This window comes from Crotalus tigris, unplaced genomic scaffold (genome assembly GCF_016545835.1).
Source record: "Crotalus tigris isolate CLP2741 ecotype Arizona unplaced genomic scaffold, ASM1654583v1 scf7180000024124.1850442, whole genome shotgun sequence".
Lineage (NCBI taxonomy): Eukaryota > Metazoa > Chordata > Lepidosauria > Squamata > Viperidae > Crotalus > Crotalus tigris.
The window spans coordinates 147,318-219,406 of NW_024100400.1; the positions used below are offsets into that span (position 1 = coordinate 147,318).

General features: G+C 36.9%; 1 protein-coding gene across 12 annotated transcripts; it reads left to right on the forward strand.

The window, feature by feature from the left end:
* Positions 1-10,782: 10,782 nt before the first annotated feature.
* Positions 10,783-47,211, forward strand: DUSP12 (dual specificity phosphatase 12). Of its 12 annotated transcripts, XR_005554196.1 has the most exons (12): positions 10,783-11,345; positions 12,824-12,937; positions 13,031-13,149; positions 16,035-16,131; positions 19,083-19,269; positions 23,988-24,137; positions 25,905-25,964; positions 26,198-26,259; positions 27,090-27,149; positions 42,437-42,496; positions 45,202-45,333; positions 46,447-47,211. XR_005554196.1 is itself a non-coding variant. In XM_039322754.1 (8 exons), exons 1-7 carry the CDS (start codon positions 10,798-10,800, stop codon positions 25,920-25,922), a joined length of 1,233 nt encoding a protein of 410 aa, XP_039178688.1. In that variant the 5' UTR covers positions 10,783-10,797; the 3' UTR covers positions 25,923-25,964; positions 42,437-44,937. The 12 variants fall into 12 exon arrangements, 3 of the variants coding, with proteins under 3 accessions (XP_039178688.1, XP_039178687.1, XP_039178689.1); XR_005554197.1 differs by lacking the exon at positions 27,090-27,149; XR_005554200.1 differs by lacking the exons at positions 45,202-45,333; positions 46,447-47,211 and having other exon boundaries at positions 23,988-24,154; positions 42,437-44,937.
* Positions 47,212-72,089: the final 24,878 nt, after the last annotated feature.

The following is a 72,089-nucleotide window of genomic DNA, read 5'->3' on the forward strand; positions in this document are numbered from 1 at the left end:
CTGGGATAATAAAAGAGAGCCACCAGCACATCTTAAAAGAAGCATATATGTATCAGTAGTTTAGGGGCATGAGAAGTCTAGATTCCAGTGAGACAGAAGTAATTGACTATGAGCCAGCGGTGTGCAGCAGCAGCCAAAAAAGCTAATACAATCCTGGGTTGTATAAATAGAGATATAGAATCAAGATCATGCGAAGTACTAGTATTGCTTTACAAAGCCCTAGTAAGACCACACCTGGAATACTGCAGCCAATTTTGGTCATCATAACACACACACAAAATGTTGAGTTTGGAAAAAATTCAGAGAAGAGCAACTAAAATGATCAAAGGCCTGGAGGCAAAAACATATGAAGAACAGCTGCGGAACTTGGGTTTTGCTAGCCTAAAGAAAAGAAGAAATAGGGGAGAAATGATAGCAGTGTTCCAGTATCTGAGGGGCTGCCATAAGGCAGAGGGGGTCAGGTTGTTTGCCAGAGCACCAGAGGGAAGGACGAGAAACAATGGCTGGAAAATGATCAAAGAGAGAAGCAACCTGGAATTAAGGATAAACTTCCTGACAGTGAAGACAATCAACCAGTGGAACAGCTTGCCCTCAGAAATCGTGGGCGCTCCATCACTGGAGATTTTTAAGAAGAGACTAAACAACCACCCTTCCAGCTCTATTCTATTCTTCTTAATTTATGTAAAAAGAGAAGTTGGAGTCAAGGAGCACATTTATCTTTTTCCACATATAGAAGGAAATAGTTAAAACACTGTCGGCACCTAAAAAAGGATTTGAGAAAAAGCATTCTTTGTCAGCTGAGGACTTCCTCAACTTTTCCTGTAATATATGCCTAGAAGATTATATTTTAGTCTTCAGGAATATTTTTTTCACAAGGTGAAATTCTGTGTCTTCACAGCATTTACTAAAGTGAGGGAAAAGTATGGAAAGTATTAAGTAAGTTGATGAGTAGCAACTGGTGTCAATTCTGTAACATTGGATGTTCCTGCTCTGACAACTGATGGAAATTGCAGCTATTTTTACTTTGCTTTTAACATGCTTTTTCTTCTGTTTAGAAACATGATGTTGAAAGAGGGATGGGGTGAATGCATAATAACAATGCAGCTCTGTGGGAAACTCAAGGACACAAACTGCTAACGTTTTGGCGGGCTGAGGAGCTGGGAAGAGAACCTGCCCTCCTGGCTAATTGGAGAATGTGATTTATGATTGCTTTGTGGAGGTGGGACTTGCCTTCTGTTACTTTGTATCTGGGGGAAGGGAATCTAGTTTTGGGTTCAAATATATAGTGCCGATACTTTGTTTCCCGAATAAAACATTCTTTGAGAAAGAATTCTTGCCTTGAAGTTCTTTTGATGGGTTTCATCTATCACAACCATGACATTAACCCCAAACTCCTTTCTTCCTTGACCACCTTGGGTCCAGTCACCTTCCCTAAATTGAGGGATAGGCTGACAAAGACTCTGGGAAGATCTTAGCATGGTGCAGGAAGAAGCACCTGTAACCAGCACCCCGGCCGTGACTGCTGCCTCAGTGGAGGGAGTGCAAGACATTGCACCAGTCCCTTTTCTTTTTTTAACTCCTTTCTTTTTATTATAATTATCTCCTTTTGAAGGATTTTTTGATTTTCTGGAGTTAATCTCTCTTTTTCTTTTGTTTAATTTTTGTAACTTTTAAGAAGGAGTAAAGATTTTTCTAAGATGGCTCCAAAGCGTTCAGTATCTTTTTGTTATAATGATCTCCTTTTGAAGGATTTTTTGAATTTTTTTGGACTTAATCTCTCTTTTTCTTTTGCTTAATTTTTGTAATTTTTAAGAAGGAGTAAAGATTTTTTTTAAGATGGCTCCAAAGCGTCCAGTAATTCCTACAGCTCCTAAGGTGGTTTCTTCTTCGGTGTTATCATCAGTGCAACAACCTAAATCAATAGCTTCACCCTCTTCCTTGGTACAGCCAATAATTGTGAAGGATTTGCAAGATATGATGGGAAATGTTATATCTCAAATTAGGGCAGAAATGAAAGAGATTTTAGAGGAAAATAATAAGATTTTGAGGCAAGAGATAGTTTTGGCTCTAAAAGGAGTTGCCTCTGTTCTTGAAAAGCTGAACTCTCGTGTAGAAGAGGTAGTCGAAAAAGTGGAATTGATGGAGGGAAAATTTGAAAGCATGGAAAAAGAAATGGAAAATGAGATTCTTATGCTTCAATATAGACAAATGGAATATACCTTAAGAATCAGAGGTTTGGGAGAGTCTGTGCAAGGAGATCTGAGAGAGATGGTTGCAAAGGACTTTGCTGTGATTTTGAATAAAGAAAAAGAGGAAATACTTAGTGAAATTGAAAAATTATTTAGAGTTAACTCTGTGGTGGCAGTGCAAAAGAATTTGCCAAGAGATGTGGTAATTTACTTTGGGAAAAGATCCCTGCGCAACGAAATTATACAAGCTTTTTATAAGAAGAGATTTCAAATTGCTTCACAAGATGTTATAATTCTAAAGGAGATCCCATCTAAAATTTTAAGAAGAAGAAAGGAGTTTGCTTTTTTAGCAGATGAACTTAAAAAGAGACGAATCTTGTTCAGATGGGATGTTCCGATTGGAATGGTGGTGAACTACCTGGGGATATGTTATAGACTTAATACTGTTTCTCAAGCAAAAGACTTTTATACTTCGGTCCTGGGGGTATGTTCATCGCCATTATTAAGTTTAAAGTTTTGGAAGAAAAGAAGGTAGAATTGCAGTCTGAAGAGCCTATACTTATGAAAATTGGGAAACCTCAGTTTGAGGGGCCTCAACAAGTTGAGATGGAGGAGCAGAGGATAACCTGTGCAACATATAACTGTAAAGAAAAGGAGCAACAGAAGAAGGTTAAGGAAGCCTCACAACTATTGGTTTCTGAATCTGCGGGAGAAGTAGGATTTATAAATTTTTTGGAGCAACCTTTAAGGGTAGAATTGCAGTCTGAAGAGCCTATATTAATGAAAAATGGGAAATCTCAGTTTGAGGGGCCTCAACAAGTCGAGATGAAGGAGCAGAGGACAACTCGTGCAACATATAATCGTAAAGAAAAAGAGCAACAGAAGAAGGAGTTTAAGGAAGCCTCACAAGTATTGGCTCCTGAGTCTGTGGGAGAAGCAGGATTTATAAACTTTTTGGAGCTACCTTTAAGGGCAGATTTCAAAGCACTTCTTTCGAGATTTATGGATAAGAGAGACTGACAAGGATGGAGATCGAATGAAAATTCTAGATAAGAAGTTTAAGTTTAAGTACTTAGTTTAAGTATTCAAAAGAGTACTGAGTCTGTGGGAGAAGCAAGATTTACAAACTTTTTGGAGTTAGCTTTAAGGGCAGTTTTCAAAGCACTTCTTTTGAGGTTTATGGACAAGAGAGACTGATAAGGAATGTGTTTATTGTGGATGGAATTTGTTATTGGTAAAGATTTAAATGTGTATAAGGGAATTTTAATGGTTTATGGACAAGAGAGCCTGATAAGGAATGTGTTTATTGTGGATGGAATTTGTTATTGGTAAAGATTTAAATGTGTATAAGGGAATTTTAATGGTTTATGGACTAATGTTTTAAGTAATGTTCAAATTTGTGTTTTGGAGGGAGTTTATAAAGAATGATGGATAATAATATAAGTATGATATGAAAATGTTCAGAGTATATTATAATGTGTTTAATGATTGGGGTTTCTTTATTATTATCATTATTATTATTTTTAAGAGAAGATAACTTGTTTAATTAAATGTACCTAAATTTCTTTAGGATTTATATGTCTTTTAAGTTTTTTTTTTATAGGAGAGAAGATTATGGAGATTGAATGAAAATCTTAGATAAGAAGTTTAAGTTTAAGTATTTAGTTTAAGTATTCAAAGAATATTTAGTTTTAATGGTATAATGAAGGTTTATATGTTTATTTTTGTGTTCTAGGATAAAGAAAGAGGGAGAGATTAGATTTTATATTGTAGGTATAGATATTCAAAGAAAGTAATGTTTAAATTTGTGTTTTGGAGGGAGTTTATACAGAATGATGGATAATAATATAAGTATGATACTAAAAATGTTTAGAGTATATTATAATGTGTTTAATGATTGCAATTATTATTTTTTAGAGAAGATAACCTATTTAATTTAATGTATTTAGATTTGTTTAGGATTTATATGTGTTTTAAGTTTTTCTTTTCTTTTTCTGAAAAATTTTAATTAAGCCTGTACTCAGCTCTGGGAAGGTTGGGGGAGGGTTTGGGAGGTTTGGGGAGGTGGGGGAGGGTATGGGAGGGTGGGGGGGTTTGGGGAGGGGATTTGTTTTGTAAAATTTAAAAAACTTTCAATAAAAAAAAAGACATTGCACCAGTGAAGAAGGAGACTTTAGAAGCCTTACAGCTGGGGACAAGACCAAAGACGCAAGAGGTGATCTGGTCATTGCAGTGGATCCTGCCCAGCGGAGACTCCAAACATTTCGAAGCAACCCTGCCAAAAACGAGCTCTTTGAAAGCCGACTTGCAGACAGGAGCCTCTAGAGAATCACGCTCCCCAGACCGTTGGGGGGCCAAGAGATTGGCAGCCACTGAGGACTCTGGAGAATGGAAGTACCTGTCTACAGTCTGCAGCCAATTGGTGGAGAAGTTAGTGGAGAGATTTGAGGGGCTAGAGGTGAGAAGCGGGGAGCAACTTTCCTACTCCTTGCATGCAAGTAAACACGATGACCGGTGAGGCTGACGCCAATTTGTGCCTAAGAGGAGCCAGCCCCACTGATGGAGTTTGAGCGGCTTCCCCCTCTTCAAAGCCACCAGCGTTAACCTCCAGCCTGGTGAGAAAGAAGAGTCCCGGCCACCACTTGGGACACGGCAGTCCGGGATGTTGCCGCTCCTCTAGGACTCCAGAGCACCGCTCACGACACAAGAGCCCCAGCTACAAGAGAAGCCCTGTTCAGCATCGATCATTGCAATCTCCTGACAGGCGCTGCCACCACAATAGTTTCCCGTAGAGGGACTACGATGACATCCCCAACAGACACCCTTGCTACCAAAGCCTGAGCCATCACTGGTACAGTCGAAGCCCAGATAGTCACAGATATCGTAGGAGCCCTGACCGTCGTTACTATCAGTCACACAGCCCTGAGCATCACCTTCAGCGCCACCCGAGCCTGAGGCCTGTGCAGAGAGAAGACCCAAATATGGACGTTCAACAAGATTTGATTCAACAGCTGCATGACCTGTTGGACAGGCAGCAACAGGTTGGGATGCCACAGCCACTGGGGGGGCCTGCAGCAATTGGAGATGCCACCGCCACTGGGAGATCAACAACCATTAGGAATGCAGCAGCCATGGAGGGGGGGCACAGCCCATGAATGCTCAGCAACTGCTGGGGGCCTGCAGCAATTGGGAATGCCGTAGCCACTGTTGGGAGGTCAACAACCATTGGGAGTGCAGCAGCCACTGCAGGGAGGCCAACAGCTGTTAGGAGTGCAGCAAAAATGGGGGGGGGCAGCAGCCCATGATGGCACCACCCCTTAAAGCAACTTTTTTTATAACAAATTTTATTGGTTTTTTAACTTTTACAACAGAATGCTCAAGATACACAGTGGTGGTTAGGTGATCAATCATCCAAAACCAAAATCATATAATAGCTCAAGTAAATACATTAAATGTTCCCTTTCTATTTCCCTCAAATAATATAACCTATTTAACATAATCCATTTCTACATTACATATCTATAAATCCTAATCCTGTTTTGAACTTTATTAATTCACAGTTACCATAGTCCAATTTAATCTTAGATAAACGTATTATCACTTTGGGCATCCCTTCTAAAATACTAATCCAGATATATTCTAATTCATAATCTCATAAATCATTGATTTTATCACAAATCTCTCTTATTTCTTCAGATAGCATTTAAATCTCATTCAAATAATTATCATGTCTAAAAAAGAGAACACACCTATTATTACACAAAACATTGTCTTACTAACTTAACACACTCAATTAGTTGTTAAAGCAATCCGAATTTCTAAAAACCTCTTTCATATTCTTATTCTCATTCCATCACAAAATAATTTTCATACAAATAAACATATTATTCCAAAAAATACATTCTTACTCTGTTTAACATATATATTCTAATCACAAATTTTCAACTCTAAATCTTAGTCCTTAAATCAATCCATATTTCTCAAAACCTTTTTAATCCATTACATGTAATTTTAATTTTCTCTTTTTAGTCTTATTCTGGCTTTCTTTTTATGCCACGCAGGTTTCCATAACAAAGCCTCTATTTCAGCAAATAGATCTCCTGTTATTGTTTGTAATGTCATTTGGGTCAGTAAAAGAACTCCCATCCTGTTTTTGACGCCTGACTCCTGTCTGCTGGATAAAACACTCGATTATGCCCAATTTTATAATTAGTAGATGATTATCAAAGTTGTCATAATTCTCCAACAGTTGTAATTTCAAGTCTGTTTCTGTTAGTTTTGCAATTGTAGATAGTTTAGTTACAATCATTTTCTGGTCATCCAAAGTCTCCATAGGTTGTATGTAAATTAATTCCTCTTCTATTGCTTTTTGGTCTGTAGAATGATCAAATAGAGTCTGAAGGTCAGTTTGTAAGTTCACAGTAGAATTTCTGTTTATTATTTCTGCAGTTCTCTCTCTTATTTGGGAACATATTTCCTCAGTAGCTTCATAAATTTTTTTCAGTATGAATTTACAGTTGAGTTGTAAATATGGTTTCTCCATTTCAGTAGTAACTAAATCCAATCCTGTTATCTTTTAGTGAAGGCTATATTCCAAAACATTTAGTCAGTATCCACCCCCACCAATAACAGCTGTTGGACCAAAGAAACAAAAAATAGTTGCAGTTTTAAATTTCTCCACAAGATGTCCTCAGTAAACTATGAAAGTCTCTTCCAGACACCAAGAATGAGATTAGCAAAGTCAAAAAGCTATGAAATCTCTTTTCTGCCTTCTCATAGAGTTGTTGTTGTTGTTGTTTTCAAACAATAAAGATTTATCCCTTTAAAAAATAAGTCCAAGACATAGGAAAACAATATTCTCCAGCTTAGAAGATATAATAATAATAATTATGATAAGGATTTTTCCAGGACCTCCAAGTAACCAAAAATAAAAATATTTGTTATGGAAAGCTCTTTTCCCCAGATAAACAAAGGCAGCTCTTTCAAAGCAGGGAAGTAATTCCAAAAGGCTTTTAACAGGAGAGTAGTTAGGCAAAAAGAGAGAGGAAAAAGTCTCACCAGGATCATCCACGATGGTTTCTTAACGCCTTAAAGCGACTTTTGATGGTGATCCAGAGAAGCTGATTTTCTTCCTCAATCAAGTATGATCCCACATGAATTGCAAAGCCAATTTCTACCCAGATCCAGCTGCCAAGGTTGACGTTGTCGCAGCTAATCTGGAAGGGGAAGCATCTGAGTGGCTAAAAAATCTGTGCCTGAACTGAGAAATCTCCATCTCTTCTTTCTTAGATTGAGGACCAGGTTTAAGGACCACTCCATAGCCCTCAAAGCAGAACAGCAGATTCACAAAATAAAGCAAGATGGTAGACCTGCACTGGAATATGTACAAGAGTTTTGCAAGATAGCAGGTCAGATTGAAAGGTGGCCTGAGCAATCCCTAGTGCATCACTTCAAGTAGAGGCTCGATGATCACCTTTCCCAGGCCTGCGTCTATCAAGTTGTCCCTGATCAATTGCAAGAGTGGTATCAGGTGGCAGTGAGATTGGGTCGAGCTTGCTCATTACAAGAAACCATCCCTTCCGACTTCCGGTGGCGACGGCCGCGCTGATGGTGGCTTTTTTCAGCCATCTCACGGCTTGGAACCTCTCTCCCCGGGCGAATGGGAGGAGGTGAGCTTTCCTCAGATAGTGGTAGAGCTCCCCAAGACCCCAAAGCTTTTTTTTGGGTGGTCGGAGGGTGAGAGCTCCCACAGAGTCTGAGGTGTCCTCCACATTCCAGGATGCCTTTGCCCTGATTTATCCAGGGCAAAGCTAGATGCTGCTTCCACATCTGCACTTAAAATGAACTTGTGAGTAAAATTTAAAGCAGACAGAGCTGACCAGGAGAGATTAAAATGGTGATTATTTCGAGACTTTAACTCTGGAAAAGAATTTATCTTTTCCTTTTTTTTAAATTAAGAGTGGTGAAAAATGGCACTGAGATGTTGATTCGTTGAGTGAAAGGACCGGAACTTCTATTTGATACAATGTAACAGATTTTGTATTTATATAAAATGCAAGAATTTTCTTTTTTCTTTTAAGGGGGCTTTTGTCTTTTTTCCTCCCCTTTTTTTTGGTATTTGTTGATTTTATAAGATTTTAGCAGACTTTTTAACAAGCGGTCTTAAAAATAAAATGGCTTCAAAGCGTCTCGGAGCTTCTATTGTTTCTAAAGCCTCGATCTTCCCGGTAATGCAGTCAGCCCAGCAAGTTAAATTACCACCACTTTCTCCATCGTTACCAGCATCTATACTTAAAGATTTACAGGATGCCTTGGGAAATAAGGCACGACAGATTAAAGAAGAGATGGAGGAATTTCTTGAAAATAAAATTAGGGAACTGAGAGAGGACATTGCATCTGTGTTTCAAAAGTTTGTTGGTGATATAGATCATCTGGATGATCGTATTGATGATGTTGTGGAAAATTTTGAAAAATTGGAATATCGAATTGATAAAGTAGAAAATAAGGCGGAAATAACACAGGATGAAATTACTATGTTACAATATAGAGACACGGAATTTGCTTTAAGAATAAGGGGAATGAAGGAAAACACGCAAGAGAATTTGAGACAAGTGGTGGTCAAAGATATAGCTTTCATTTTGGGGCTGAGCCTGAAGAAATACTAAGAGAGACGGAAAAAGTTTTTAGGGTTAATTCAAGGGTTGCGAGGCAGAGGAATTTGCCACGATATGTAGTTATTTATTTTTCTAGGAGATCACTTCGTAATGAAATTTTACAGGCTTTTTATAAGCGGAGATTTCAAACTGCAACTCAAGATGTTATAATTTTAAAAGAAATACCTTCAAAAATTCTTAGAAAAAGAAAGGATTTTGTGTTTTTGGCTGATAAGCTCAAAAAATGACAGGTTCGGTTCAGATGGGAGGTACCGGCTGGAATAGTGGTGAATTATGCGGGGATATATCATAGACTTAATACAATTTCAAAGGCGAAAGATTTTTACACTTCTGTTTTGAAGGCGGGCTCGCCATCATCTTTATGACCTGAGATTATAGAAGAAAAGTTGGAAGGGCAGCCGGTTGAAGGTGCTATGTTATTGGATTTAGTATAGGCTGAATCTCTGCAGCAGTCTCTTGAGACAGAAGATTTTTTAAAGAAACCGAGAATGACTCGTGCAGCCTATAGACGTAAAGTAAAAGAACAGTAGAAGGCGGATGTTGGAATAAAGAAAAGGAAATGATGAACTTTTGTAGTAGTTTTTTTTTTTGAGATAGAAGATGTTTTAAAGGAATAGTGAATGATTCATGTAATATGTAGATGTAAAGAAAAAGAACAATAAATGTTAGTTTAGCTGGTAGTTTGATTTAGTATGTTTTAAAGGAATAGTGAATGATTTGTGTAGTATGTAGATGTAAAGAAAAAGAATAATAGAAGGTGTTGATTTAGTGGAAAAGTTTAAATATTTGGGAGTATATATATTATAATATTTTTTATTTTAAAATGTATAAAATAATTATGAGATATTATGGGTAAATGTGTAAAAGAATTTAAATTTTAATGATCTCTGTTGGCGAGAATTTTAGTGATTAAGATGGTTTGTTGAAATTTCTTAAGTAGGAGGCTATTAATAGATTTACTTAGGGGTGGGGAAAAAAAGAAAAAGCAAATAGTCAAGTTTATCGAATGTAAGTTTGTTGGTTGGGTTATATTGGAAGGAAAATTTTGTGTTTATTATAGATGAATGTTTAAAAGAAATATACACCTCAGCGTGAGAAGATGGATAAATTACATGTATAGTAAATATGGGTTATTGATATGGGGTTTAAAAGTATTATTTAGATTATGAATAATTTTTAGTTTTTAATTTGGAATTGTTTATATTGTTGTTTAAATGTTTTGTATTCGAGTTAAAGCACATTATTGATTTTGTTATTTGTATAGTTGGATAAGTTTATTTAGAATTTGTTTGTTTATTTGTAACCCTGTAATCAGCTCTGGGAAGTGAGGAGGGGGGAGGGAGGGGGTTATTTTAGGGGGAGATATTGTTAAAAACCCATTCCTTCCAGAAGCTGGGCCAATACCATAGCAGACCAGGTGGCTGCCTCCACGAAAACTCCCAGCTATCGCGGCTGCGGAAAACCCCAAGCTACCTGCCGGTCCACTAATCAAATGCTTCAGGTGTGGACAACAGGGGCACCGATCGGCGAATTATAGTGTTTGTGTAAACCAGTTTTAATTGTGTCTTCTTTTCCTTAGTTTGCTTCAGCATTTTGTACTCCTTTTTTTGAACTGCATATAACATTGCTTACCCCTAAAATAATACAAAATAACATCACTTTGAGACCATTTTTGAAAATAAACATTAATAAAGAACAGCACCCCTAGTGGAGTCATATAAATTAGGCAATTGTGTGTTTGACACTTAGGATTCTCCTATTATCTACCATGTTTATTTAAAAATATAATTCACCTAATGTTACCCCTTTCCTAAGGCCCCTTCATCAAAAAAAGTTAGTAGCCAAGGCCAAGATAATCTAGGGTCCCAATGCAATGATAACAATATATATCTTTTGTTTTTTCCTTTTAAATGGGAAGTGGAGGTGAGGGCGGGATGACAGAGAAAAGATCTACTCAGCGATGTTTCTCAAACTGGGCAACAGTAAGATGTGGGGACTTCAACTCCCAGAATCCTTCAGCCAGCCATGGGGCTGGGGAATTCTGGGAGCTGAAGTCCACACATCTTAAACAATTTAAAGGAATTAGAAGTCGTTTCCGCTCATGGAAGTCTCCACTTCCCTGGGTTCATCTTTCGTATTCGCCGCCGCACGCCGAACCAGGGACTGGCGCTGTGAGGGCGGGGCAACGGGAGCCTCCGTCGTTTCCTCCTAGCCGCGCGGAGGCCATGGTGCCGGTGCTTCCGCAGCTGTATCTGAGCGGCGCCGATCTTGGCTCGGCAGACGGTTCCGAAAAGCTCGCCGTCACGGCGCTGCTGCAGGTGGACTCGGAGCCGGCCGGGGCCTCTGCGCTTGCGGGCTTTGAGAGCACGCTCTTTGTCCAGGCGCTGGACTGTCCGCAGAGCGATCTGCTGAGTCGCTTGGACGAGTGCGTGGCTTTTCTTAGCCAAGTCCTGGAGGGCGGCGGAAGCGCCCTGGTGCGCTGGTGAGCCCGGCCTAAGGAGACTGCTTGGGAGGTGGGGTGGCTGTGGCCTGGATCTGACCGGCAAAAGCCCAACCGCGTTGTTGTTGTGCTATACTAGCTTTGAGCAACGTTTCGGAGTAGAAATCAGGATAGAGGAATCCTTGATTATAGTGCAGCTGGCCTTCTTGAAGATATAGAAGAAAATTTCTGCCCTCCTTAGGGTATAATCATGTGTCAACCGGATTTAAGGTTTTATGTTTTTAAATACTTAACCGGTCCAAATACGGCGTTCCTCCACGGATTGTTTACTTTACAGCCAATATTTGCTGCAGACAGCCCGCACTTTCCCCGCGTCTTCCGTAGAAAACCTCCCAGACTGTCTTTGTTACGTCACAAAGCCCCGCCCATTCCGTTTGAGTTTGGGAGTTCGCCGAGTTTGAGCTCAATAACAGCCTTCTTTATTCCTTTTACCTAACGCTGTGTAATATCTGGGTTAAAGAGTTTTTGAGATATTTGTAAGCCTAAAACCTAAGCTAAAAGGTTGCCTGGAGGTGTGTGTGTGTGTGTGTGCGTTTAATGCTGCAAATGCACTTGCAGAGAATTGTTGCTGAGTGTGCAAATACTCCCAAAATGTAAACCTTACTTTAAAATTCACTGTAATTGACACCATATCTCATTCTCTGTTAAAAAAAAGAGTCACATGATGGTTTATTGTGATTTGTGAACCCAAATAATAGGATGGTTTTTAAATTGCTGTCATTCTTTTCCTGAATTTTCATTTTGCCTTCTCCCCTGTCAAATCTTAAGAGGAACTGTACATTACATTAGCTTGTGGCAAGGTCTTTTTGTCAGTCACAGTACTGAAAAAATGCTTTAAAAAGTTCTGCCAACACTTTTTAAACTGATTAATATAATTGCTGATCAACAAAATGTATTTGATTGTGGAATGTAGAATATAGTTTTCTTTTCCTAGGTTAGTTCTTTTTTATTATAATCACATACATTGATGACAAATGCTAAGTTATTGCCCTAATTTTCATAGGATTAAATGGTACACTGTTGTTTCAGTTACGTTCTTAAGGGGCTTATTTTTTTCAGAATGTATGAATAAACTATTGTTAGTGTAGAATTGTCATCATCCAACCTTTACAGTAAAGACCAACCTGAAACCTCCTGTCACATAATGTCAAAAATTGCCAGGGTTGAATAGTGGGGGATTTCATGATAATCATGATACATAATAATTGTTTTGCATCCAAGCAGTCTAGTGGGAACTGGGGAAAGATTAGATTCCCTGATTTTGTAGCATTATATTAATGCAGCTGTCAAAAATGAGATGAGGGATGTGTGCTCAGCCTTCTGCTTCCTGATCCTGAGTTAAAAATGCATTATAAAAAGCAGCACTCTAGATGCAAATATAGTTTAAAAGGAATGATATATTTTGTGGTATATATGAGGGAAACAGTACTTCACTTATGTCTTCCTGTTCTTTTTTCCAGTCATGCTGGAGTTAGTCGAAGTGTTGCCATTGTAACTGCCTATTTAATGAAAACTAATCATCTTACTTTTCAAGAGGCCTATGCCTTTGTTCAGACCATCAAACCTGATGCTAAGTATGATTTATTTTTCCTTTGGCAAAAGTGTTTTCTCATGAGGTTTAAAATACACATTCTCTGATCTCTCATTTTTCTTTTTCTTTCTTTTAGGATGAATGAAGGCTTTGAGTGGCAGCTGCAACTCTATGAAAAAATGGGTTGTAAGGTTGATGTTAATAGTATTATTTATAAGCAGTATCGTTTGGAAAACATTGCAGAGAACTGTCTTGGTAAGGCAAATATAAATTACAATGTTTGTGTGTGTGTGTGTGTATGTATGTATGTATAATAGTAAAGTTGGAAGGGCCTTGGAGGTCATCTAGTCCAACCCCCTGCTTAGGCAGGAAACCCTATACCATTTCAGACAAATGGCTGTCCAGTCTTTTCTTGAAAACACTTCCAGTGTTGGAGCATTCACTGCTTCTGGAGGCAGGTTGTTCCACTGGTTAATTGTTCTAACTGTCAGGAAGTTTCTCCTTAGGTCTAGGTTGCTTCTCTCCTTGCTTAGTTTCCACCCGTTGCTTCTTGTCCTGCCTTCAGGTGCTTTGGAAAATAGCTTGACTCCCTCTTCTTTGTGGCAGCCCCTGAGATACTGGAACACTGCTATCATGTCCCCCCTCGTCCTTCTCTTCATTAAACTAGACATACCCAATTCCAGCAGCCGTTCCATATCTCTCTCTCTCTCTCTCTCTCTCTCTCTCTCTCTCTCTCTCTCTCTCTCTCTCTCTCCATACAAACACCCGCGAAAACCTCAGAAAACATATACACACACACACACGAACACACACATATACTCCATTACTTAAATGTTGTGCTATCTACATTAAACTGTACTTTTATTGCTACATTTTGCTTGTTACAACCCTTTTAATATTGGCAGTAAGCAGAACTGTAATAGCCTTTTTCTTCAGTATGTTAATTATATTATAGATAGCTTATCTGATGAAACTTCAATTCTGAAAGGATACTTAACATGGTGTTTACTGCTTCTTTGAAACATCCCAATATCTGTAAGAAAGCTAACAATGTGCAATATTAACAATGTTGTATCTCTCATTTTTTTTTTGCTCCTACCCATCCTAGGAAAAATTAGCCTCTGACAAGTACATTAAAACGAACTATATAAAGGTCACTAATGGCTCTTATATTATTTGTACAGTTTTTTCCCCTCCAGCTTTTTTGCTTTTGATGGCAGAGTCTGCTCAATTCTCAACAGACATTGCTTTTACTGATTAGCTAAACTTGTCACCTGAGTTTAGATACTCAAGGATTTGAAGGCATCCAAAGAGGCAAATCAGTATCTGAGAATTAATACACGTGATGCAAAAAAGCATTTATCTTTGATTGAACTATAAATCATTAGTCATTTTTAAGCCGATTGATAGCATTTTTGTCACTTCTGCTAGTCTGTCTTCTTCAGAAGAAATTCATTCTTGATTTTTCTACCACCATGTTTTTCAACTAACTCTTTCACACACTGAGCTTCAATATTGTGGGGTCTAGTAATAAGCCATCTAGGACAGTCCTGTCCTCTGTACATTCATCCTGTCATCTTGAGCACTCTTACTGCCTTGGGTAAAATTTACCATTTTTTATTCTTGTCCTTGGAGGATCGCATTCTCTTTACATTCTATTTGTTGCACACAGAATGTTTTGGCTCGCCATGTTTAATTTCTGCCATTTAAATACAAAATAAAAATGAAGAAATTTTGATATGGAATGTCTTAGCTTTAGACTTTAATTTGTATCTCTTTGATATGTATGTATAGGTAGTCCTCTACTTATGACCACAACTGAGACTGGAACTTTCATCACTTAGCAAGATAGTCATTAAGTGAGTTGTGTGCATTTTTATGACTTTGCCATGATTGTGTATCATCAGTCATTAAATGAATCACATGGTCATTAAGCGAATTCAGCTTCCCACCTTGACTTTGCTTGTCAGAAGCCCGTTGGGAAGGTCACAAATGGAGATCATATGACCTGCACCCAGGGTCTGCACCTGAATTTTGATCACATGACCATTAGGATATTGTGATGATCACAAGTGCAAAGACTGACTGTAGGTCACTTTTTCCTAGTACTATCATAACTTCAAATGTTTGCTAAGCAAATGGTCTTAGATCGAGGACTACCTTCCCTCTCTCTGTACTCAAATTAGGCATAAATTAAGTAAAACTATGCTTGTCTTCTTTTTATCAAGAGAAATGTGCAGGTTTTATATATATATATGTCAAATATATAATAACTTTTATTATTAGGCTGCATTAAAAACTAGTGAGAGAAAAATAATCTGAAAAAGCAGTTGAATAAAAGGAAAAAATAAAAATACAGACTAGACCATGCTGATATTGAAAATAGTAAAACATTCTTTTATATCCCTTTCCATATTTTATGTTGAACTTGTCATATGTGTTACACAACTTTACAAAAGAACCAAACTAATCCTATTCACTGCATTTTTATCACCTTTTTTCACGAGAAAAGAACTAATGATTAAACATTAACATTTTGAGGATTCTAAACTGGTTGAAACTGAAGAAGAAGAAAAAAGCAAAAGGCAGATTCTTAAATAATTGCCAGGAATTGTTGGTCTTGTCAATGAAATAGTCATTGCCTATGAGACAACGTAAAGCTTATTGTACTGTGGCAAAATATCTTCTCTTTAATTCATCTGTAAAATTTTTAGACAAATGCAAAATGTTTTGTCACCTTTTCTTGAACCTAATATAAGTATTACAGTGTTGCTGCTCCTTTGCATTTTTTACATGGGCAAACATGGCTAATTACATTTTTATGTGATTTTTTTTCTCCCAGCATTCTCATAAAATTGGTATCTGAATATTGAATTGGAAATGTTATGGTTACCCTGGTGGATTTATTTTAATAAAGGCTAAAATCTTACTTGGGAGATTTTAGCCATATTAGTTCTTTTAAAGCCCTATTGGGATAAATTGTTGCAGCTTTAAACCATCCTTTTAAGACGTGTTTTATTGTATACTTCTCTGGGAATATTGCTGTAGAACTACATGTAAATACCTGCAATAAAGAAGTGCTCTAAACTTTCAGAGATGCTTCATTATAAGTATATAAACTCGTTGTTTCTGGTTTTCAGAGACAGAAGGCTTGCCTGGTCATGTCTTTGCAATTGATCCAAACACAGTACATCAAATCCCAAATCATGACATTCTGTACAGGTGCAGGAAATGCAGGTACGTGGTTCCAGAGGAGCATTTATTGAATAGTATCTTATGAGATCAGTTTATAGCAGTTTTCTGAGCTCTAGCACTTTTGCGACCAAGGGGGCTAACTTTAAATGCAGTTAAATTGCTTGGGGATTTAAACAGACTAAATGTTGAATTAATGATAGTCTAGGCCAGTGGTTCTCAACCTGTGGGTCGGGACCCCATTTGGGGTCAATTGACCATTTCACGGGGGTCGCCAAACCACGCTGTCCGCCATTTTTTTCCCTTTTCCCTAGCTGTCCTACTCTTATTGGCCACACCCACTTGGGGGTCACCACAACATGGGGAACTGTATTATGGGGTCACAGCATTAGAAAGGTTGAGAACCACTGGTCTAGGCAAAAGGACTTTTTGAGAAAACTTTACAGCTGATAATAGTTGCATACAAAAATTGGGGTCGGAGTGTATGTTTCAGTGAATCCCTGGTGAACAGCAGTTGACACAGCTCTTCTATGATATAAACATATTTCTGCAAATAGATCTCCCTATAGATATGCAAGTCTGGGGACTGTGAAAGCCATTATTTATTTTCCTCCCCTCCTGCCTTCATTTTAGCCTTCTTTTTTATTGTATTTCATGGTTGATTTAGAGATGTGTTTCAGACTGATGTTTGGTTGAAATAACCAACCTCTTTTCTGCTTCAGTTTCTTCACTGACTGCCGGCCTCTTGCTTCTTGATTAGGTTGATAATTAGTAGAATCCATTTTTTTTTTCACATGTATAATATTTTACCATTAGCTGTGATGCAACCCGAAAGCATAATAGAGCCACCCCGATACTTAAAAGTTGGGTAAAGTGTTCTTCTTCTCCAAAAGAATCTTGTGTAACCAAATAGTTCAGTGTTCGTTTCATTAGTCCAAATCACTGTTTCTAAATGTTACTAAGATTTTCTTCTGCTGACTTTAAATGGTGAATTATCTGATCAGGTTTGTCCAGTTACTCTCTTTCAGCCCAATCCATCTCACAGTTTGTTGTTGTGGGGAGAAAAAGGAGGAGAAGGAAAGCAGTATTAGGTATGTCTGCCCCCACTTGAGCTATTTATAAAAATAATAAAGGTGGGATAAAAATAAATGAATAAATAAAACCATGGTGTACTATGGACAACTACTCCAATATAGACTGTACTTTACAACAGGTGACTTATAGTGGTCCATTGGTTCTGTTTCTTAGATCTGACCAGTTTGGGGCAATCTTAGCAGAGATTTTTGCACAAAGTGGTAATGTTTAAATTTTTATCATGTGGAGTTGTGTCAGTTTTTGTTCACTTACAGATTTATTGAAAACAAATGTCATTTTTGCTTGCAACTGAATGTTCTTATCATACATGGTTCTCTATTGTACATAGTTAGACCCAATAGCTACCAAAAGGGTAGCTGATCTTGCAAAAAAATCCCATTGTTAAAGGGACGTATGTTGAAATGTTGTAGACTGGGTTGGTTAGAATTCAGTCCTAAAATAGTGGTGACTTGGTTATAAAAGACATACAGTAGGTCTTCTCTAATCAGGTCCTGCTTGTTCTCTGTAGTATATCAATGCTGAATGTCATAGTAATTGATGGAAAAGTTGTAGTAGGGGGTACACCTGGGTGGAGATTGAAGCTTATTGCCAGAAATAGGGTTTATTTATTTATTTATTTATGAGACTTATATACCGCTTTAAGTGCAAGCACTCTCTAAGCGGTGTACACCAGTAAGCAATGTATATATATATATTTACATTGCCCCCAACAATCTGGGTCCTCATTTTACCTACCCGGAAGGATGGAAGGCTGAGTCAACCTTGAGCCGGTGAGATTTGAACCGCTGACCTGCTGAACACAGTCAGCTAAAGTGGCCTGCAGTACTGCACTCTAACTGCTGCGCCACCTCGGTTCGGTTGCAATGTATCAAAGACATTTCAAACTAAAAGTAAATCAGTTTTCTATTTTAACTATGGATTATTTGGGATGGTAGTAAGGAATTTGAAGACAAGAGCAAGTTATTGCTGCCTGTGAAGAACTTGGAGAACTTTTATTGTCGGTGGTATTGAATAGTGGATGGATGAGCTGGTAAATGTTTTCTAAAAAGATAATTAAAATCTGAGCAGTATATTAAAAAGAAAATAGGTCCATCCTGATATGGTGGTTTAACAATATGCAAGGGATATAAGGAGATCCAAATCCAGCAATAATATTTTAATCTATATGTTGTGGGCCTGCTCAGTAGGTAATTCTCCATCTGGTGATAATTCAAGTTAACTGGTTACTGAAAATAGTTCCCTCACGGCTGGTAAGCGCTTTATCATTTAGTTTTCTCTAAAGTACATGAGAATTCCATGCCATTTGAAAATGGGGCCATTATGCTTCAGTGAAGAAAATGAGAAAACATTTATTTTGAAATGTAGAACTCTTAGAATGAAACTTTTTTAGATCAGGTTTGCTGTGTTCACTGCGTTGACTTACGACCACAATTACATTGTTAAGTGAGAAATTCATTGTGAATTTTGCTCCATTTTATGTTCTTGCCACAATTAAGTGGATCACTGCAGTTGTTAAGTTAGTAACACGGTTGATAAGTGAATCCGACTTCCCCATTGACTTTGCTTGTCGGAAGGTCACAAAAGGTGATCACGTGATCCTGGGACACTGCAACGGTCATAAATATGAACCAGTTGTCAAGCATTCAAATGTAGATCACATGATCATAGGGATGCTGCAATGGTCATAAGTGTGGAAAATGGTCATAAGTCACTTTTTTCAGTGCCATTGTAACTTCGAACGGTCACTGAAGGAACTGTTGTAAATCGAGAATTATGTGTATATATTTCTTTTCCACTTCATTTGTTCGAATAAGTAAAAAAACAACATTTCAGATGTCAGGTAGCAATGCTGCTTGAGTATCCTTTCAAATTATTTTTGCTCTTTTCCTTTTGATAAACAGGCGTTTGCTGTTCCGAAGTTCAAGCATTTTGCCCCATGATGAAGGCAAAGGACCTGCAGCATTTGCTCACAAAAAAGTTTCAGAGCCTGGATCTTTAGGCCGTGCTGGTCAAACAAACTGTACTTCTTACTTTATTGAGCCAGTGCAGTGGATGGAGGCAGCACTGTTAGGAGTTTTGGAAGGACAGGTGAGGAAAAGAATCTGAGACTTCTATTTTGAAGAAGGTCAGAATAGTTGCTGCTTTGCTAAAAGCTGAACAAAGGCTGTGACCTACTTAAATGTTGTTATATACATTAAATAATTAGAATATGGGGAAAGCATCTGGAGCTTGCATACTAGATGGAGGGAAGTATGCTTAACTCCTCTACCATCTGTCATCCAGGTAAGTTTGCCGAAGGTTGGCCTATGTTAGGAAAAGGAGTCACCTATCCTTCCCTGATACTGTTCATTTTATTTAGCTTTCTGACGAGTTTGACAACAGATGGCATGGGCTACGTTGAAGTGAATCATCCCTAACTCAAATCATGATCCACAATAGAATAGAAGCTGCATTACTAAGGCTCATTCAATCTGTATATAGTAGAGCTTGGACATCATGTAGAGTAACTGATAAATGAGGACTAATTCTATTCAAAGAGAATTATCTACTCACAAGCTGTTTTAAGATATTGTGGTATTGTGAAAAGTGGTTAAAACACCAGATTTTTACCACATTGTGTGTATAGAAGATGCAGCAATACAGCAGATTTCCTCAAGGTAAAATTATTTCCAATTCATTTTATGGCAGTAATTTATAGCATGAAATTAATGGATGGAAAGATTTTGCTTTCTATTTTTGCTGTCCTTTAACTCTAAAATATGAATCCTTCAAAGATATAATTGATATACAGGGCCAGAAATTAGTAGCTATATTATCAGAAATGTCACCAATGATATCTGCTTCCATGGATGCTAATAAAGGAATGACAGATACAAAACAAATTTTGCCTGATGCAGAAATTGTATAATCAGAAATACTGGATGACAAAAAAGGATAGATTATAAAATAGAGAAGGCAATTAAAACGGAAATGTGAGACAATAGGAGAATCCTGACAATGATTTTCTATTGGATACACAAAAGAAGTAGGTTAAAACTTTGAAATGAATGTCAGAAGGGTATTAATAAATTTATTTGGGCGGGCAAAAAAACCAAGAGTTAAGTTTAAGATTATACAAGATGTACGGGAAAGAGGTGGACTTAAGGCGCCTAATCTGAAATTATATTATGATGCGGTGGCTTTAACACTGATTAGTGACTGGCTTAATTTAACAAATAAAAATATACTTTCTCTTGAGGGATGGGATTTACTATATGGATGGCATGCATATTTAATTTATGATAAAAAAGTGGATCAGGTTTTTAAATTCCATATTTTAAGAAGTGCTTTATTGCGTGTCTGGAAGAAGTATTATTATAGGTTAAATTATAAAATACCAATTTGGGGGATTCCTGGACACGCGATAGAGGGGGTATCTAGAGGTGTGAATTTGGATATGATTTCTTATAAGGAATTACTTAGATTGGTAGGGAATGATTGGCATTTAAAATCGTTAGTTGAGTTAAAGCAAGAAAATATTGTACAATCTTGGTTTCAGTATAATCAATTGTTGGTTAGGTGGAAGTTAGATCAAAAGGTTGGTATTACTTTAATGGATGAGAATTTGGGTAAACAGATCAAAGATCACAACCGAGCGCATATAAAGAGAATTTATAATGTTTTAATAGAAATGGATTCGGAAATGGAATTAGTTAAAGATTGTATGGTAAAGTGGGCTCAAAATATTCAAGAACCGATTCCATTGGATACATGGGAGGTAATTTGGGTTAGAAATGTAAAATTTACCCAGGCACAAAATTTAAGAGAAAATTTTTATAAAATGTTTTATAGATGGCATCTGGATCCTAAAAAGTTGTCTTGTATGTATCCTAATTTACAGCCCAAATGTTGGAGATGTGGTAGTTTGGATGCCACTTCTTTTCATATATGGTGGACTTGTAGAAATATAAAAGCTTTTGGATTAAGATTTGGTGGAACATTCAACAGATTTTCAAGAGAAAGATAAAGTTTACCCCACAATTATTGTTATTGGGTGTTATTACAGATTGTGATGCTAAAGAAATTAATTTGATGTTGAATTTGATAACAGCTGCAAGGTTACTAGTAGGGCAATATTGGAAGAAGGATTGCTTGCCTACTATAGAAGAATGGATGCTTAAAGTGTCAAATTTAGCAGAAATGGCTAAGATTTCTGCTTACTTGAAGGATCATTCACAAGAAAGATACACTTTGCTTTGGAGAAGATGGATAAATTATATTCAGAATAAATATGAGACTAAAAAGTTTCATTTAGCCTATGAGTGAATTTTAGAGTATTATTATGATATTATTATTATTTTTAGTATTAGTATTGTTTAACAATTTGGAGATTGTATTGTTTAATAATTAGGATATTAGCTTGTTTATGTTTTCATTATTATGTTTATTTTCAATTTGTTTATATTTATGTTAAAGGTGAGTTAAAGTGCATTATGGACTTGGTTATTTATATAGTTGGTTAATGTTAATTAGATTATGATTATCATATTTGTAACCCTGTACTCAGCTCTGGGAAGTTGGGGAGGGAGAGAGGGTTTTTTTGGGTGGGTTATATTGTAGTTTTTATAAAACTTTTTAATTAAAAAAAAACTTTGAAAATCAAAGTGGAATTACAAATGATAAACCAAGAGAAGGACCCAGATAATGACTTTTTACTGGATTTACAAAAGAGGTTTGCTAAAACTTTTGGAATGGAAAAAAAAAATTGAAGAGAGACCAAATCCTACAACCATTTCTGAATATATTAAAGATCAAGATAGTTAGAAATAAAAGGCATGACTATAAAGTTTGATAAAGGTTAAAATAAGACAAATTTCTATAAAATAAGAAATGTTTCTATAAAATAAGAGACGTGTTTCTGTAGACTTTTTGTTGATACCAGGATTGAAAAGTTGGTGATTTGTAGATTTGTATACAGATAAGTGATAGATTATAGGAGGATATATTTGTTTGTAACCTTAAGGGGGGTGAAGATATATCAAATTTGTTTGTACTTATTGTGATGATTTATATTTTTTCTTTTTTCTTACCAATGTTCTCCCTATTTTTTTTCTTTGTGTTTAGTTTGCATTTGTTTTTACTATTGTAATAAAAACTTTGAATAAGAATTATGAAAAAAAGATAATTGATACAAAATTCAGTCGGTGCTATCATGTAGCTGGGGGAGGGTGGAGGGACCTTTTTCATAATAGAATTTCATAATTCCCTTTACTATGGGTCAGCTGGAAAGAAAATGATTCTTGGTTTTGAAAAATTAACATCTTGATTATTTTAGAGCAACCTGTATAAAGAACAAATATCTAGGCTATTAATATTAAATGAAACAATAGCAGAACAGAAATTCCAGCAACAGAATCATAGATTTGGAAAGGACCATTATATATGATTCCTTGCTCACTGCAAAAGTCCACGTTTCCAACAGATGCTGAGCATACCCAGCAAAATGGGAGCCTGAGTATTAGAGGTTCATAAATCAGAGTGCCATCAGCTTAAAATACTGGTTTTATAGTATGTAGAATCAAATTTGGATCTCTTTCAAATTTGGATAGTTTTCACCATTCAAAAAGCTACCTTGAGAATAATCTGTAAGTGTTTATATTATACAGCATTATCATACACACAAAAACATAAATAAAACCTCCAAAACCACATATATAAATTGCTAATTGCTATTATAGCAGTTGTAAAGAAAAATTGCCATTCTTATATATGCTCTTCAAATATCCTTTTGCTTTAGCATTTTAGCTTTGTGATGTTTTTAGAGATCTTCTGAAAAGACCATGGGTGGCCATCATTTATGATGATTAATTGTACCTAGTCTAAAAACTCCAAAAAAAAAGTATTACTGAACAAAGTTCCACTGACTACTACGTTATGGGTGACAGAGTATTGTAAGCATGTGGAATCTCCCAGTATATATATGGATGGGTTATTCTATGCAGTATTCCTTCATGGAAAATTAACTAGTAAACTATGTTCAATAAAAAGAAAGATACATCAAGAATTTTTATGGAAATGTAGGCCCCCTTTATTATTATATCAGAATGTTGGGTTGTTGTTGTTGTTGTGTGTGTGTGTGTGTGTGTGTGTGTATCAGCTTGATGTTTGGAAGCATATGTTTTGAACAAACAGTTTAGATGGTTGTCTGGTTTGTATTTAATTTTGGATTATCCTAGGGCACCCTTTCCTTCAGTATTTAAACATCAAATCAAAAACATATCCATTTTTCTCAAGGAAACAAATGATGTGGCTTTTGGAAGAAATGAAAAGTCGTATGTCACACGTGAGCCTGGAAAAAAGTGCAGTATTGGTAGAAGATATGAAGCCCGTATAGATTGGGCAACGAATGAGAAACTGAGAGATAGAAAAATTGAACAAAAGGGAATTCTGAGATTTCAAGAGAATGCCAGATGGAGAACACATTTTCTGAAGTTTTTAAAAGAGGCCAGGAAGAGGTGGGCAGTATGAGGGAACAAGATGAATGCTTTCAAGGGAATTGGAATAGGATGTTTTAAATCAGGAACCAAAGCAAACTGTGGAAAGAAGCATACTGGATTGTTTTGTTTTTTTAAATGGTCTTCTAAGGGTCACACATTACAAGAAGGGTTTGTGAAATTGGGCAGTAAAAAATGAGGCCAAGTTTCAATAGTTTGACGTAACTCACAAAAAGTTTCAAAGTTAAGAATTTCACATGTTCCATGCTTGTTTTTTAAAGATGAAAGAGCAAACAGAATATCAACTGTCCCTTCTCTCTGATTCTCTTGTAGCTCCTGTGCCCAAAATGTGCATCAAAGTTGGGTTCTTTTCACTGGCATGGTGAGCAGTGTTCCTGTGGCCATTGGGTGACTCCAGCCTTCCAGATTCACAAGAATCGGGTTGATGAAGTAAAAAGATTGCCTACTGGGGAGCCACAGAATGTGAGAAAGTGAACTTGGTTTGTATTAGGAAAACTGCATATAACTGGCATAGAGAGACACACTTTAATCAATGGTTTAAGAATCAGTGGCCTTGTGCAGTATTTTTCTTTTGACTTTACAATAATAGTAGGCCAAATATACAGCAGAGCTAATTGCACAGCACAACGGAACATTTCTTGAAATAGTTTTAATTTCTTAAACTGAACACTAAAATTTGTGGTCACATCAGGGTATATTTGCACAACATGACTGCTACCAACTAAGATTAGTTGCAAATATGTCTAGAGGCTCTTCCTTCTGAACAACTCTGCATTGTATATGTGAACTGCATTTTCCCAATAAAAATAATTCCAGAAAGTTTGGTGTGCAAGTTTATGACCAGAGAGGGAACAGGCAGGATGTTAAATTACAGAGATGCTCAATTATCAAAAATATAATTGAGGTTTGTTAGAAGATCTCATGTGAGATGTGCTTCTGTAAAGATAATTCTTCTGAAAGTTGGGGAGTTTAGAAGGAGTGGGTTGCTCACCTCAGCTTCTGGGAGATTTGCCACATATATAACCAGCTGCTGAAATACAAATCTTGGCAAGTAGCCTATTGTATGAATGTTTAATCCATTTCCAGCAAGATCTGTTCAGCATGGTTCTCGTTGAGGAATTTTGGAATTACTACAGTTAAAAAATTCAAACTATATTTGCATATTCTTTTTAATTTTGTATAATTTGATTTTTTTTTAAAAAAAAAACTAACATTCTTGTGAAGTAGAATTTGGCAGTCAGAACTTTATTGAACTGCATTCAATGGAGTTAAAGTGGTCAGGGTAGTTCATGGTAGAAAGGTAGCTGAGATTAAAGCTAAAAATTAGAAATCTGAACGCAACATAAACACCAAGGACAGGAAAAAAAAAGAAACTTATAGAAGCAGCAGAAATATCATAAAACAAAGTCCAAAAATCTCACTTTCAGACCTAAGAAAATTAAAAAATGTCTCGGGCAGTTTTTTGAGAAAATGTGGAAGTTACATTTCAAAAAAAAGAGTGTTGTACAACAATGAAAGAGCCTGGTCATTGCTACCCCCCACCTCTTCTTCATAAGCTTAGGTGGAGTAAGCTTGTAGTTGAGCAAGAGCTTTCCAACCTATGGATACTATAGAAAGACTATTTATCTACAGATAGGTTGATTAACAGTGAATCATTGTCACTTATTCACTGTTACTAATAAAAGTCAGAAGAAGTGTTGGGCATACACTGATACACCTTCCTGGCTCCTGAAAATTTAGAAAAAGCTAAGAAATATATGTTAAATTCATAGTTTGCAATGATAACATTATCTTGTCCAATAAATATGTTTGAAACTGCTGGACATTCCATATTCCCAATCAAACATCATGCAACAATATCCTACCATGTTAAGATTTACATTGGTGTGTTGCAGTCCTTTTCTGGATTTTAGTGATTGGTTTATTTTTTATGGCATTCAAAATGTAACTGTACTGTTTTAATCCTATGCTTATTTAAATGCATAGACATATAACTTGGTGTATAGGTTTGTAGATCTTAGTTTTATGAATCCATTTTTATGGCCTTTGTATTTTCTTGTATTGTTTTTACATTTTAGATTTTTAAATCAGCTTATACCATCATAACTTCAAAGTTGCTGACAATTATTACAGTCCTACATTTTAAATTCTAATTAGAGTCATTCATAAAGTTTAAATAGCTTTGTGGATTTTAATATTGAAGTTTTCTTTTTATTGTTTGATATATAGAGAGACACCTGGATGTAATTCATACTATTATAACTGTTGCCACTAAAGATGTTTTTGGCAGTAAGTATTTTATTTAGTTTATTCTAGTAAAGCTCTATCAAATTATACTAGTCTACTATTTCATCATGTTAACTGGGCATATATTTAAATTTAGTGCTGTTAATTTCCACAGCACTAAACACAATAAAAATAGATTTCTCCATAATTTGTATTCTGTCTGGAATTTCCACCTTGTAAATCTCTAGGCCAGATTGCCAATTAATTGCTCTGTATTTTCTCCCATTTCTCTCCAGGTTTGTTTGTTTTTTTGGATGCTCATTTATCCTTCTGATAAAGTATCATTACAATTCAAAAGGTGAAGACTATTTTAAAAATATTGCTCTGACTCCGCATTAGCATACACATACATTGGAGGCAATGCTTTTTCACTTTCTTCATTTCATACCTGACCATAGATTTTCAGTTACCTTTTCTTCTATTAAAGGCTCCTGCCATTGCTGCACCAAAATTTATTAAAAAAAAATAAATAAAACAAAAAGAACACATTTCTCCTCTTCCTTTGAAGATGATGGCCTTAAATGATTTCATAGAGTCTATTTACTGGATATGTGAAAATATTTCAACTTCTGAGCAGTTTGATTCAAAATGATAGTTTTGCCTTCAAAATCAAACACACGTAAGAGACAAGCAAAGGCTCTGAATTGAGATTGGAACACCAAAAATGTATTCTGACTAGCATAAAAATGGCCATTTTGAATGGTATTCTAGCTGTTCAAAGCACTATGATTGGACTGTTGTTTAGTGCCTGGTTTCTATTTACAAACTTTTCAAACAAACCAGTACAGAAGCAGGTCTAGTCAAGGCCAATTTAATTTGTGTGGAGTGATAGCAAAGTATTAAGAAGAGTGGGTTGTTGTTTATGGGTTGTGCTGTGCTTTAGTTTGCAGAGAGGCATATGTGAATGTAGCACTGTGCTTCCCCACAACTCGCAAATGCTATAGAGATTTATGTAAATGCAAAGACAATGTTGGTTTGTTGAGGTTTGGCATGTATGTTGTGTTGATCCAGTACTGGGTTCAGAGTGCTTTCAGAATTACCTAGACTTGAAAACCCATGTTATATATTTGATGGGGAACTTTGATCTTCTTGGGTTCTTTAGCTGATTCAGACCTTTGTTGATTCAAGGTATCTGTGATTGCTTCTCCCGTTGTGAGCTTTCAAGATTGTGTATGGCTGTTCCTTAAGGTCAGCTTTCTTTATCCCCTTTCTTTTTATTCTGTTTATATATAGATGCAATTTACCTTATAATGATTTAAGTGCAGCTCTTGGCTACAGTCAAATAATTTTTTTTGACAAATTTGTAAACAGTAAAAATAACCCATGGTGAAGAATAGCATTTGTATTGGCATGTCATGCTTCCTTTGTTTTTCTTAAGGATTCAATGCATTTGCTGCTGTTAAATGGCTAAGAGTCTATTCATTGATAAGAAGATACTAGTACAAAAATAGTATCTGAGCAGTTCACTCTTTTTTCTTCTCTCTGTATTGGTGAAGTTTCTTTGGGTTCAGCTGAACACTGATTCTCTGCTAAGAATGCCAAGATGTGTTAGGATTCTAGTTCTGACTGTTTCAAATCTACCCTATGGGAGATTTTGTTTTAAAGAAAAAAGCATTAAAATATTTCAAAAAAGATATCTGACTAATTTTTGTCAAGTTTGTTAACTGGTGATATCCTTGAATGTCACCCATTTACTCTTAGAATGAAAAACAAGGGAGAATGGGACTCATACCAAATTATACTATTTTTATGCCTGGGATACCCATATCATTTTGAGCTTCATATTTCAACTAGCCAATTTTAAATACAACATATTTTTCATTTTATGCACAATCTTGTTGCTTGTCATGGTGATTAATGAAAAGACAAGATCTTGGATCCCTAAAACCTTGATTGAAGAACGCATACAGGGGAGGTGGTTGCCATTAAATCTAAAGGTCTATTATATCCAAATTGCTGTCATTTATAAGCAATTATTTCATATGTGTAATTATGCGATTGGCATACTGGTGTTTTGCAGTAAACCATGTTTTAACTGACAAATACTTGATTTAATGGACATTTCTCAATCCATTAAATGGAGGCGAGATCTAAACAAAACAAAAATGTCCATTGAATCCAAAGTCCATTAAACTTGTAGTTCTCAAACTTGGGTGAAGACTGGATTCAAATACCGTAAGTCCTTGGTATAGGAGATTTGTTATCTCACAAAAATAAACTACAGCACATTTTGATCCATAATTGACATCATTCTAAAATTCCTGAGATTTTCAGTCATAGCCATGCTGGTTAGGAATTTCCAAGCATTCAAGTCTTGCCATCTGATTGGAAAGAAGTGAAACTGGCTATTCAACCCCTGATCTCTTCCCACTACTAATATATAGGTTCTTGTAGCCTGCCACAGATCTCATAGGCCCACTATATTTTCTGGGGTAGGAAAGTACACAATTGTTTGCGTTTTCAGTCATTTCACTCAGTTCCAAGGTTCAGGAGCAAAATCAATTGGATCTTGAAGAAATAATTGCCCTAGTTTTTCAAGCAGACCTGACTCATGCATAATGTAGTTTGTTTCCTGGCTCACTACAGTTTGTAAGCTTATGTTAGCTGTCAGTGCAGGAACCTTCAAACCTTGCCTCTTTAGGAACAGTATTAACCATCTGGTGATTGAAAACCACTTGTTCATGAAGTTGTACTACTCAGATAAATAATTTAATATGCTTTTTCCCTTCTAGAAAGAACTAGCCTCTACAGCTTAATACAAAATACTGTTTTACTAACTAATAAAATTATTGTAAGCTTTTTCTGGACAGGTTTCAAAAGATACTAGAATTTCTGTAAACAAATTTGGATGAGGATTATATAGTTCAAAGAATGTAGTAAGTATAATGTCACTTAAGTCAGATGGGCAGTGTACAAATTTATTAAATTATCTGGCTTGGGATTTGCTCTAGCATGTCATCAGAACCCACAAGTGAAAACTTCCACTTTTAAGAGCTTGGCATCAAAGTAAGAGAAACTGATTTTTTTCAAGATTTTGGCAACTTCATCACAGAAGATGCGTATTTTTATTACTGTGATTTAGGCTGACATTAGTAGAATTGTTAATACAATTGGAGGTTAACAGTAGATATGTTCTTGGTTTTATCATCAGTGTTTGGATTTTATCAAGTCCAAATTTATGTCACTAAGAATTGTGAACTTTGGAAGGGTATGGGGCTAGTTAAAAGAATTATTATTTCATATAGAAGGATACATTTGTAAGTGATTTGCAATAAAGGGACTGTTAATATGGGACTGTTGACATTTCTTTACTATTTTTTTTCACTACAAAGGAATAAAAAAGATAATTCAAGCAATGGTGGGGCAAGGAAGAATTTTATTTATAACATACTTTTCCAAGCCCTTTTTCCTCCTTTTTAATGATTGCATTATTATTTTTTATTTTAGTTTAATTTATTTAATTCTTGTTAGTAGCATAATAAAGGTGTCAGCTTTCTGTTCAAAATGGAGCTGGGATACATAATGCTGCCACCAGAGGGGGCAAGATCTCAGGACTTTGGATTCTCTTAAATTCAGGCATTTTCTGTCATGGTAGCAGTTGTCCAGTGTCCAAGACTGAGTGGCTAGAAGGAATTCCCTTCTCTGTGCAACCTAGATATCCTTGTCTTCCTTCCTAAATCAGCCCTGACAAAGTAATCGTTCAATATAAATTGAAGATAGAAGATACAATTTATACTTCTATAAATTGTACTGCATCTCAGTAAACAGTGCACAGAGAGTCTGAATATTTATTTCTTTTGACTTAAGGCTTCAAAAAGTGCTCACTAACAGCTGGCTTCCTTAGGTCTTTCTCACTAATTATCCATTGCCATAGATCCCCTAAGATCTGGGACATTTATAGTTGCTATTATTCTTCCTCTTTTTCAATCTTACAAATAGTACTTATCTTTGAGCCGCAATGAGGGACTAGAAAACTCATTGTTGAGTAGTGTGGTTGTTAAAGTAAAACATCACAAAACCATGATTTGCAATCTCTGCTAGCTTCTCCATTGATTTTGCCTGCGAAGAAGGTTGCAAATGGCACTCGGGTGATTTCAGGACACTGTGACTGTCATAAATGCACAGGGTTGCCAAGTGCCCAAATCACAATCATGTGACTGTGGGGACAGGGCAATGATTGTAGGTCTGAGGACTGGTCGTAGGTCCCTTTTGCAGCGCTGTTGTAACTTTGAATAGTCACTTAAACAAAGAATCACAAGTGAGGAATTACCTGTAATTCCAATAGATACTAAGAGCCAAATATTTTGAAGTTTTTGGGAGAAGTAACCAAGAATGGAAAATCAAAACAGCTATGAAAGTAACCAGTCTTTTTTTTTTTTAATATCCAAGACTGGTGCTGACTGAATAGTGCAAGAAGCAAACAAGCATAGAAAACTTTAAATCCCTTTTTAGCTCAGCCACATCCACATTTGAAAGACCCCCATAGCCACATAATGGTAATTAAAACAAATCCTTTGCTAGCCACATAGTTTTATGCTCCAATGGGTGGTGCTTTCCCAAGGTAATAAAATATATTCTGGGGGAAAATAAATTCACATTCCTATTTATAAGAAAACTGTTAATTTTTTTATGCAAGACAGCATCATCCTTGGAACACTTGTATCAGAATCGTTATTTGAATGTAAAGAATTCTTGATTGTTAAGAATTCTAAAATATGCACTCTTTAAACTTGCACTATTGGTGACTCTTCTAGGGAGATAACAAAATGGATCATTATTGAAACCCAGCTCTGCATAGTTATGCAGGCTGTATCACAAATGTTCTGCTAGTATTAGAATGAACCTCATGATAAGATCACCCTAAGTTGCCCACATTCCAGGGTCTTGCATAGATAGTGAAATCATGTAGGAGGCTTGTATAAAGAGCACTTTATCTTGAGCACTGATACAATAATACAAATTTTTTTGCCAAAGAACACCCAAACTACACATGCGTCAAATGCAATTTATGCGAACTTCTGCTAGAAAAGGTCAGGAACTCAGGGGCAACTCTAGCCAAACCCCAATGCAGAAAAGAAAGCTCCACCCAAACTGAACCAAACAATGAACCAATAACTCCCAGAGAATTTGACCCTACCGGTAAATCCTTGGAGGAAGACAAATGGAGGTATGTCATACACAGAAGGAAACACAACACTCAAAGAAAGAAACAGCATGCAACAAACTCCTGCCCAATCTAACTCAACCAGAAGCAACCCCATTAAAACTGAGCAATCAATTTCTCCCCTTAGAAGAAAACACGCAGATCCATAACCACCCCCTCAAAGAAGACATGCAGACACCTAGCAAAGAAACAACTTCAAATAATCCTTAAAAATCACCTCAGATATCCCTTTAAAAGCCACATCAACAAACACACCTGAGACAAACACAAAAGCACCCCAGATTTCAGCCCCCCCCCAAAAGAAAGTGTTGGTAATAGGAGATTCTATCCTCAAAGGAACAGAATCATCCATCTGCAGACCAAACATACAATCCAGGGAGGAGCAAAAATCAAAGATGTGGCTGACAACCTAACCAAAATAATTAGGCCCATAGATTACTACACCCTTCTCCCCCTCTACATTGGAACAAGCAACACTACAAACAACCTGAATGCAATAGTGAAAGAATACAAACAACTAGGCAATAAAGTTAAGAAGCTAGGAGCACAAGTAGTGCTCCCAACAAAAGGCCAACATCGATTGAGGGAAAAAAGAATTTTAGAAATAAACCAGTGGCTAAAGGGTTGGTGTTGCCAAGAAAACTTTGGTTTCCTGGATCATGGACTGCGTTTTCTACACGAGGGACTCTTGGCAAGGGATAGGCTACATCTCATGAAAACAGGCAAAAATGTACTTGGAAAAAGACTGGCCCAACCCATCAGGAGGGCTTTCAACTAAAACTGAGGGGGGAGGGTGACCAATCTCTAGAATCCCTAGAACCCCAAACCAATCACAAATCCCAAGAAAACAAACAACGAGGTAGTCAGTGTTGAGAAAAAGAAAAACTCAAACAACAATCAGGAGATACAGGAAACATACCCATGGACAGGCATAAAAGCCTTAAATGCTTACACACAAATGCTCAAAGCTTGGGGAACAAACAAGGTGAACTAGAAGCAATAGTACATGAGGGAGGGTATGACATAGTTGGCATAACAGAAACCTGGTGGGAGGAAACCCATGAATGGAATGGACTGGTGGATGGATACAAATTGTTCAAAAGAAACTGGTCTACAAAAAGAGGAGGGTGAGCTGCACTAGATGTAAGAGAAAACTACATATCTGCAGAAATGCACATGACCCAAGATAAAATCTCTCCAGAATGTATATGGGTCAATATAAAAGAGAAAAAAATGACATTACCATAGGTGTATATTACAGGCCACCCAACCAACCAGAAGAAACAGATGAACTCTGCCAACCAGTTAACAAATGTATGCAAGAAGCACACCACTGTAATAATGGGTGACTTCAATTGGGAGACAAACTCTGCAATGAGCAGGAGATCAAACAGATTCCTAACTAACCTAGCTGACAACTTTGTCACCCAAAAGGCGGAGGAGGGAACTAGATGCAAACCTGTACTGGACTTAATCCTTACAAATAAAGAAGAAGTGATAGAGGGAATCAAAATTGCCGGAACCTTGAGTGAAAGTGACCACATCATACTGGAATTTAATATAACACTAACACTAGCAATAGAAAACAATCCAACCAATGTCCTAAACTTCAAAAGAGCCGACTTTGACAAGCTCAGAGAGAACCTAGGAAAGATCCCATAGATGAAAATTCTAAAGGGAAAAACAACCCAAGAAGCGTGGGAAACCCTGAAAAACACAATCACAAAAGCCCAGATCACCACAATACCATTGAGAAAAAAAAACAAGAAATCCAGAAAGAAACCAGCATGGCTGCACAAAGCTCTTGCTAACAAACTAAAAGACAAAAAGGACAAATACAAAAAATGGAAAGAGGGGCACATAACCAAGGCCGATTATCAGGAGACAGCTAGAACATGCAAAGAAGTCAGGAAAGCAAAGGCTCAGAATGAACAAAGACTTGCAACAGAAATCAAGGACAATAAACAAGTTTCTTCCAACATAATAGCAACAAGAAAAAAGTCAAGGAAACTGTAGACCCACTAAAGAGAGAAGATGGCAAGGAAATTACAAGCAACAGGGAGAAAGCTGAGCTGCTTAACTCATACTTTGCATCAGTCTTCACAAAAAAAGAAACCATAGCCCAATATACCCCCCCCCCAAAAAAACCACTGGAAAAGACATACTAGAAACAAAAATCAAAATAAGCAAGAAAATGGTAAGAGAACACCTATCCAAACTTGACAAATATAAATCACCAGGACCCAGAGTTCTGAAAGAGCTGGTATATGTTATCTCAGAACCATTGCACCATATCTTTCAAAAATCCTGGAGCACCGGGGAAATACCCAAGGATTGGAAAAGGGCTGATGTGGTCCCCATCTTCAAGAAAGGGAAAAAAATGGACCCAGGAAACTACAGACCAATCAGTCTAACATCAATACCTGAGAAGATCCTAAAAAAGATAATCAAAAAACAGATCTGCAAACAACTAGAAACAAACAAAGTCATAACTAGCAGCCAGCACGGGTTTGTTAAAAAAAGATCATGAAACCAATCTCATTTCATTCTTGGATAAAGTGACTAAACTAGTAGACCAGTGAAATGCAGTGGACATAGTATACCTAGATTTCAGTAAGGTATTTGACAAAGTAGACCACAACCTACTCCTTGGTAAGCTAGAAAAAGGTGGAATAGACAACATTACCACCAGATGGATCTGTAGCTGGCTGACAAACCGTACTCAACGAGTAGTCCTCAATGGCACTACATCCACATGGAGAGAAGGAAGCAGTGGAGTACCACAAGATTCCATCTTAGGCCCAGTACTCTTCAATATCTTCATAAATGACTTAGATGGGGGAATTGAAGGGGAACTCATCAAATTCGCAGATGACACCAAACTGGCAGGAGTAGCCAACACCCCAGAAGACAAACTCAGGATCCAAAAAGATCTTGGCAAACTTGAACAATGGGCCCTATCCAACAAAATGAGTTTCAACATGGAGTAAAGCAAAGTCTTACACTTAGGCAGGAAAAACCAAAGGAACAAATACAGATTGGACGAGACATGGCTTGGAGGCAGTAACTGTGAGAGGGACCTTATGACGCTTGGGCCTAGATACATCTAATAGTATTTATATCTTTTAAATGTCAGATATGTCTTTATTTCCCATCTTAATTAAAATTGCCTAGAATATTGACCATATCACAAGCTGGCAGTGACTTATCCTGAACTGCATATTTCTAACTCATGAAAATGGTATCCCATAAGTTAAACTGAAGCTTTTGTTGATATTAAGGAATATTATGACCTATATGGTTCAAAGTAGAGTTCTAATCTTTTGCACAAGCCCAGTTATTGCACAAGCCCAGTTATTGCACAAGTGTGATTTTTTTTTCTTCCTTCTGGGTAGTTTTCATTTGTCTAGCTGGCCAGAAAAAACAGATAAAGTGGTATTATGAGAACCTCAAAACTGCAATCACATAACATGAACATGTAAATGAGTAAACAAAGCTATGTTATAGCTTAGCTCATCCTTTGTGGCTTATTCAATGATTGCTAAATAAACCATGAATCATCATGATCTATGAGCTCAACTTGTATCTAACAGGTTGTTGTTTGATATCTAAATTACTCATTATTGGCACTGATATGGGGCATTATTCTAAACCCAAATCATCTATAGAACAGTGTACACATTTTGCAATGTGTGTCATCTTCTGATTGAAAAGTTGAACTTCTTAGAGATACCTTTCTTTACAGAAAACAGTTATGAAATATGCTAGCTTCCCCTTCCCCCACATTAACAGACGGATAGAATCAAGATCACATGAAGTGTTAGTATCGCTTTATAAAGCTTTAGTAAGACCACACTTTTAATACTCCAGTTTTGGTCGCCATGATGTAAAAAAGATGTTGAGACTCTGGAAAGAGTGCAGGGAAGAGCAACAAAGATGATTACGGAGCTGGAGGCTAAAATATATGACAAATGGCTGCAGGAACTGGATATATCTAGTCTAATGAAAAGAAGGACTAAGGGTGATATGATAGTAGCAGGGCTTTTTTTTGTCACAGAATGCCCAGAACGGAGTTCCGGCACCTTTTTTGGATGGAACCTTGTAGGGTAGGCAAGGCGGGTTGTATAACGTGTGTGAGTTCTGGCACTTTTTTTTTTTTTTTTTTTTTTACAAAAAAAGCACTGGTAGCAGTATTCAAATATTTGAGGGCCTACCACAAAGAGAGGGTCAAACTATTCTCCAAAGCACCTGAAGGCAGGACAAGAAGCAATGGATGGAAACTATTCAAGGAGAGAACTAACCTTGAACTAAGGAGAACTTACTTGACAGGACAATTAACCAGTGCAACGGCTTGCCTCCAGAAGAAATGGGTGGAGGTTTTTAAGAAGCGATTGGACACCATTTGTCTGAAATGGTACAGAATCTCCTGCTTGGGCAGGGGGTTGGGCTAGAAGACCTCCAGGGTCCCTTCCAACACTGTTATTCTGTTAGTTTACTCTAACAAAATGGTACATTCTTATAAAGATTTTTTTTTTTTTTTTTTTTGCTGCTGCTGCAGGATTTTCTGTTTCAGTTCAGGCACTATGGCAAATGTGAATTTGACAGATACCATTCACTTTGGTTTCTGCTCTCAGTATTATAGACTTTTAAGTTTCATCTAGGAATGACAGGTTATTTTTTTTTAGCATTTCTGAAATAGCATTAAAAAAAGAAAAGTGAAAAAGAAAAGTTCTGGATGAAGCAGTAGACTAAAGCCGTAATAACTATAATCACAGCAGTATTGGGTGAGTAAATACAGCTACTCCATGATAGGGGCCAAGACTGGCATTTTTTTTGACAATACTCCTTTTGCTAATTTATGAAGAGGGGAAAAAAGATGCATTATGCCAATAATGCATAGTGCTTTCTCCAGGGGAAGCTGAAAATGCAGGAAGGAAGACTTACTGAGAGTTCTTTAATCTGTATCCCTTTCTTAATATACTCCAGCTCTTTGTTCCCTCAGTGAGAAGATCCAGATGAATTGCACAGGCTTGGTAGAAAATATCAGAGAAAAACAGACTTCATTGTAATATTAACCATATCAAATTAGCCTCTTGAAGCAATCTTGTGTGGCTATGGCAGTAACTGAACAGTGAAGGGAAACATAATCATGAATGGGAAACTTCAGGCAAACATTAGAAGGCACCAAAGCAACATAGAAAACACTCTAATATTTTGCTTCCATCTAGAGCTTGTCCAGGTTTTTGCAACTCAGATATAAGAGGCCTAGAAAAAGTGTTAATTATCAGATTAACAGGTATATATTTAGGATACTAAATTTAAGGTGTTAAGTGATCCCAACTAAACACAGTCATATTGCTTTTTTTATTAATGGTAAAATTGTGATGAATTGGGGGAAAATTTATATTTAAATCTTAGACATAGCACAGATATTTTTGCATTTTCTTCCCCTTCTCCCCAGCTGCTTTTATACATACTATTCTTTTCTCAGGCTAAGACTGCCGCAATCATTAGATGCAGTAGTCAATGCTCCACAAGAAAATATGTACTTATTGCTCTTGGGTTTGTTTGTTATTGTTGCTTTAGAGCATGTATTAAGCTTTTCTGAATTACCCCCCTCCATAGATCTAATTAATTCATTACATAATGTGAATTAACACTATTAATTATTGAAACAGCTAGAAATCAATGGCAGAAAGTAGGAAATGTTGGCAGGCGGATATTTTCTCATATTCCAAAATGCAACATGATTTATTTTTGTCCTCTAAACTTCTGGATGTCAATTAAATATATTTTGCTCCACTGTGGAAAGCCTAAGGAAAATTAAAAAAAAGAATTTTATCCTTATCTTTTGAGAAAAATCTAAGTTCTCCAGCTAGTCTCTCTCTCTCTCTCTCTCTCTCTCTCTCTCTCTCTCTCTCTCTCTCTCTCTCTCTCTCAACATACAGGTTATTGCTGGGTTGTGACCATTTTTGTGTCTGTCAGGCCTAAAAATGCTTTTCCTTGCTTTCTGTAGCTTTGAGATTAGATTAGTTCAATTCCCTTGGCTGGCTGGCTGCCTGATAAGGCATTGTGCAAGCAGCAGAGAGAGCAGGTGTCTTCGCTAAATCAGAGGTGTTTTTAACACATTCTCTCCTGCTCTGAAACTCTTGCATTGACTGTCCATTAGAAAAGTGTGTGTGTATGTGTGTGTGTGTGTGGGAGAGTTGTGATAGCTTTCTTAATTGTGTATCTCCTTCTAAGGGTGTTTGTTTTTTTCTTTAAAAACTGACCTTGCTTATGCTTCTGGCTAAATTTGAACTACTACAGCAAATCTGTCAATTACTCCAAAGCTAAGATATAGATGGTCCTATATCTCAGCAAAGAAAGGAGATTTTAGAATACAAGTGTTGGTGTTTCCCTTTTAGCCCATTTTAAATCCAGCTCAGATCCCTCCAAGATCTTGGTTAGTTCATAATAGGTTATATTGTGCCAGTCGTGACTGCTAACTCTTTCTGTCTTTTGAGGCAGGAAAAAGAAACCACTGAATGCTTCAGGTATAGACATGTGTGGAACTGGACTCATAGAGAACATTCAGACAAAGTTTGTCCTCCATATAAAATTCACTGTGTAGGATGACACTAAACAATTTCAAACACACACCGACTGTTCAAGTCTCTGTTTAAATATCCCAAGTAAAGTTAATTGACTCCTGAACCTAATTCTGCAGCTCACTGCTCAAGAAGGACCTATATACAGGTAGTCTTTGATTTACAACCATTAGTTTAGTGACTATTCGAAATTACAACAGCACTGAACAAAGTTATTCACAACTGGTCCTTGCACTTACGACTGATGCAACATCCCCCTGGATCACATGACCAAAATTAGAGTGCTTGGCAACTAGCAGGATTGCAGTGTTCTGAGTCATGTGATCATATCTGCGATAGTTGTAGCTCTTTTCGAAAAGCAAAGTCAATGGAGGAAGCCAGAATTGCTTAATGACTATGTGATTCTCTTAACTGTGGTGTAAAATATCATAAAATCAGGTATGACTACCTTGCTTAACAGTGGAAATTCTGATCCCAATTGTGGTGGTAAACTGAGGACTACCTGTATGACATTCTTTCTCTGCATACACATGCATATGCACATGGTAATTTGATGCAGGGATTAATAGCTGATTTTTGAAAGTCAGGAGTTGGACACAAGAATTAATAATGTGATAGAGAACAGCACAAAGGACATGAGAAGGGATGGGAGACGGCAGCCAAGAAAATTAAAGCTTTAGAACAAAGGGGATGTGTTTTCTGCCTAGGGGCTGCGCTGTAATTTCCCTCCTTGCTTCAGGGCTACAAGAGGTATAGAGAAGGGCACTATGACATCATCAGAGTGACAGGGCCAACACTGCTAGATGCTTCTCTATGGTTTGAGGTTTTATAAAATGAAATTGGTGCCTTGCTCCTTTCAGAGGAATTCTCTTTCCTTACCGTCATTCACTGCAGCTCCCTCTTATTTGTTTTGCTTGTCACAGCTTGAATATAGAAAGAAGACAAAGTTATTCTGCTAAAGATTTCATTAATTTTTCTAAACATAGGGCAGCTCTATCTTTGTTTTACTCAGTAGGTAAAAACGTCTCCCTTCCCTCTCTTAACTCTTTCATAAGCCTCAGTTTTTGGCTTTACTTTTTGATAGCATTTTTCCATTCCATGATTGGTTTCCTTTGCTGTAGTCTTCATTGAACATATATCCCTGGTTCCATCTATTATAGAGCTCCCTTTAAAGTGTCAGCACATTAAAAAGCTACTTTAGATTTACTTTTCCAGTCTTCAGTGGATGTTTTTATAGTTCTTGCTATAATGAATTCCAAAACCACTTGGAGATTTTCTCTTGGTGTTTCTCTTAGTGCCTTTTAATTTCCAAAACAGTTCCTTTCTCTTGGACAGGATTAAGGCCAAGGCAGCAGATCCACTTGTTTTTTCTTCTCCCTTCTGAGAAATGAACTTGGCAAGATAAATTAAAACAACTGAACATTTCATCTTAAGCCAGCGTTGCCTGCAGGATATTTTTCAAAAAGTCAAGATGGCAAATGAGACAATCAAAGCTTCTCCCATGTGTATTGCATGGGCAATACAAATAAAAACCAAGTGGAGCTTTGGAAGCAGAGTCATGGGTTGCCCTTTTGGTTTTTTGGCACCATATTCTGCAAACACTCATATTTTATCCTGTTGCTTATAAGTGTATCATTACTGGAAATATTGAAGATACTGCACTGGCAATAGGGAGAAGCTTTTCTCAGAGAAGTACTTTATTACTTCAACTTACCAAAGCATATTTATCAAAATGTGTATTTACTTTCAGCTCTCTTAACAGGCATAACATTACATTGTTAGTTTTTTAAAATACATGATGTCTGGGCAGTTCATTTGTTCACAGAAAAAAAAATAGGAGAAGGAGCCAGGGGAATACTGAAGGACCTCAATCTGGGTTGCAGGGTACTTTTTCAGTCAGGAGATTGCATAGGTACCAAACGCAGGATGTGAAAAGTAATTGCTCTGTTGAAACAGAACATGAATGGTGTTGACAAAACTCTGCATATTTCAATTGGTCTGTCCAGAGAGAATGGATAATATCTTTGTATGCATTTGCATATGGATAATTGTGAACGTGTGTATTGTCACTTCTGTCTTGTAATTGGTTGCCTAAGGAAACCTACCTAAGATCAACCTTCACATTATGGAAAAAAAAGATAGAAAATGTGACTGACACTGATTGTAGCAATATTTTTCCCCCCTTGGTGTTTCTCAGTTGGGCTCGACGAAGCCTTATTACTTTAAGTCTCCTTATTCTGCAAATCTTGGGCAATTTTCCTTCCAGAGTATCTGAGAACTTTGTGCTACCAGCTTCCTTTTCAATATGAGGGATTTGGACTTTGTGGGTTATAGATCATTGTGAAGTTTTGGGGTATGGGGAGTTATAGGACCTTAACAAAGGAACTATGCTTCCAAACAGTGGCTGAATTATCCCTGGCTATTGTTTAATCCCAAATAACAAAATAAACAAAAATAGAAATCTACTGCTACTAAAGTGGGTGATGTCAATGTGAAGAGAAAAGCTGAAAATACATTACTTCAGACTTTGGGAGCTCCCTTGGATTCACCTGTTAACTGGGAAGTTCCCCTCAGTTAGACTGAGAATACTTAGACTATTGCATCCAGTTTTGGTCACCCCAATACAAAAGAGATATTGAGACTTTAGAAAGAATTCAGAGAAGAGCAACAAAAATGATTAGGGGCTTAGAAGCTAAAGCCTATGAAGAGCATTGCAGGAAGGGTATGTCTAGTGTAGGGAAAAGAAGGACCAATACTTGAAGGGCTGCCACAAGGCAGCCAAAGCACCAGAAGGCAGGACGAGAAACAATGGATAGAAATTAACCAAGTAGAAAAGCAACCTAGAACTAAGGAGAAAATTCTTAAAAGTGAGAACAATTAACCAGTGGAATAAATTGCTTTTGTAAGTTGTGGGTGCCCCATCCCTGGAGGTTTTTAAGAAGAGACTGGACAGTCATTTATCACAAATAGTATAGGTCTCCTGTGAGAGTAGAGGGCTGGATTAGATGACCTCCAAGGTCCCTTCCAACTCTGTTACTGTTATTGTTACTGGATTAGCACTTGCCTGGGGGATAAGATGCTGATAAGCCTAATGATCCAGGCACTTGTGCTTTGCTTGGGAGAACCCCAGTGCATAACAAACAAACACATTAATCAAAATTTTCTCCTTTGTCTATGCTACAGGAATACTTTAATACTGGGCAGAAAAAGGCAATCTCAACAAATAGAAAAAAATAGGAAATTTTGATAGAAATAGGAGAAAAATAGTTTAGAACATCTCTACACACATCCATACATACGCAGGCTTTTGGTTGTGTGTTGTTCATGTTGCTATTAAGATAGCAGTTTATTAGCCTCAATATATATTCTAATTCCTATGTATACACATCCATAGGTATGTGCATATACAATCTCACAAAGGAAGGAATGCAGCTTTTTCTCTTGCAATCATACTGATTAGTATGAGCATCCTCAACAGCCACCCTCTTCAGAAGCACATATAGTAATTCTTTGACTTACAACAGTTCATTTAGTGACCACTTGAAGTTACCGTGTTTCCACAAAAATAAGACCAGGGGTGTCTTTTATTCTCATCTCCAGCACCAACAGCTTCGCCCAGCCGGTCCACTTCTTCTGGGGCCAAAGGAACAGCTTCATTCTGCAGCTGCATTCCAGCCTGCATTTTGCAGTCAGGAAGGCTTTCTGGAAGGCCTCTGCAGCTGAGTTATTCAATCTGTAGCTCAGTTCTTGGCTGCACAGGCCTTCCAGAAAAGCCTATGGCTGAGGAATACAGGCCTGGCTGCAAAAGACGCCTCAGAAGAAGTGGGCTGGTGAGGAGAGGCCTGCCTGGCTGCAACATAAGTGGGTGCGGGGCACATGGGGCAGCTCCCCACCTCCACCCTAGCTTGATTTTTAGGTTTGTGCCTCGCTCCAAACTAGGGCTTATTTTGGGGGTAGGGCTTATATTAGACCCATCCCCAAAATCAAGCTAAAGCTTATTTTTGGGGTAGGCCTTACTTTCAGGGAAACACGGTACAATGACACTGAAAAAAGTGATTTATGACTGTTTTTCCACAAGTCAGTTGCAGCATCCCCATGGTCATGTGATCAAAATTCAGATGTTTGGCTACTGACTCATATTTATGATGGTTACACTGTCCCAGGGTCATGTGATCACCTTTTGTGATATTCTGACAAATTTGTTTGTTTAGTTGTGTGTTAGAACACTATGTGGGCCCCAACAATTATCATATTTTATGTATGTTGGATGTAATTGGCTTTAATTATTGCCATATACAATATTTTTGGGAACATCATATTTGCCTGTGTTGTAGAAATGAAGATGGAGTGGGGTGAAAAAATAATATATATAAGAGAAAAGAAAGAAAAGAAAGAAAATTAGTGAAGAAGAACATAGAAAAAGAAATAAAAAAGGAAAGGAAAGAAGCAGCTTCTGGTCTTGATTGTGATTATAGATATATTTATATTTTACCCTCTTTCTCTAAGGTTATAACTTATATCATATTTTTTTTCTTTCCTTAAGTTATCCTTTTTAATCTTCAAAACTTCATGTTTCTCTCTTTTTTTCTTCATCAAGGGGTTTCCAGCCACTAATAAAAGTTGTTGTTGCTCTTTCTCTACTCAAACAAATTAATTTTGCCTTCTCTGCTACTTCTAGCTGATTGTCCATTAATGCCAGCAAAAATTTTTTTTTGTTTCAGTTGAATGTTGATCTTCAAAAATTCTTTGTCTCATCATATGAATTTGAACCCGTCTATCAGGTATAATGGGAATTCTCTTAAATGTCCGATGAAAGTTTTATTTCCCCCCCAAGCCTATTTCATATTGATCACATGTTTTTAATATTGCTTTTATATGTGTCCTAATTTCTTGTATGTATTTTAAAAAGGCAATTCCTGGTATAAGTTGCCCTAGGGGTTTGGTCCCAGAAAAGTGCATAAAATAATAATAAGAACATATCAGTGTATTTAGACCATTAAATCCATCTGCCTGCTAAGTGCAAGAATCCAGATTAAATCATCCAGACAAATGACTGCCTCCTCTCTGAAGGCATCCAGTGACGGGAACTGCCTCCCTTTCCTGATTGGTTCTATTATTTAACCTCTTAGGAAGACTCCTGTCCTTTAAGACAAATGTGCTTTCTTCCACTTTTGGTCTCTTTAACTACAGTTTCGGTGTAGTTTCTTCCTGACAAGAAGTCTATAATGTCATAATACTGTTTTTATATAGTTGAAAACATTTTTCTGGCAACTCCTTCATATACTTTTGCTACTACATTTTATTTTTTTTTATAGTTGCTGTGCTATACAAGATAAATAATGGAAGCGTATCTAATAAAAGTTATATGTAAAGCTATTGCTGCTAAATTGGCTTGATATGCATTTTAAATTATTCAACATACTTACAAATGTACACTTCATTTTAAGTATTAATGTGGTCATGTATTTGGAAAGTAGGATATTTGCTCTCAATGTATAGCCCATTTACAAGGCAAATATAGGTACTAAGGCAAAACTTTTGCATAGGGGACAGTATAATAAGCAATTATGCATTTTAATAGACTTATCTTCTTAGGATGTAATTGGCTTTAATTATTGCCATATACAATATTTTTGGGAACATCATATTTTCCTGTGTTGTAGAAATGGAGATGGGATGGGGTGAGAGAATGAAAAAGCAGGAGCCAAATGACTATGATGTTAGCTGAGCAATCTGACTACAATGGTTTGGTGTTTTTCCTTTTACACTCAGGAATATCATAGGGAGTGTTGTAAGACACTTCTGCAGTTGTTTGGTTGTTTATCTGTGCTTCTAATTGTAGAAAAAAACATGGTACGACTATGTGTGAAGCTGAATTTGACTGTGCCCTTAATTTAAGACCTAACATTTTCCAGGAGGTTTTACTTGTATATGACCTTGGAGAGTATTTCTAATTTGCTTGAAAAAAATAATATATTGATCCCCCCCCCCTCTGGATGACTTTGGGCCAGTCCTTTTCTCTCAGCTCACCTCACCTCACCGAGTTGTTGTTGTGGAAAAATAGAAGGAGGAAAGAGTATTAGGTATGTTCACCATTTTGAGTTATCTATAACAATAATAAGGATGGAATTTTAAAAAATTCTAAAAAAGAAGAAGACGAGGCAGGATCGCAGCTGGACAATAGTGTCATAGCTAGGGAATAGAGAAAAAAGAAAAGTAGCATAAAAGAGAGAAAGAACCATACTGGGAAGTTTTTTCTTGGTCTGAAACAGGAGGCAAAGAAAGCAATCTGAGCATAAAGGAAGGGGAGGAGGAAAAACAATACTTCCTCTCCTCTGAGCAGGGATCCCCTCCCTGTAGCAAAATGAAAAGAAGTTGGCTGACAGACTTACCAGGGAGAAAAATGCCCAGCACATTAGCCAGGAAAAAAGAGAGGCTTTTTAGAATAAAAGAAGAAACTGGCTTGATTATATGAGGCAGGATGGAGGAGATCCATTCCAGAAGGAGGGCTCAAGCATGGGACAGAGAATTCGGGTGCTGCTTTGGGGCATTCTGCAAAGGGAGGGGAGAAAGTGCAGTTGTTTACTAATTACTTCTATTTTAAAATGTACTCAACCTTTATGACTGTTGCCTTTACAGTGAAGAGCTCTCACTAAGTTCTGGAAAAAGAGGAGCTCCAGACAGGTCCATGTGTGAATGAAGAAAAGGGACAGAAGCTCTGCAGGATGAAAGTCCTATTTGAAGTTGTTCTTACAACTGTGAAACCATATAATGCCATCTGAACAGTATCTCACTATAGTTGTTGCTTCTCTCTGAAAGTAGTAAAGCTATTATTCACAAGTGAGAGATTTATCTTTTGTTGAATTTCCTAGAAGAAGGGACAATGACCTATTAGTCTCACTTACTGGGTGGAGACACTTTCTTTATTGCAAGAAAGCTGGAGGCAGGTGATTCAGAGTTCTCAAAGGAACCCTTTGCTGAAGCAAAAGATAGCTTCTGCCACCTGGACACAGTAATTGCACATCCTTTGCTCCCCTACACACTTGAGCTGTATATTTGTTACTTAAAGAAACAGACAAAGTAAAATAATCAAAAGTCTGGCTTCTGGAATTAGGGTTTCAACATGTTAAAAGTTGTCAAAGCAGCTCAAATTTTGTTCTAATGAATAAAATAGCACTTCCTTTTTAGGTTTTATTGAACATTTCTGGAGGGAATTAGCAAACCATTTTTGGCAACAGAATGAGCCAACAGAAAGTTGTCACATTGCTCACCAGTCACAACATCTCCACAGTAGCTATGCCTGGAAAGGACTAATTAGCAATAATGACTGTAGGGATTGCAGTACTTAACCTGTCCTCTCTCTTGTCCCTCACATATTGGTCTTAGAAGTTTTAACAGAAACGCATTTTACATTCAGCATATGTAACTGAATTCAAGGAATGAGTTAAGATATTACATTCTTCAACTTGCCTTCCTTTTCCCAAAGAACAAAAGATCCTGCTGTTACATTGTGAAAATGTTTTGGAATGGAACCTTTGACAGTGGGGCATATGGAAAAGGAAACAAGATCAAAGCAAATAAACACCTAGCAGAAGAAATCTTTATGCAATGGGACCAGGTAGTATTCTTTCTAAGTTCTGCTTTGGGAAGATGCTGGTGCCCCCCTCCAGCCCTTCCACAACATATTGTATAGCAGGCATGTCAAACCCGCGACATCATGTAATGTTGCGCAACGTATGGGGCCGGTTTTGCCATTGCTGGCAGTGGGGTGGGCATGGCTTCCACGTGATGCATCCGGCCTGCGGGCCGGCAGTTTGACACCCCTGTTGTCACACAGACTCAGTTAGTAACAGAAGATATCATCTGTCTTCCTTCAACCCCATTGTAATCTTTGGTTGAGGTTTCATAGCAAGAGCCATTCAATTTCTGAAACTTGGTCTAAGACATGCAACTTTTCCTGAAGGGATCATGCATTCATTGTCCTAGTGCAAAATAATGTTAAAAAAGAATTCTAAGTCAGGTATAAAAATATGGATTAACATTTTGTAATTTTTAAGAGATAGGTGAAATTATTGAAAATAAATTTAGGAAACTGAGAGAAAATATAGCGTCTGTGTTTCAGAAGTTTGTTGATCATATAGATCGTCTGGATCAGCGTATTGATGTTGCTGTAGAAAGTTCTGAAAAATTGGAAGATCGAGTTGATAAAACAGAAAATAAGGTGGAAATAATTCAGGATGAAATTACTATGTTACAATACAGAAGTATGGAGTTTGCTTTAAGAATAAGGGGAATGCAGGAAAACATTCAAGAGGATTTGAGACAAGTGGTCGTAAAGGACATAGCTTTTATTTTGAAATCTGAGCCTGAAGAAATATTGAGAGAGACGGAAAAAGTTTTTAGGGTTAATTCAAGGGTTGCGAGGCAGAGGAATCTGCCACGAGATGTGGTTATTTATTTTTCTAGTAGATCACTTCGTAATAAAATTTTACAAGCCATTTATAAGCAGAGATTTCAAATTGCAGCTCAGGATGTTATACTTTTGAAAGAATTACCTTCAAGAATTCTTAAAGTAAGAAAGCATTTTGTTTTTCTGGCTGATGAGCTTAAGAGGCGACAGGTCCGGTTCAGATGGGAAATACTGGTTGGAATAGCGGTGAATTATGCGGGGATACATTATAGACTTGATACAATTTCAAAAGCGAAAGATTTTTACACTTTTGTTTTGAAGGCAGGCTCTTCATTACCCACAGCTGAGATATTAGAAGAAAAGTTGGAAGAGCAACAGATTGAAGAAGATATACAGGTTAAACCTCTGCAACAATCTTTCTTGACAGAAGATTCATTAAAGAAATTAAGTATGACTCGTGTAGCTTTCAGAAGCAAAATAAAGGCGGGCTCTTCATTACCCACAGCTGAGACATCAGAAGAAAAGTTGGAAGAGCAGCTGATTGAAGAAGATATGCAGGTTGAACTTTTGCAGCAGTCCTTAACAGAAGATTCATTAAAGAAATTGAGTATGACTCGTGCAGCTTTCAGAAGTAAAATAAAGGAAGGTTCTCCGCCATTTTCTACGCGCTAGACAATAGAAGGAAAAGTTGGAATATCAGCCGGCTAGCTAGCTTTTTTTGGGGGGGGGGGAAATTATAAAGAGTTTTTATAAATCTTTGTTATTTAGGGGAAAAAGTTTAAAAATTTAAAATTATGATCTCTGTTTGGGAGAAGACTTGATAGGTTTTAATTTAGCGATTTAATATTTGGGAGTATTTATTATAATGTTTAATAAACGTATAAAGATAATTACGATATATTATGATATATTAAAAGTGTACAAGAAGTTGATAGGTTTTGATTTAGGAGAAAAGGTTAAATTTATGATTAATAAATTTACTTGGGTCTGGGGGGGAAAGAGTTAAGAGCCAAGTTTATATTGTTTAAAATAAATATACATCTCGGGGTGGAGAAGGTGGATAAATTATGTGAAGAATAAATATGGGATTTAATGGATAAATTATGATTAGAGTAGATATGATTAAAAGTATCGTTTTTTTATTAGAAGTTTTTTATTTTTTCCATATAAACATTATATATATAAAAAAGTACAATACAATTTTGAAATGAAATAAATTCATAACCATTGGTACGACCTGCCCACTCCCCCCGGGCCGCGTCCACCCTCTCTTGAAACATTCCCTACTTCCCTCCTCTTTCTCACCTCCCATCCTAATCTCTTCCCCTCCCCATCTCCTCTCACTACCCTACTTCCTCTCTACACTTTCTCACCTCTCATCCCTATCAAACCCATGAACACAGCATAAGGGGAGTGCCCAGGCTGCACCCCTATAAGCAACCATTATCTATATTACACTTACCCCCCCACATTTCCTCCCTCCCACCCCAACCCCCCCTTAAAGGTATCGTTTTGATTATGAACAATTTTTGGTTTAAATTTGGAATTGTTTAATTTGCTTTGTATTTGATTTTTATAGTTGATTATGAATAATTTTTGGTTTAAATTTTTTAATTTGTTTGAATTTGTTGTTTAAATTTGTTTTGTATCTGAGTTAAAGTAAGTTATTGATTTTGTTATTTGTATAGTTGGATAGGTTTAGTTAAATTCAGTTTGTATTAGTTAAAGTTAAGTAGATTTTGTTTAATATGTTTGAAAACCCTGTGCCAAGCTCTGAGAAGTGGGGGGAGGGGGGTTGGGGGTGGGTGGGTGTTCTGGGGAGTGGGGGGGAGGGGGGTTGGGGGTGGGTGGGAAAGTAGGTTAGACAAAAGGATTAAAGTAAGATAATAGATGGGACAACTTATGAGAGAGATGTTGCTTGGGCATTTCCCCGGCACTGTATCCGAAGAGGGATGAGAGTGGAGAAGAAAGGTTAGGGAGGAAGTAGGATGGTGAGAGGAGAGGAGGAGGGGAGAGAGAGGTGAGGGAGGTGAGAAAGAGGAGGGAAGTAAGGGAGAGTGTTAGAGAGGGCGGATGCAGTTTGGGGGGGGGGGTGGGCAAGCAACACCTAGGTGTATTTATTTTATTTTGTCAAATGTGAAATTTTTTCTTTTTTGTTTATGTAATTGATAAATGAAAAATAAAAACTTAAAAAAAACATTTTGTAATTTTTTTTTGTAAAAATTTTTATTTCAATTTTCAATACAATTAATACTTTCAATACATTATATAAAAAAAATAAAAAAGAAAAATACCTTTAAAAGAAGACCTTAGGTATCTCTCGTCTATCTCCCCCCGACTGCGTCCACCCTCTCAACCTTCCTTCCTACTTCCCTACTCCCTCTCTTTTCTCATCTCCTCTCTCCCCTCATCCCTTCCTCCCATCCAACTTCCTTCCATCCCTTCCTCCTCCCCTCTCATCCCTCTTCCGATACAATTCAGGGGAAATACTCGAGCAGCACCTCCCTCTGAATTACTCTATCTATTTTATACATTAATATTTCTATATATATCTAACCTACTTAATCCCACCCATCCCCTCCCGCCCTACCCTCCCCCCCCGCTTCCCAGAGCAAAATACAGGGTTATTGTAAACAAAACAAACACAAGCTATAATGTTTAAAACAAAAAATTTATACAATAAACAAATTCATACTTAACCCTTAACTCCCTCTAAACTTTAAAAATAATAATATAAACAAATCTACTATAAATCAAATATTATAAAATTCTATAAATAATAATTATTACATCAAGAAAAAAATAATCATAAAATAAATGGAACTTTAAAGTACCAGATTTATTCTGAATATAATCTATCCACCTTCTCCACACTATAATAAATTTTTCTTGCGTATGGTCCTTTAAATAAGGAGAAAGCTTTGCCATTTCCGCTAAAATAGAAACCTTAAGTATCCATTCTTCTAAAGTAGGCAGTGAATCCATCTTCCAATATAAATCTACAAGTAACCTTGCTGCAGTTATTAGATTCAACATTAAAATAGTTTCATTAACATCTAAATCCATAAAAATACCCAATAAAAATAATTGAGGAGTAAACTTCATCTTCTTTTTAAACATCTTTTGAATGTTCCACCAAATCATTATCCAAAAAGCTTTAACCTTCTTATAGGTCCACCAAACATGAAAGTAAGTTGCATCAGTACTACCACACCTCCAACATTTGGGCTGTAAGTTAGGATACATACAAGACAATTTTTTGGGATCCAAATGCCACCTATAAAACATTTTGTAAAAATTTCCCCTCAAATTTTGGGCCTGTGTAAATTTAACATTTCTAATCCAAATATTTTCCCATTGATCCAATAAAATCGGTTCCTGGATATTCTGAGCCCATTTAATCATACAATCTTTTATTAACTCTGTTTCCGAATCCAATTTTATTAACTCATCGTAGATTCTTTTAATATGAGCATGATTCTGATCTTTAATCTGAATAATCAAGTTTTCATCTCCTAATGTTATTCCAACTTTCTTATCTACTGTCCACCTATCCACAATTTGTATGTATTGAAACCATGAATATAAAATATTTTTTTGTCTTAATATGTCTTGTCTAAAGATTTTAGCTGCCAATCGTTACCTGACCAAATTAATAACTCCTTATATGAAATTTTATTGAAATTCATCCCCTTAGAGACTCCCACAATTACATGTCCAGGAATCCCCCAAATAGGTATTTTATAATTTAACCTATAATAATACTTCTTCCCAACTCGAAGAAAAGCATTCCTTAAAATATGTGATTTAAAAGCCCGATCTACTTTCTTATTAAAAATCAAATATGCATGCCAACCATACAATAAACCCCACCCTTCAATAGAAAGAACATCTTTATTTGTTAAATTAAGCCAATCGCTTATCAAAGTTAAGGTGGCTGCATCATAATATAATTTCAAATTGGGTGCTTTAAGCCCACCTCTTTCTCGGGCATCTTGCAAAATCTTAAACTTCACCCTTGATTTTTTCCCAGCCCAGATAAATTTATTAATACCCTTTTGCCACTCATCCAAATTTGCATCTTTTTTTAGAATAGGTAACATTTGAAACAAAAAAAGAAACTTTGGTAGAACATTCATCTTTACCGCTGATATTCTCCCCAAAACGACAATTGCAACTTTTTCCAGTCATTTAAATCCTTTTGTACTTTTGCCCATAATAATTCATAATTATTCTTATATAGTTTACCATTAGAAGCTGTTATATATACTCCCAAATATTTAACCTTTTTCACCATCTGAAAATCTGTAAGTTTAACTAAAATTTCATTTTCCTTATTAGACATATTTTTAGATAACATTTTAGTTTTATTATTATTTATTTTAAAACCAGAAACTTTTTCATACTGAGATATAATTTCCAACAAGTGACCAGCTACTTGAGTAGGTTGTACTAAAGTTAAAACCAAATCATCTGCAAAAGCTCTCAATTTATACTCATTCCTGTTTACTTTTATTCCCTTAATTACCTTTGACTCTCTAATCTGAATTAACAAAACCTCCATCGTTAAAACAAATAACAATGGAGATAATGGACATCCTTGTCTTGTTCCCTTTTCAATATTAAAAGTCTCAGTCAGACCCCCATTGATAATAATTTGAGCAGACTGTTGCTGATATATAGCCCTAATAACATGTAAAAACTTATCTCCAAAAATCATTTTCTCTATCAATAGAAATAAAAATTTTCAATCTAGTTGATCAAAAGCTTTCTCAGCATCTAAAAATATAAAAGCTGCAGGGATCTGATTATTCTTATCCAAATACTCTATTAAGTTAAGAATTTGCCTTACATTATATTTCATATATCTTCCTGTTATAAATCCTGATTGGTCACAATGAATCAAGTCCTTCATTACCTCCATTAATCTATTTGCCAAATTTTTTGAGAAAATCTTGTAAGCCACATTTAAAAGAGATATAGGTCTATAATTCCTAGGTTCAGTAAGATCTTGATCCTCCTTCGGGACCAATGATATAAACACACTTCTCCATGAAGGGGGAACTTGAGCTCCCAACAAAATACTATTAAAAAGCTCCTTTAATGGCTCCATCATTTCCTCAGATAAAATTTTATAATACATTGTCATCAATCCATCTGTACCTGGAGACTTTCCCACTTTTAACTGCTTAATAGCTGAACCAATTTCCTCTGAGGTAATTGAACAATTCATCATAATTTGTTCATTAGAAAGTTTTGGAAAATGCGCTGATTGTAAATACTTTTCTACTTCTGCAACATGTATATTATCACTAGCATATAATTTTGTATAAAAATCTAAAAAACTCTTTTTAATCAAATTATATTGAAAAACCTCAGTACCTTTATATTTTACTTTGTCTATAATTCTTGCTTTCTGTTTCTTACGTAATTGATAAGCTAACCACCTCCCAGGCTTATTTGCATTACAAAAAGTATTATGTTTCATATAATGCAAATTTGTCGCTACCTGATCTGCCATCAACATATTAAATTGTGCCCTAAGCGTATTTATAGCAACCTTTAACCTATTATCTGTCAGATTCAAAGCAAAGGCTTCTTCTTTTAATTTAATCTCTTCTTCTAATTCTTTATGTTTTTGTGTCAAGTTACCCCTAAAAACATTATTCATTTGAATCAAAATTCCCCGCATATAAGCTTTACTAGCATCCCACACCATAGGCATTGATGTTCCCTTGTTCATATTTAAAACAAAAAATTCCTTCAAATGTTCTTTGATTTGGTTGTTACTTTGTCTCAACCAACCTATTCGGTATTGGAGTTGTTACAGATTATAAATCAGTATGGGCAAGTTTCTGGTTTTAAAGTCAATAATAATAAGACTAAACTATTATCTAAAAATATGACCAACTCGGATAAGGAAATTCTAGTTAATTTGACAGGTTTTGAAATTGTAAAAAAGGTAAAATATTTGGGGGTTTATATAACTGCTTCTAATGTAAAACTGTATAAAAACAATTATGAAATGTTATGGCTTAAAATGCAGAAGGATTTGAATGATTGGAAAAAATTGCAATTATCTTTGTTAGGGAGAATTGCTGCAGTTAAAATGAATGTTCTGCCAAAATTTCTTTTCTTGTTTCAAATGATACCTATCTTAAAGAAAGAGACAAATTTAGAAGAATGGCAGAAGGGTATTAATAGATTCATTTGGGCTGGGAAAAAACCAAGAGTTAAGCTTAAAATTATACAAGATGTTTGAGAGAGAAGAGGACTCAAGGTGCCGAATTTGAAATTGTATTATGATGCGGTGGTCTTAACGTTGAATAGTGACTGGGTTAACTTAACAAATTCAAATATACTTTTTTTGGAGGGATGGGATTTATTATTTGGATGGCATGCGTATTTAATTTATAATAAAAAGGTGGATAGGGTTTTTAAGTCCCATGTTTTAAGAATTGCTTTATTGCGTGTCTGGAAGAAATATTATAGATTAAATTTTAGAATACCGTTGTGGGGAATTCCTGGGCATGCAATAGAGGGGATAAGGAAAGGAGTGAAAATGGATAGGATTTCTTACAAACAATTGCTTAAGTGGGAAGGGAATAATTGGCAATTAAAATCTATGGAGGAATTAACGCAAGAAAATATTATTTATTCTTGGTTTCAGTATAGGCAATTATTAGAAAGATGGAGTATAGATCAAAAAGTGGGTTTTACTATGGAAGATATGAATTTGATGAAACAAATTAAAGATCAAAGTCGAACTCATATAAAAAGAGTTTATAATGCTTTAGTGGAACTGGATTCAGAAACAGAATTAGTTAAAGATTGTATGGTTAAATGGGCTCAAAATTTTGAAGAGACGATTTTATAAGACACATGGGAGATAATTTGGGTAAGGAATGTTAAGTTCACCCAAGCTCAAAATTTACGAGAAAATTTTTATAAAATGTTTTATAGGTGGCACCTTGATCCACAAAAGATGTCTTGTATGTATCCGAATGTACAGCCCAAATGTTGGAGATGTGGTTGTTTGGATGCAACGTACTACCATATTTGGTGGTCATGTAGAAATATAAAGGCTTTTCGGATTAAGATTTGGTGGAACATTCAGAAGATTTTTAATAGAAGGATAAAATTTACACCACAATTATTTTTGTTAGGTATTATTGAAGAATGTGATGGCAAAGATATTACTTTAATGTTGAATTTTATCACGGCGGCAAGGTTATTGATTGGGCAATATTGGAAGAAAGATTGCTTGCCTACTATAGAAGAATGGTTTTTTAAAGTTTCTTATTTATCAGAAATGGCAAAAATTTCGGCTTATCTGAAAGACCATTCACAATAGAGATATATTTTTGTGTGGAAAAGATGGGTAAATTTTGTACAGAATAAATATGGGATTAGAAAGTATTATTTAGCTTTTGAATAATTTATAGTTTAAAGTGGGTATGTTTTTTTGTTTTTTTAACCCTGTATTCAGCTCTGGGAAGGAGGGGGGAGGGTCATTGGGGGTGGGAGGGGGAGGTATTTTATTGTAAAAGTTTATAAAATTTTCAATAAAAAAATAAAAAAAAATGTTCTTTACATTTTTGTACAAACTCCTCCCGAGTGAACAAATTCTCATTCAATCTCCAGGATCTTCTATTCCCATCTTCCACAAATAACTCCAACCACACAGGGCTATGATCCGACAATGTCCTAGGAAAAATCTTAACCTTCTTGACCCTAGAAAAAAGATCATTGGAAATTAAAATAAAATCAGTCCTTGAAAATGATTGATGTCTGTCTGAATAAAAAGTGTAATCTCTGTCATTTATATTCCTTTCACGCCAAACATCAATAAGTTCCAACTCATCTCTCATATCAAAAAATGGTTTAGGTAATTTAGATTGAGTAAAAGTTTTGAAAGTACCCTTTTTGTCCTTTTTTGAATCCAAGACTACATTCCAATCTCCCATCATAATTACAGATTTGTAATCCAACTGAGTTATTTTTCCATGCAAAAACTTACAGAATTGCTTCTGTTGTTGATTAGGGACATATAATCCAACAATAAGAAATATCTTCCCTCGTAGTAGTAAATCTATAAAAACATATCTTCCTTGAGGATCAGATTCTATTAATTCAGCCGATAAATTTTTCTTCACATAAATTACAACATCCCCTTTTTTCCCTGGAGCTGGAGCCATAAAATGTGATCCCAAACGAAAATTAGTCAAATATTTAGAATCCTTTAAAGTTATATGAGTTTCTTGCAAACATATTATGTCATTGTTATGTTGCTTCAGGTAATGAAAAACTTTTTTTTCTTTTCTGCGGTGAGTTCAAGCCATTAACATTCCATGTCAGGAGCTTTGCCATCCCTAACGACCTGAAGCCTCTGAAGCAAAGCTTGAAGATCAATTGTTGAAGATCTTTTTGGTCTTGCTCCTCCCACAGGCTCAGTAGTAGTAGTAGTAGTAGTACCTACTATTGTTTCACTATTCTTCTGCTGCTTCTCTCTACGTTTATACGCAGCTCTTGTCATCCTTTGTTCTTTTATCTCCAAATTCTGTGCCGCAGGTTGACCTTGTACTTCTCTAACAATCAGTGAAGTTGCTCCTCCAATTATCTGCTCTTCTTCAATTTTACTAGCCTGTAAGGATGAGGAGGAACTTGCCTTCAAAACATAATTATAAAATTCTTCTGCCTTTGAAACTGTAGTTAATCTATAACGCTTTCCTTCATAAATCACTGCTATTCCAGTTGGAATCTCCCATCTAAACTGAATTTGACGATGTTTTAACTCCTCAGATAGAAAAGCAAAATCTTTTCTTCTTCTTAAAATTTTGGGAGGTATCTCTTTTAAAATCATAACATCTTGAGCTGCAATTTGGAACCTCTGTTTATAAAAAGCCTGTAAAATTTCATTACATATAGATCTTCTTGAAAAGTAGATAACCACATCTCTGGGTAAATTTCTTTGTCTGGCAACCCATGAATTAACTCTGAAGATTTTTTCTATCTCATTCCGAATTTCCTCCAGTTTCCAACCCAGATTAAAAGCGATATCTTTAATAATTATCTCCTTTAAATCTTCTTGCTGATTTTCTTTCATCCCTCTAATACGCAGCGCAAATTCCATGTCTCTATACTGTGAAATAATTCATCTTGTGTCATATCTATCTTGTTCTCAACTTCTTCAACTCTACTTTCCAGTCTTGCTGCGTTTTCAGTCACCTCTTCCATTTTGTCATCAATTCTCTCAATATGCATGGCTAAACCCTGAAATGCTAAAATTATATCTTCCCTCGTTTCTTTATTTTTTTCCTCCAATAGTTCTGCCATAACAGCCCTCTCTGAAGCCATTTTACAATCCAAAAAATCAGCTACCTCCTCTTTAATATCCAAAGCATTCTTTTTTAAAGCTTCTGGTAAAGCTTTAAGTGAAATTGCAGGTGGGGGAGAAGGAGGAGGTGTCTTTGGCTTAGGCTGAGAGACAGTCTGAGTCTGAGTCAATGGAGAGGAAATAGAGGCTTTAGGTACCAAAGAAGCCAAACGTTTTGAAGCCATCCTTATAACTTTACAATCTTAGGATTCCTGCCTCTATACACAAACTATAACAATTTCAATAGACTAAGTCCATTACTCTGAAGAAACTTTGTTGCAAAAGTCAGAGAAAGTGAAAATCTTCAAACAAAGACAGAGAATTCTTCCACCATTTTTTTCCTTTTTTCTTCCCCTTCCACACCCTTCTTGTTAAAATACTAATTAGGGAAGATATTAATTCTTGAGTTAAGGTTGAAATACAAAATCAAAATACTATTTCTCCTGTACTGCTCCATCTGCTTCTGAGTTTACTCATAATTCTTCTTGATTTAGCAGAGGTGTAGGCAGCGTCTTGCTCCGTTCTCCCATTCCGGAAAACAAAGGCGTCCCAGGATGCGGAGTAATCCCAGACTCCAAAGGAGCTCTCACTCTTCGTCTCTCAGAAAAAACTCTAAGAGACCAGAGGAGCTCAACTTCTATCTGGTGAAAGCTCACTTTCCTCCCTTTGCCCGGGAGGAAAGTTCCAAGCCGCAAAACAGCTGATTGTCACTGTTCTGCAGGCTCTTACGCATACTAAGACGGGCGACTCAGAGAAAAGCCGCTATCGCCGCGGCGCTAAACACCAGAAGCCCAACATTTTGTGACTTTGCTGCAGAGCTTCTGGGATAGTGCTGGGAAAGTTCACAACCCAAACATTACAGAAGTCACGGTCTCACTTCAGGAAGGTGATTTACTAAATATTCAAGCCACAAAACTATGGTTTCTACAGAGTCTTGTACTACCACCTCCCAAGAGATTTTATCTTATCCTTTGTCAGTTTTATGAAGTCATCCTGATCTCTTCATAAAAATATTTTATTTTTGCAACTTTCCAGTTGGTTGCTAAGGAAAGAGGTATTGATTTAAAAATCATTATCATAAACTTCTAGGAAGTATTTATTAAGGAAAATATTCATGCACTGCAAAGTTTTTAATTAGTTTTTCTTATTTGCTATGTTTCAGAGATGAGAACCTTTTTTTGACAAGTTGATAATGAAAAACCAGATGGAATTGAAATTTAAAGACCCTGCTACTCCAAAGTTAGGGTGAAGGATAACATCACAATGTAATAAGATAATTAATTCAGCAATATTGTGATAAGTGTAATTGTTATAGGTCTGATTAATTTTCAGTCTAGTTATTTCTATGCTAGGCATCTTATCTTCAGTTGACATCTTTCATTTATTCATTCCAAAGCATGTTGCTCCTAAAATAATGCATTGCAGAATTTTCTCTTTGATGCATCCCATTTTTAAAAGCTAGGTTTAAAATTATGTTTCTGACTTAAAATATGATTATAGCACAGGTTTGTCTATTATAGACAAACTTGATGGGAAAAACTGGTTGTCTGGCTGGCTCAGAAGTTGTGGGATGAAACACATTTTTTTGTTATCAGTTTCCTTGCAGTTCATAACAATGTGTATTCCCCTATTCTACAATGCACTCACTGAATCTCAAACATGTGCACTGAATATTTTAAATTTGTCTCTATTAAAATATTAAAAACAATAGCAGTCAGCTACCTGCACTTCAGCATTTCTACGGGTAAGCCATTTCTCAGCTATTAGAGAAGTAACTCAGCTTGGATTATTCTTTTTTATTTTTTTAAAAAAGTTTGTTTATTCCAACTTTATTATTTTTATAAATAACTCAAGGCAGTGAACACACCTAACACTCTTTCCTCTTCCTATTTTTCCCCAAAACAACAACTCTGTGAGGTGAGTTGGGTTGAGAGAGACAGACTAGCCGAAAGTCACACAGCTGCTTTTACGCGAAAGGTGGGAGTAGAACCCACCATCTCCTGGATTCTAGCCTGGTGCCTTCATCACTAGATTAAACTAACTCTCCCTTTTGCTCCTCAACCTTTCCTCCATTTTGGATTGCCTTATTAATTTTTCTTTGTAGATATCTGAGCAACATCATCTGGCTTGCCCCTTCAGGGTCTTATTTCTATATCCTCAAACTGTCAGAGGTCCCAACCATAAACCTGAGCCCAACAGAAAACAGGACATTGGGTTTAAAGGAAACCGGGTGAGGGCGCTGATCCCTGACACCAGTACTCTGCCGAGCTGATGACCAGGCCGCTGAAACTGGGCCCCTGGCGGGGTCTCCACCTGGACCCAGCATTGAACTTCCTTCCCATTCAGCCTGCGGTCGTCCTGCTGAGATAGCCAGGGATGAGCTCTGTTTGGAGGCTCTCACCTGCGGAGTGTGGTGTACATGACTGGGACCAGCATCCAATTTAAGTTTTGGGCTAGCCAAGCAGAACCGGGTCTGCGATGTCTGGGTTGGCTGGGGTTCTGTTCATTGCCAGGCCACCATCTCAGCTCCAACCTCCCAATGTGGCCATGCAGGGGGATCCTGGAACCCGGCCTCTCCGAACCTCTCCTGCAACATATCCATCGTGTGCTGTCCCAGTACTGTGGAATAGCTCCACTCCCCTTCATCCTTATCAGTTAATTGCCTCTCTCACCACTCAGTCAACTGGGGATCCAGAACACCCAGCATATGTGGTTGGCGAGCTGCCAGACCAGTCACAGCTGTGCTATACCACCACTCTCCTGAGATTCCTGCCTCCTGCACTGTCTCGAGACCTGACCTTGCATCGATTGCCAGCTCTTCTGACCTGGCCTCACGTACCTTGGGCTGTACCACTGGCTGTGTGTTGCTGCCCACAGTCTCCAGTGCTGCCACACCAGCCACAGCTTTCCTACTTCCACCATTGCCTTTGTGCTCTCAGCCATCCCCCTGTACCTGTACAGAGCACAATCAGGAAACACCAGGGTATATGGATAGAGACAGGAAGAACAGAGCACTGATTTTCTGTCAGAGGTCCCAACCACAAACCTGAGCCCAACAGAAAACAGGACATTGGGTTCAAAGGAAACCGGGTTTATTTAGGTACACTCTGGTTTGCCGGCTCAAAGCAAATGCAAACAAAATCAGCGCTAGGAGCAACTGCCTCCCAGCATGCTAAATAGATGGATCCTGCCCGGGCCTGCCCCCACCCACCTAATCAGCATCTGGAATAACGATTGTGAGCACCCAGCTCACAGCAACAGCCCTCTGCCCACAGCAGTCAGCCTGGCTTGGGCTCTGATCCGTGGCAGCCAGGCAGCAGGGCAAGCAAGGGCTGGTTTCAAAGTCCCCGCCATTTCTCTGCACCGATCATGGGAGCGCCAAACAGCAAGCAGGTAAACCCAGAAGTTTGACGGCAGCTATCCTTTGGCATGACAGCCTGGCAGCAGCTGGCTCCCAGCCGTCCGACCACGATCGCCTCCCGGTTGCACTCCAAACGGCCCCCTGGTCAGCACACAGTTACAGGGGGGAGGGCTGTCACTGCCGCTGCCTCCAACCACTGCCTCCAGCTGCTGCCATCACTCCAGTTGCACCCATGACCCCTCCCCCCTCCTGGTTAATGGCAAGCCCACAAGGGCTTGGCACAAACAACAAGAGTGCTTGGCCAGCTCAGGAGCCTGAAAAGGTAACAAGAAGAAATATATAGTAAGCCTTTTAACTGATGGTGGCATAAGAAATAAAGTGAAGATGAACCAATGGAATTGAGTGGTAGTATAAAGGTTAAAGACTGGAGAGGTAGAAACCAGCGACTTACAGGTTGCAATAGATTGCTACATTTCAGTTACCAACCACAAACTGCCAAGTAACAATTTACTTGGACAAGCAGAAGAAAAAAGGCAAACCTATGCACTGGTGTACACACGGATAACTAAAAACACTGAATTTCTTGTTCTGCAGTGGGCAATCAACTTTCTGCAATACGGATCCCACTTGGGTTTTTTTTTTTTTTCATTTTTGCTTCTATTCAGTTGTGTCTGACTCGTGGAGACTGCCTGGATAAGTCCCTCCAGTTTTCTTGGCAAGGTTTTTCAGAAGTGGTTTGCTATTGTCTTCTTTTTTAGGGCTGAGAGAAAGTGACTGGCTCAAGGCCATCCACTTGGCTTTGTAATAAGGTGGGAGTAGAACTCTCATGTTCTCCTGGTTCTCTAGCCAATGCCTTAACCACTACACCAAGCTGGCTCTCCAATGTGGATTCTAATCTAAACTGGTTGTCTCTAAAAATTCTCTATCAATAGAAGAGAATATATGTAGCTCAGGGTTGAATGGTTCAATCCTGTGTGCTCTCTGACTTGGTTGTTTGCTTGCAGACATTTCATTATCTAGGTACATGACATCATCAGTGCTGGGTATCAGTGGTAATGAGACATCTGCAAAAAAACAACAGAGACACACCAAGAACCTAACAACACACCAAGAACCTAACAGTCCCCTATCAAGTTAAGCAAATAGTTGAAAAGTAACTTCTGAGGAAATGTGATTTACTACCAAGCTCTAGAGTGAACTTTGACAACTATACCACTTTAGGCTGTTATGTATTTCACCATTACACATTTCATTATGACACCTCTGTTTTTTGATTTCACTGTTTTGCTATCAGTTCTTAGAAGGTACAAGTTGATAATGTGGCAGTAGCACAAATCCTGGGGAGAAATGACTGTGATGATTCTGTATTGTCATTCTTGATTTTAAATCAAAGTGAACTGTAGTTGAACAAATAGTTTGGTCTTCAATAGGGCAAATTGTAGGACTCAGAGTTTGGATTCCATGGCAGGAGAAGCTTCTGGGAAAAAAAAACTCAAGCTGGGAAGAAATTCCTAGAGGGAAGATAACCAAAAAGAAGAAGAAAAAAAGAGGACAACAACAACAACCAAAAAAAGCTTTTTTTGGTTGTTGTTGTTGTCCTCTTTTTTTCACTTGACGAAGATCTGAGAACAAAAATAGATACATCCAGAAGCAAAAACATAAAGAGTGTGAAGGATAATATCATATATGATGACATGGATGCAGGGTTTCCTGTTTGAGCAGAGGTTGGACTAGAAAATCTCCAAAGTCTCTTCCAATCCTTTTATTCTATATTCTATGACACAACGTATAAGCACAAGTAAAGCACAGAAATAAAAGGAGCAAGCGGACTTCCGGTGGATTTTGCGTGCGTGATGGCGGCTACTTTGTAGCCGTCCTCCTGGGTAAGTGTAAGAACCGCTATGAACAGCAGATATCAGCTGTTCAGCGGTTCAAAATCCCCCTCCCGGGCAAAGGGGGGGGGTAGAGAGTGTCTTAATAGTGGTAGAGCCTCTTTCGCACCCCCCAAGTTTTTTTTTTTGGGGGGGTGAAAGGAGTGCTCCCACGGAGTTCAGACTTGTCTCCGCTTACCAGCTGTTTTTGTCCTTAGGGACAAAACGAGCCGCTGCAAACACCTCCGTGCTTAAAGAGAACTGGTGAGTTTTTTTTTTTAAATGGACAGAGCTGAGTAGAGGATTTAGTTTTTGCTTTCTTTGAATTATTTGGATTTTAAGTTTTAAGATTTGTTTCTATTTTTATTCTCTCTTTTTATTTTTTTTCTTTGTTGAAAGGGAAAGTAAAATGGCGATCGGCAAACTCCTCGGTGTTTTTTTTTCTGGAAGTTAGAATGATGACCGGCAGGCTTTTTGGTGTTTTTCTTTCTTTCCTTTCCCTTTCTCTTTTTATTTCCTTATGATTGGAATGGTTGTTTTTGGTATCTCTAAGTATTTTTTTTGGAACGGACTTTTTCTATTTAATTATTTTTTTTTTTCTTCTCCCTTTTTTTTTTCCTTTGAACTCCCTTTTTTTTTTATTGTAATGACCCTTTTTTGAAGGAATTTTTTTCTGTTTAATTTTTTGTAATTTTTAAGAAGGAGTAAAACTTTTTTTTAATTCTTTTTCTCTTCCTTTTTTTCCCTTTTTTCTTTTTATTATAAGGACCTTCTTTGGAGGGAGTTATATTTTTGAAGGAATTTTTATAATTGCTTAAGAAGGACTAAAGGTTTTTCTTTAAGATGGCTCCAAAGCGTCCAGGGATTTCTACAGTTTCTAAATCAACAGTTTCACCCTCTTCTGGGTGTCAGCTAATAACTATGAAGGACTTGCAAGACATGATGGGAGATGTTATAATTCAAATTAGGGCAGAAATGAAAAAGATTTTAGAGGAAAACAATAAGATCTTGAGACAAGATTTTGTTTTGGCTTTAGAAGGTGTTGCTTCTGTTCTTGAAAAGGTGAACTCCCATGTGGAAGAGGTAGATGAAAAAGTGGACATAATGGAGGGGAAAATTGAAAGTATGAAAAAAGAAATGGAAAATGAGATTCTTATGCTTCAATATGGACAAATGGAATATGCCTTAAGAATTAGAGGCCTGGGAGAGTCTTTGCAAGGAGATCTGAAGGAGATGGTTGCAAAGGACTTTGCATTGATTTTGAATAAAGAAAAAGAGGGAATACTTAATGAAATTGAAAAATTATTTAGGGTGAACTCTGTGGTGGCAGCACAGAAGAATCTGCCAAGAGATGTGGTAATTTACTTTGGTAAAAGATCTTTACGCAATGAAATTGTGCAAGCCTATTATAAGAAGAGATTTCAAATTGCTTCACAAGATGTTATAATTTTTTAAGAGATCCCATCTAAAATTTTAAGAAGAAGAAAGGAGTTTGCTTTTTTAGCAAATGAACTTAAAAAGAGAAAAATTTCATTCAGATGGGATGTTCCGATTGGAATGGTGGTGAATTACTTGGGGACATGTTATAGACTTAATACTGTTTCTCAAGCAAAAGATTTTTATACTTCGGTCCTGGGGGTATGTGCATCGCCATCAATTAAGTTTAAAGCTTTGGAAGAAAAGAATGTAGAATCACAGTTTGAAGAGCCTATATTTATGAAAACTGGAGAATCTTTGTGTGAGAGGCCTCAACAAGTCCAGGTTGAGGAGCAGAAGACAACTTGTGCAGTATATAATCCCAAAGAAAAGCAGCAACAGAAGAAGGTTAGGGAAGTTTCATATTTAGTGGTTTCTGAATCTCTGGGAGATGTTAGACCTACAAAGTCTTTGGAGCAATCTTTAAGGGTGGAATTGTTGCCTGAAATGGAAACTGGGAAATCTCAGTCTGAGGGGCATCAACAAGAGAGGACTGGGCAGAGGATAACTTGTACAACTTACAATTGTAAAGATCAATACAAGGAGGAATTTAAGGAAACCTTATTGGCTTCGGAGTCGATGGGAGATTCAGGAATTTTGGAGCAGTCTCCTAAGGCAGAACTTGCAGCATTTCTTACGAGTTTGATACAAGAATGGAGAAGGGAAATGGAAGAATGGAAGAATGGAGAATGGAAAAAACTGGAATGTGAATAATTAATAATACTAATATAATTGAGATTGATAAGGATGTAGTTTTTTACGGATGGAATTAGTTATTGGTGAAGATTGAAATGTTTAATGTGTTTATTAACTTTGTTGTTTTAAGTTTTGAACCTTTAATGATAATATTGTTTAAATTTGTGTTTTGAAGGGATTATAATTTGCTTATTTTAGTGAGTGGATTCTAATGTTTTAAATTTTAAAAATTTGTGGTTTTGGAGGGAGTTTATATAGAGTGATGATTGTATTTAGATTTGTTTAGGATTTAAAAGTGTTTTTAGTTTTTAAATATTATTATTAATATTTTTAAGACAAAATAATTTGTTTAATTAAATGTGCTTAGATTTGTTTAGGACTTATAGGTTTTTTAAGTTTTTGTTTTTTTTTTTTTTCTTTTTGGATAGGAGAGAAGATTATGAAGATTGAAGGAAATATGTAATTACTTTAAGTTCTTTAAGAGTATTTAGCTTTAATGGTATAACAAAGATTTGTATGTTTATTTTTTCGTTTTAGGATAAAGAAAGAGGGAGAAATTAGATTTTATATTATAGATATAGATATTCAAAGAAAGTAATGTTTAAATTTGTGTTTTTGGAGGGAGCTTATATAGAATGATGATTGTATTTAAATTTGTTTAGGTTTTAAAAGTGTTTTAAGTTTTTTTTTTAATTAAGCCTGTACTCAGCTCTGGGAAGTCCAGGGGAGGGTTTGGGAGGTTGGGAAGGGGGGGGGTGAGGTAGGGGGGGTATGGGAAGGGGATTTGTTTTTGTAAAATGTAAAAATTTTCAATAAAAAAAAAAAAAAAAGAAATAAAAGGAGCAAGCAAACAAAAACTGCTTGATGACCCTGGAGGAGATACAGAAGCCAGACTATTTGATGTGAGGAGAAGCAATATACAGGCAAAAATAAATGCCATTGTTAATGGTATATGGTATTAGTATCTGTGATGTGGGGGGGGGGAGAGATAGAGTCCTGTTAGTAAAGAGGAATGGATAGCTATAGTAAGGTCATCTATAGCATTATCAGATGCTACATTCTGGTTGTAAAGGTCACGGTATGATGATCATTATTTTCTTTATTATTCCTATGTAACATTTCAGGTAGTACCGTGCTTAGTTTGGGGATCTTTCTTGTTCATTTGGCTGGGAACCCAGTGGTTTCTGCAGGTCAATAAAAGATACTATGCTATGTATACCTCCAAATGCTTTGGTTCTTTATTTAAGTAGTGCATTTAAGTGGGCATCCTTCCCACAATGCAGGTTTGGAGAGAGAGAGCTTGTCAGGAAAGGTAAAGTTCAAAGTAAGCATATCATCTGTTCAGCAAAGACAATAAAAAAGCAACAAGTAGCAAAGAAAAGGCTGACAACATAATTTCTATTTGGAGCCTGTTTTCTCTAAATAGAATATGTTATATGATAATCTAAATTAATATTTAAATTAATAAGCAATAACCATACAATCAACAGTTAAGGGAACCATGTATGTTTAGCCCACAGGTCGGCAACCTCAAAGAAGACTTGACAGCTATCCAAAACAAATATAACCTCCCCAAACACATCTTAGATCTGACCAACCACTGCCTATCCAACACATACTTCATCTATAACGGACAAAAATACAAACAAACAGAAGGAGCACCCATGGGATCACCCCTCTCACCTGTCATTGCCAACCTCTACATGGAACACTTTGAAACCCAAGCTCTAGAAAAAATCGGATCACAAACCCAAACTCTGGCTCAGATACGTAGACGACACCTTCATAATCTGGCCACATGGGAAAGAAAAACTGGACAACTTCCTCACACACCTCAACAGCCTACACCCCAAAATACAGTTCACCATGGACACAGAAGCTAATAACCAACTTCCCTTCCTGGATGTCTTAGTCTACAAGAAATCCAATGGCTCCCTAGGACACACCATCTACCAGAAAAAAACACACACAAACCGCTATCTGCACGCTCTCTCACACCATCACCCAGCACAGATCAACTCCGTAGCCAAGACACTCATCTCCAGAACAAAACGCTTAGCTGATGAACAACACCTAAAAACTGAACTACACACTCTCACCAATGTACTAACATCCAATGGATTCCAAAGAAATAAGATTACAAACCTAATCCAAAAAGAAACCCCCACTAAAATCAAAGACAGAGAACAAGAAAACGGCAAAGCCCTCCTCCCATACATAAAAGGCACCACAGACAGAATCAGCAAGATCCTCCATAAAAACAACATCAAAACAGCATTCTGCACAAACAGAAAAAATATCCACCATCCTAAGAAACCCCAAAGATAAAATTGAGTTAGAAAATCAAGAAGTCTATGAAATCCCATGCACTGCTTGTCCCAACACATACATCGGACAAACCAACAGAAGAATAAGTGCACACATTGAAGAACATAAGAACTCAGTCAAAAAAGAGGAACCAACATCTTCCCTGGTCCAACACCTTAAAGCCACAGGACATGAAATTGACTTTAAAAATACCAGAACTATCACCAAAACTGAACATTTTAATAACCGAATAATCAGAGAAGCCATCGAGATAGAAAAACACCCACACAGCATGAACAAACGAGATGATGCCTCCCACCTACCAGCCATTTGGAAACCCGCCCTTATTGACAAATGACTCCCTAACACAAAAAATGACACCAGATCCATACTCACAAAAACCACACAGGATACCACCACCACATATCCATGCAAAAAGCAAACCCAAAGCCACACCGATGATGAGGCACGACCACAAACCAGAAGCCAGGCCACAGCTGCATCATTAGCCACTTTAAACCCCTCCAATCCATACATGAAGCAAACTGACACCCACCATGAAGATGAGGCATGACCACGAACGCGAAGCCAAAAAATAGCAATGCAGTTCACCATTTTAACCCCCCCTGCAACTCAGACTAACCTGAGCACAACAAAGCCCCCACCCAAACAGAACACTCCCCCAGCCAATCAGAGCACAGCCAACCCCCCAGCCAATCAGAGCACAGCCAACCCCCCAGCCAATCAGAGCACAGCCAAGCTCCTATCCAATCAGAACACACCTCCATCCAATCAGAACACAGCCAAGCTCTCATCCAATCAGTTCATACCCCCACTGGCAGTTAAAGGAGGAAACAGCTACAATCACACATTGCTCCTAGAAGCACGAAGCCGAAAGCACCAGCCTGAAGATGACGAATGAGACTTCGTCGAAACGTCACCAAGACACTTCCAATTTTATGTGGGAGAAAACCCGAATAACCAAAGACCTATATTATATATATATATATATATATATATATATATATATATATATATATATATTAATAAGAATAGTGAAAATAATATATATGGTTAGAGATATGAGTAAAAATTCGACTCTTGGGTATGTCCATATTGCTAAAATAACGATCAGCAAGAGAATGAGTAAGAAAATAGAATTTAATCAACCTAGCTTTCGTCGATAGCTGACATCGTCAGGGTTAAAAGGCAAATGCTGAGAGAAAACCTATATATGATCGCTAAACGCCTATGTCCAGCTCCTGGAGCACGTCACTGGCCCCAGCTGATCGAATTGCACTCTAAATGCACCCCTTTCGTCAATGCACATTCCTTTCCCGTTCCTTTCCTGCACTCCATCACGCACCGTTCCACCATTAACCCCAGGGTTGGATGGGGTCGGAATCCTCCCTCCTCCCTTGTGTGCAATTCCTCTATTACTTCACATATCCCTCATTCTATAGGGTGGGAGGGAGGGGTGTTCAAGTCTCTACCAATACCCCCACATGCCCCAATCAAGATGGGATTGGGGTGTGCGGGGGTATTGGTAGAGACTTTTTAAAGTTTAATAAAAAAGTTTTTATTAAACTTTTTCAGTTTATTATATTCCTGGTGCTCACGTTTTTATTGGTTATGAATTCACCCAGGAATCACGTTTTTATTTTCACTACTAGTGAAAATAAGAACTTCCCTGGTCCAACACCTTAAAGCCACAGGACATGAAATTGACTTTAAAAATACCAGAACCATTGCCAAAAGTGAACATTTTAATAACAGAATAATCAGAGAAGCCATCGAGATAGAAAAACGCCCACACAGCATGAACAAGCGAGATGATACCTCCCGCCTACCAGCCATTTGGAAACCCGCCCTTATTGACAAACGACTCCCTAACACAAAAAAATGATACCAGACCCACACTCACAAAAACCACACAGGATGTCACCACCACACATCCACGCAAAAAACAAACCCAAAGCCACACCGATGATGAGGCACGACCACAAACCAGAAGCCAGACCACAGCTGCATCATTAGCCACTTTAAACCCCTCCAATCCATACATGAAGCAAACTGACACCCTCCATGAAGAGGAGGCACGACCACGAACGCGAAGCCAAAAAATAGCAAGGCAGCCCAAAATCTTAAACCCCTCTGCAACTCAGACTAACCTGAGCACAACCAAACAGAACACTCCCCCAGCCAATCAGAGCACAGCCAAGCCCCTAACCATTCAGAACACACCTCCACCCAATCAGAACACAGCCAAGCTCCCACCCAATCAGTTCATACCCCCACTGGCAGTTAAAAGGAATAAACAGCTAAGACCACACATTGCTGCTCAAAGCACGAAGCTGAAAGCACCAACCTGAAGATGACGAATGGGACTTCGTCGAAACGTCGCCAAGACACGTCCAATTTTACGCGGGAGAAAACCCAAATAACCAAAGACCAATCATATTATGATTATATATGTGTATATACACATACATACATACATCCATATACATACACATACATACATACACACATACATATATACATACACACACAGAGAGACACTGCGGCTCCCAGTGTTTTGTTTTTGGTGGGAAACAGGTCCAAGTGGCTCTTTGAGTATTTTGGATTGCCTATCCCTGGTTTAGCCTAATGAAGAAGGTGACAAAATAGCTGTCTTCCAGCACTTAAGGAGCAGTCACAGAGAAGAGGGGGACAAACTATTCTCCAAAGCACCTGAGGGCAGGTCAAGAAATAACAGATGGAAGCTTATCAAAGAGAAATCTAAATTAGAATTTAGGAGAAATTTTCTGACAGTGAGAACAATTAATTAATGGAATAGCTTACCCCTGGAGTTGTGGGTGCTCCATCTCTGGAGGTCTTGAAAAATAAACGGACAGCCATTTGTCTGGGGTGGTATAAGGTCTCCTGCCTTGGGCAGGGGGTGGATTCAAAGACCTCCAAGGTCTCTTCCAACCCTATCATTCTCTGTTCTATGCTGCCCAGTTCCCTGAGACTGTGCAGTTTACAAATTGTTAAAAACATTTAAAAACTGGGTGGGGGGAGGTTAAAGATTGCAGAAATGCAAAACTGGATGGAAACAAAGGAAAAAAGGAACTTCAAACACCCTCATCAAAGGTCTGGGCAAAGAGCCAGTTGTTCAGGACCTTTTAAAATGTCAACATTTTAAATGCCAACAAGTGGGAGCCATTTGAATCTCAAGGGAATCTCATTGCAAAGGGCAGGTCCTGCTGTAGAGAAGGTACACTTCCAGGGCCCTGATAGATGACATTGTTTATTTAAAGGAAAATGGAAAGCGCTACCTCTGTAAGATGGAACTGACTGGACAGATACTCTGAGAGATAACATCAAGCAGCCAAACCCTATTCATCATAGGTTATAACCAACACCTTAAGAATGCTGATTACAATGGTAAACTCTAATAAAAACTAAACTTATAAAAAGGAAAAAGAATGAAGAGGAGTAAATGCAAGAAAAAAGAACAAATAGGGAAAAGTAAAAATACAATAAAGAAAAAACAAATATGTATTAAAATTAACTTAACTTTCATCACAAGAAATATAAACAAATTTAATAATATTTCATTCTCTCGAAAGTTATAAATATTTATCTCCTCATGGCCCATCTCTTATTTATAAAGAAATCCATAAAGCATGGTGTCATCAGAAAGTCCATAAAGGGTATCCAGAAGTAACATCATATTTTAACTTTGATCAAATAAACCACTTTTATATCCCTTCCTTTTACTTCTAACACCCTTAATCTTTAGTTCATTCAAATATTGTTGTGGGATTACATTTCTCATTATTTTTTCTTTGACTGATCATGCAGAAGTCTTAAAGATTTTAACAAGCCTCTTTCGTAAATCCAGTAAAAAAAAATAAAAATATCCAGGTCACTCTTCTGGTTTGTCATTTGAATTTCCTTTCCTCAATCAGTTTCTTTTGTAGATGCATTGAAACATCTTTTCTAAATAATTCTTTTGGCCTGTCAGTTATAAAATTAATTTCAATATCATGTCTATTTTGCCTGATAAAAATGTTTCCACATCTGACATTTCTTTAACAACATTTATTGGACATAGTCTATCTATAGAAGCAGACTGACTGACATTATTGATATTATAGCTACTGCATTTTGATTTCATTCTTTTAAAAATCCTTCAGTATTTTAATCTCATCATGTTTTGCACCATCTTACAAGCCTATATATTCTTCCTCTACCTAAAATCTTTAGTCCCATCTAGTGTCCAGTTTTTGAAATCATGAATTTATTTATCAGTGTAACATCTTGTGAAAATTGAAATAGAATCTATTTCTCACAAGAAGTTGTGTTCTTAATTCCAAAATTTTTATTGAAAAAGTTCGATATTCCAATTTTATCTGCATCCTTAGTCCATTTATAACTTGTAACTTTCTAAAATCAAATTTTTATTTAGATTTTTCTGTTTATTTCAGATTCTTTAAAAACATTCTGATAATTATTTTTACATTCAGAATTAAAGGCAGACTCACTCCACATTTTCAAACTTGTTATTCCAAAGGCCTCTCTTGTTTCAGAAGTAGCTGATGAGTAATTTCCAAATGTGATTAGAAAGTGAGATTTGCTAATTTAATGTCCTTTAAAAGTCTCTGCCATGGTACCAAGCAGGATAGGTAATCCGATTGTCTGCTGGTACTCAAACTTGCATAAAATTGCTATCCTGTGGTCTCCTTGTGGAAAGTAGCACTCCAGAGCATATCCCATCCTCTTTATCTGGAGAGGTTCAAGGAACTGGTTTGCTCACTATTCCTTGGTCTTTGCTGGCCATCAGCTCTACTTTTGCTGAGTTCATTCCTCAATACTTTTCCCAGACGTTAGTTTTATGAACGGAAATGGAAAGAATTGGAAATGTTTAGGATTGACAAACAAAGATGGATGGATCTATGGCAGCACTTCAGATATTTGAAGGGATGTCATACTAAGGAGAGAAGAACTGTTTTTCAATATTCTGGAGGGCAGGGCACTGAGCAGTGGTTTTAAAGTACAGGATGGTAGATATTGACCAAAAATTGGGGAAAAATCATTATTAATAATGAATTGAGAATAGAATCAACTTCCTAAGAGTCTTTGACCCTGTGTATTTTCAAGTAGAATTTGGACAACTATTAGTCATGGAAGCTTTAACTGGAATTCTAGTATGGAACAGTATTGATTTCTTCTAGTCCTATTAATTTGAGAAAATATTTTAGTATTTTTGATGCTTCTGAGGCATACAAAAAAGTTAAATAAGAAACTAGAAGAATGAAGATATGGCAGCAGGACTGAGCAAATGGCAGTGGTCAATTATTTTGTCCTTCATGGATGCTGTCAGATAAAAGACTTGAAGCAAAAGGAAAACAAGAAAGATTATGCAAATATCTCCAATACAGCCATTCTGACATAATGGGATTACTGAAATGGCCTGGCCAGTTCCTTCCTAGGAATTGTCTCATTACTATTGAGTCAATTTGCAATGAACAATTATTCTCTGATTCTATGATAGGGGAAAAAGTTTGTGTTATTGCACATTTATAGTCCTTAAAACCTGAAGAAAAATCAGGATAAAGAATCAACTGGGAAGTGACTAAGTTCTTTTTTTCTTATGTAGGAATTCTATTACAGTTCCAATTTACAATGGTGACAGCAACACACAATTTTTAATTAAGTAATTAAATTTAAGCTTGGTATAATTATCAGCTTCTAATTATTGGATCTATTTTTTTGAATTCAAACATGTTCTGTTTGATTTTTTCTTTAATGAGTTTTAACAAACAATCCTAGTTGTAATGGAAGTGTGGATTTCATACAGGAATTGCAAAATAGTTAACCTAACTTTCTTCTGATAGAATTTAGGTGAAGTAGATTCCATAAGTACTTCAACCTGAGATGTGTTATCAATCTGGTCCTTCTATGTATATCATTATACAGATTGTCTCACTTCCTTTGCGGCTTTTCATAATGTTGTTAATAAGTTATCTAATTTGGATTTGAAAACAAAACAGAGGTTATGGCTGCATTAATATTTAAATCACATGACAAAATTTTTACACAGTTTTCATTTCTTTTCAGTCTAGGAAAACTATTTCAATTGTTAGATAGTCTCAATAATCTATTGTTCTTTTTAATATTCATTAAATTATGGCAAAAATGCCATCAACAAAACAGAAGATCCAAAGATCATTTACCAGTAAGAAATCTACCAACCAAAGCACTTTCATTCATTACTCCTCGACAGTTTAGAAAAGAGGAATAGATTTTCTCAGACAGAATCTGTAGTGAAGATACCGATAAATTACACACACACACATACACACACACACACACAACTCTTGTAGCAATGTTCTGATGAATGGCAAGCAAATCATGAACAAAAATCTTGTATCTTAAAGTCTAGTAAATGTATTATCTCAAAAACTTCATGAGTCATATTATACTTTATTTGGTCCATGGAATATTATCTTCAAAGAAACTTTATAATTACATTGCTTATCTGAGTGGTTGAGAAAGGGGAGAGGTCACAGGGAAATGAAATGAAATAGTATAGAGAAGTGAACATTGAGAAAACAATTGGTGTAAATACAAAGTCCTTGTATCAAGTAAACTAATACAGTACATGTAATAAAAGCACTGGTTTCTGTTTATATCTTGAGAAATATTGAGAAGCTTCTTAATACTATTCTGTTTGTGCTGTTTTATGATGAAACCAGCCTTTGTGGAATGATCAAAATAACCTTTAAGATATAATAAAAAGATACTCTATATCAGGGCTTTTCAAACTTTTCACCCATTATACCACTTTTAGGATATGGCAATATCAGAGTACCACCAGTCGCCTAGC

Excerpts from the sequence above, each read along its gene's own strand:
- DUSP12 (XM_039322754.1), top strand. The coding sequence starts at position 10,798 with ATGACAGAGAAAAGATCTACTCAGCGATGTTTCTCAAACTGGGCAACA. Across the intron at positions 13,150-16,034 it reads CATTGCAGAGAACTGTCTTG|AGACAGAAGGCTTGCCTGGT; the intron begins GTAAGGCAAATA and ends TCTGGTTTTCAG. Across the intron at positions 16,132-19,082 it reads TACAGGTGCAGGAAATGCAG|GCGTTTGCTGTTCCGAAGTT; the intron begins GTACGTGGTTCC and ends TTTGATAAACAG.